Source organism: Microtus pennsylvanicus, chromosome 13 (assembly GCF_037038515.1).
Source record: "Microtus pennsylvanicus isolate mMicPen1 chromosome 13, mMicPen1.hap1, whole genome shotgun sequence".
Classification (NCBI taxonomy): domain Eukaryota; kingdom Metazoa; phylum Chordata; class Mammalia; order Rodentia; family Cricetidae; genus Microtus; species Microtus pennsylvanicus.
This window is the reverse complement of record NC_134591.1, coordinates 47,605,122-47,677,210: the sequence shown is the minus strand read 5'-3', so window position 1 is coordinate 47,677,210 and position 72,089 is coordinate 47,605,122. Positions and strand designations below refer to the sequence as shown.

The 72,089-nt window shown below is 35.9% G+C and overlaps 2 protein-coding genes across 2 annotated transcripts in view; both read right to left on the bottom strand.

Moving 5' to 3' along the window:
- Positions 1-10,059, bottom strand: part of LOC142833296 (selection and upkeep of intraepithelial T-cells protein 2-like) — a 19,391-nt gene extending 9,332 nt beyond the window's left edge. Inside the window, exons 1-4 of the mRNA XM_075944592.1 lie at positions 10,038-10,059; positions 8,849-9,196; positions 6,968-7,249; positions 2,649-2,756 (exon numbers count right to left, since the gene is read on the bottom strand). Of these exons, the coding sequence (XP_075800707.1) occupies positions 2,649-2,756; positions 6,968-7,249; positions 8,849-9,196; positions 10,038-10,059 (760 nt within the window). The remainder of the gene's footprint in view (positions 1-2,648; positions 2,757-6,967; positions 7,250-8,848; positions 9,197-10,037) is intronic.
- Positions 10,060-37,996: 27,937 nt separating this feature from the next.
- On the bottom strand, positions 37,997-68,709 carry LOC142834236 (selection and upkeep of intraepithelial T-cells protein 2-like). Its single transcript, XM_075946531.1, has 8 exons — positions 68,634-68,709; positions 62,431-62,778; positions 60,499-60,780; positions 53,237-53,348; positions 47,842-47,945; positions 44,252-44,444; positions 41,667-41,714; positions 37,997-38,108 (listed from the first exon to the last, which is right to left on the bottom strand). Exons 1-8 carry the CDS (start codon positions 68,707-68,709, stop codon positions 37,997-37,999), a joined length of 1,275 nt encoding a protein of 424 aa, XP_075802646.1.
- Between the last annotated feature and the right edge of the window lie 3,380 nt (positions 68,710-72,089).

The window sequence follows — 72,089 nt, the reverse complement described above, 5'->3', positions numbered from 1 at the left end:
GGAGTTTAGAAAAACAAAGAAACAAACAACAACAACAACAAAATCCTCCCTAACGGTTGTTTTCACAGTTGCTTTTCCAAATCATTAAGACTCTTGTAAGTCAGCCTTCCCCAATGAAATCTGTTACAGATGGAAGACAAAGTGTTTAAAACCTCACTACTGCCAATTTCAAGCAAGAGTCAATTGCTTTTGGAGAGCTAAAGAACATGAGTTGGATGAAATAGTGCATGAAAAGATTCCATCATTTATATTGATCATTTCATTACAAAAAGCAAGGGTGGTGCAAGTGCATATCCAGGAGGGACAACCCATCAGCCCTCTACAGTCCAGTCGTATTCCAGAAGCCATCTGTCCCCCATCCTGGGGTGCTGTTTTTGCAGGAATCCTATGGATCTTTCTACCCTTGATGGTGCACAGTTTGTGCCATTTTATGATGCTCATCGTGGTTCAGATTTAAGGAGGAACAAACAGAGTGGGATGTAACCTGCTGTGCTTACTGTTGGAGCTTGCTCCCTGGCTCTGACTAGTTCTTAATCGACACCATAGCCCTGTTTTGTCATCAGCCATATCTGATTATTGAGAGATCATAGATGAAAGTATTCACTTGTGGTTTACTTATTTGCATGGGAGAAGCATACACCATGTATTCTGGCAGAGGATGATTACCCATTTCTATGACAAGCTTATTAATTTTCCAATGCTGTTTTATGATCTGTGTCTTCAATGAACTGTTCCTCAGGCTTTAAATCCTTCTAGAAGATCACTGGTATATAGAATGTGATATTTTGTGAAAATCTCCCCTACCATTCCAGTTGTCACATTTGTCTTTGAGTGAATATAGCTGATCCTTTAGTCTTAAATTTACTCTGTTTATCATATCTTCATTTCATTAGCCATTTGACAACCCAATTTAAATTATTCAAATCTGTCAAAGCTTCTTTTACTGCACAGAAACATAACCCCCCACGGAGATCAGCAAATCTATTGAAGTTCTGTACCAGGAGATGAGTTAACTTTTACACTGTGTTTTCTTCAAACAAATTCTACCCTACCTGGTATCTTGGGCACTGACGTGTATATCTCCTGCATACTAAATTGCTTTATTAATGCTTATTCTTCTTCTATTGTCTTCCTTGCAACTTATGGGAATCTAGTGTCTCCTGTGAGTCAGTCCCTCCATAGTGATGTGCTTGTATTACTATCTCAGGTTATACAGGATGGGTAGTTACATTTCTATTTCTCTAGTACTGTGATACCAAAATTGGTCCCATCTGCTCTTGTATCCCACAGCATCACAACTCAGGTTCTAATAAACTCATTTATTTTTTTTTAAAAAAAGACTTTCCAATTTTAGCCATTCAGATTTTAGCTGATCATAATTTCGTTGTCTTCTTTTCCTGATTATGAAAACCATGATTAATGTGAATATTTTTTTCACTGTTATACATTTTATCCTCTTTATAATTTGATTTTTACAGTGGCTTCTAAACTTTTTATTAAAAGGTAGAGCTACTTAGCAAAGATCTAATTTGTTCCCTCCTTCCAACTGTGGAAATTGCATATTGACACATTTTCATCCCCCCCCCCCATTTTTTTGCTGTCAAATCTGAGAGGTGTGTGGAGGACAGCAACATCCTTATAACTTTTTATATAATGATCCCTGACTCATGAGAGAAAATTCACTTGAGGCAGACAGAAGAGCCTCAATTTCATGTCTTACCACTCACAGTAGAGGCACTTGGCTGCTGATAGAGCTCTCTTATGAACATAGTATGAGTTCCTTTCAGAGACTGCAATACACAGTCTACAAGGCAATTGAAATTCATCTCCATAATCACATGAAGCAGACCCCATTAATCAATAGGAATTCCACCTGATACCATGTAAAGAGAGATGTCCGTACCGAGAGCATTCTTCCCAAAGGATGCTCTACTCTCAGATATCTCAGTCTGTCTTTCATGATTTGTTATTTACCACAGTGAGCATGCAACTGTCACTACAGAAATGAAGTTCAACATTCCATATTACATGACAAAAGGTATTGACATTGAGATTGGCCAGGACAAGATGACTCATCCTCAGGTTGATCACCCTCAGGTTGATCAGCCTTAGGTTTTATTCCAGACTTGCAAGTCTCTTCCCCAACTTCTGTGTAGACAAATATCAAAAGTCTATTCTCTTCAACAGGGCACTTACGACAGAATTAAGATTCCACATAAAGGATTATGGAACCAATTAGTTTACTTGGGATTACTTGCAAGATCATGGGTAAGCAGTTATTTCCTTGAGTCCAGATAACTCAAAGATCGATAACTCTAGCACTACATGTCTTCCTCCAGCAGAGTTGATGACATACACTAGTTACATCTTTAGAGCGCCATAGTCAACTGGGATGTCAATCAATATAAGTAAATGGTGTTTCAACTTGCTTAGCAAAAAGGCAGCACCAACTTTTGTAAACAGTATTTTGAAAAACTCCACTAGCAAAAGCAAATAATGTTGGACCCAAACGTGGATAAAATTTTATATATCATCTAACCAAAAGCTTTAGAACTACCTGGGCAGACTGGCTCTGGAGGCAATACATAAATAGCTTTAGCTACTCCCTCTACTTACACATTGGTTCAATGCCACTGAAACCTACTTACCATGTATGAAATCTTGTTGGACACAGGAAGTCACAAGGAAGATTATCATCACAAATGTTATTTTAATGAGAATTCCCACCCAAACACATTTCCATGAAAACAGTTCACCTGAAACATGAGTTCAGAAGAAAACTTAGCAATGGTGATTTATCTGAAGTTTGTTACAATTTAAGATTCTACTACCCTGGAATATTATTAAAGTTTGGAGATTCAGTTATGATGGTTTTGGTAAAAAGCAGATCATGAGTAAAAATAAGCCAGGTGTGAGTGAATTTGAGGAAAAAGTATGTGGACGGCAGTTTTCTCATTTCTTCCCATCAATCTTGCCTCATAAGCTTCCCCAGTAGAAAGGAAAAGGGGGAGCATAATCAACCCCAGTGTTCAGATATTGGCTTCCAAGGAGAATTATAATGTTGGTACAAATCAATGCTGAAGTCCTCATGTCTTGTTTACTTGGATATGTGCCATGCTCTATTCAGGGTACTCATTGGATTTGGGACTATTGTTTCTGAATATATCTCATGACCTAAGTCAATGCAAATATACCTTTTCTTATTCATATGAAATATTGCATCTTTCTTCCCAGATAAAATTTTACACCATCTAAAACATGTCATTATGTCTAGCATGAAGCCATTTAGAGACCATCAAGCATTCTCCTTAAGCATTTTGAGTGTTATATTTGTGGAATATTGTGGCATAATACTCTTGTGTACTGTAAAGATTTTTCACTTGTATTAGCTTACCAATATTCTGACTGGCCAATAGCCAGGCAGGAAGTATAGGTGGGATGACCAAACTAGGAGAATTTTGGAAAAAGAAAAAGCAGAGATGTAGTCACAAGTCAGATATAGAGGAAACAAGTTGAGAATGCCTTTCTGAGAAAATATGCCAAGCCATATGGCTGAAAATAGGTAAGAATTATGGGTTAATTTAAGTTGCAAGAGCTAGTTAATAATAAACCTGAGCTTATTATATACCAAACAATGTATAATTAATAGAAACCTCTGTCTGTTTATTTTGGACTGGAAGTCTGTGGGACTAGGTGGGACAGAAACTTCCATTTACAGTGGAATAAACATGTATTGAGTTGTTACTTTTGTGAATTTAATTCCCAGAATTAGTTCCTATCCAAATAAACTATCATGCCTTTTACACCAGTAGGGTCCAAATTGAACTTAGCCAGCTTGCCAGTCACTCAGTAACTTTGATTAAATTTGATTATGATCTTTCCTTTTTCATCAAACTTGATTTTTTTAAAAATACTTTGTAAATGGAGCAATGATTAAACATTTTCCATTTCCTAATAGTATAACACAGAGTCCAAAGTTTATGTTCATTGCAATTACTTTAAAACATACTGTTTAGAGTTAATAAATACTTAAAGAACATATAAGATCATAAAATATACATTTTGTTACACAATGAATGTGTAATACATTAACAAATATTTCAATTTATCTTATATCATTTATATACACATTTATGTGTGCTATATATTATATATATGCTATAGGAAATCCTATAGCCAGTAGCTTTTAAGTTACCCTCCCATTTGGGCTTGACGTCTTATACTATTTATGCTGATGTAAAGCATGCATCTGGCCTCTTTTCTGGCTGTGGTGTTTGGTTGCAGTTCTCCATTCCAGCAGAGAATATTAATTTGCAAGTCTACCCCTAAATAAATGACCTTCTATTATTCTCAATTCTGAGCTAGTGTGGAATTTCTTTTAAGTGTCCATCTTCATATATACACATACATAAACATATATATGTGCATACAATATGGTCTATGAAATCGGCGGCTTTAGTTCTTTTAAAGACCTCTTCTAGAAAGAATGTCTAATTTCATGGATAGATACCAACACTGATGCATGCCTATAATACATCCTTTTGATTTTATTTAATTCCTTTAAAGTATCGCATTTTATTTGTTTAATTGCAAGGTGGCACCCAATATCTGAAACAGTTGGGTGGGTTGGTGTATAAAATCACCAAGGGATTTTTCTGGAAAGGATATAGATATAGAGAAATAACATAATAATACAGCTGTACAATACTTAAAATTGTACTAATAAGAAAAGAAGCAAGGTCAAATTTGTGAGGAAATATGACCCCCGGTGCATAGAGGCAGGCAGGTCATATGCTTCAGGTTGGCCATCAAGGTCATACTTATGAGGAAGTGGGATTTGAATATGGACTTGAAGGAGATAACGAAAGTTATTTGAGTTTGCATTATCCTGGAAGAAGAAACAACTAGAGGAAATATCTAAAGGCAGAGCTCATTCACATAGATGTGAATAGATGAGGTGGAGAAGAGCATTAGGAAGTGATGTCATCAAAGTAACAGGGGCACTGATAACTGAAAAATTGGGGGACATTTAAGTATAACTAAAAAGGAAGCAATTTCAGGGTACTTAACACAGACAGTATTTTAAGTAATTCATCCCATCCCTAAAGTCAGGAAATACCACCATAAACTAGATAAGAAACAGAAGAGCTTCAGGGTACTATTTCTAAATCATAATGTGTAATTCAGGCTTAGATGCCAGTGAAAAGGTGGTGCGAAATGATGAAGAAGGAGGATCCCCTTATTTATCTGATTATTTTGTCTCTCTGACTCACTCTTTTCTGACTTATTACTACTCAGTTCATCTTACGATTCAGGGTTGCAGACAACAATGAGGACTCTAAGAGAGACATAGATGGTTCTAATTTACATGGGAAGTAGAAAAAGGCAAGATCTCCTGAGTATATTGGGAGCATGGGGACCATGGGAGAGGGTTGAAGAGGAGGGGAGAGTGGTGTAAGAGAATGGTCTATATTCTGTCAATTATATTTTAAGTAAATGCTGATTGGCCAGTAGCCCAGAAGGAAGTATAGCAGGACAACCAGAGAGGAAGTAGAGGCAGCTCAATGAGAACAGGAGAATTCTGGGAGGGAGGAAGCCCATTCTTTTGCAGTCCTGACCAGCCACAGAAGGAGCAAGATGAGACTGCCCCACTAAAAATGGTACTGAGACACGTCGCTAACATATACTAGAATAATGGGCTAATGTAAGTTTAAGAGTTAATAAGAAGCCTGAGCGTATGGGCCAATAAGTTTACAACTATTGTAGAATTTTGTGTTATTTCTTTGTGACTTAATGACTGAGGGAACTGGGGAGGACAGAAACCCTGACAACAAGAGAGCAGAAAAAAATGTATAGCTCAATGAAATCAATAAAAAAGACCCAGGATTGCAGGTCTACAAAAATGGGTAGTGGCCCCCTCAACTTTAAATATATGAGTATTCTTGGTGTGAAGAATATTCAAGGGGTTATTCAAAACCTCTCAACTCTAGCTTTTTTCATTCCTATTTGTATAATCTCAGGCTTATATTGTCAAAGAGAGAACATCCTTAGACACGTGTGACAAGAGTGAAATTAAGTTGTCCTATATTATTTTATCATCAGGTTTTATACTTAATTTTTTAGGATATGTGACAAAATTCAGATCCTTAAGATCTCAGCAGTCTGGGAACTTGAGTCAAAAGTCTATTTTGGGACTCTAGTAACAATGAGACTGTGGTATATTTTAAAAATAGACCTAACATTATTTCTTTGGGTTGGCTTGTGACTTTTCAGATGAGAGCAGAGGAGAGGGGTGTTATAATTTAGGAAGAGTGAGAGTTCTGACGGTACTTAAAGTCATGAGACAAAGGAAGTCAGAAGTGAGTAAGGGCTCAAGAACCAAGCCTTGCAACCTTCAATGTCAATATGGCAGTAGTATTGTTGACTTTACACAAATTAGAGTCGTCTGAGAAAAAGAAACCCCAACTGAGGATCTGATCTATCTGATCAGCCCATGAGTATAAGGCAATTTCTTGATTGATGGAGAATTTATGGGCCCCCGGGGGTGGATAGTGTTCTCTGTGGTGTTGTATAAGAAAGAAAACTGAGAATGCCATGGAGAACAAGTTCATGAACAGTGTCGTCTGTGGTCTGTACTTTAGTTCCTGCCTTCAAATTCCCACTTTGGGCTCCTGCTCTTGCTTCCTATGATGCAGCACTAATATGTAGAAATATAATCCAAATAGACCCTTCCCCCACTGCAACTTGTTCATGATCACATGATTTATCACAGCGTCAGCAGAGCAAACGGCAATAGTCTAGAATATAAATTGAGAAAATGTGCACATCAAAGAGAGTAAGAGAGACAATAAACTACAAGACAAGTAAGGGCAAGAGAATGCAAGGCATTGGAGGCCAAGTCAAGGAAGAAGCAATACATTAGTATATGCAACAATATCTGTTCCTGAAGAACAAATACAGATTTTACCTGATAGGACAATATTTATGCTTTCTTCTTGTTGAGTTAGACGGTTTTGAAGGTAGCAAGTGACATTCCAGTGAGAGTTGGTGTTAATAAGAAGGGCCATTGTCATGTTGAACAATTTGTTTCCATCCTGTGAGTGGGATTTGGATGTCTCTGGAATGACATCTCCTTTATTGTTTCTCCATTCCATAAGTGGCAGTGGGAACCAGCCTCCTGAATGACACTCCAATATCACTCCTTTGGTATTTGGGGGATGCAGAAGAATCTGTATGTCTGAGCTTGTTACTGGTGGAACAACAAAAGAGGAAAACAATATTGTTAGGTATAAATGGTAGAGGAAAGGACAGAAAAATAAAAGCTCTTTTTGGTTTTGATTCCAGTTTCAAAAGATTTATTTATATTCATACTCTCCAGGATGCTGGTTTCCATAAAATCTCACGAAAATGGAAGAGTCAGGTAGAAATGCTATAATATACAGTCAGCAAACTGTTCAAACTAAGTCAGCTCAGGAAAGGCCTGTTTCATTTGTTTATTAATTTATTTAAAACATATTTTAGGTTATTTACTAAGTCGAAGAAATAACCTACATCCTTGAATTATGATGAACAGAAATCAAGATTTTTGATCCTTTATAGTTTAATTTTTTTCATTTATCATAGTCACTAGTTATTTTGAGTCAACATAATAGATTATAAAAATTAGTTTCATTATAAATACAATTTTGAAATTCTAGCTGATTCTCTATGTATTTTCACAGTAGATAATTTATAATTTGTGAACATTGGGGATAAAGCTATTTGGAGCGAATACTGCATGACACAGTGCAGCTCCCATTGCCACTAAAACAAACGAAGAGGTGATGGAGAAGTTGAAAGATTGTGTAATGTTTAGGCCAAAGAAAATGCGTGGAGATTTAAAGCAGCACACCAAAATTGCTCTGTCTAGTAAAATGTCCCTGAAATAACAAGAACATTACAGATCTTTGCTACCAAAGTTTTCGTTTATTCCATAAAACTACTAAAAATGACAATCAGTAACGTTTTGTCCCAGTAGAACACAAAACATGGAAATGAACTACATGTGTGACTCTGCTCTAGACAACAGAGGTGTCTCATGACATCCATGAAGATTGATCACCTGGGTCTAGAGGCCTAATGTATTAGCATACACTTATGGATTTGTTTAGTTTACATTAAACCCTTGGCCTTTCCTTTCTTTTACTTTTCATCCAGAATAATTCAAAGTAAAAAAGTAGCATAAATGCCGTATAGTTACACACACACACACACACACACACACACACACACACACACACATAGTATTGCATCTGAGAATAGGGATTATTGTAGTTAAAATCTTTCTAAAGAGACTTAGAAAAATCAATCGGGTACTAAGAAGTTAGTGAATTAATTTGGAGAGAAATGGAAATAAGCATTGTTAGTAAAAACAATATTTTTTCTTTCATTAAACATTTTCATACAATATTTTTGATCATATTTTTCTCTGTAACTCCTACCATACTTACCCAACTTAATAGTAATAAGCATTTAAAAATTTAGTTCATTTGGAAAATTACTGACTGTTGTTAGAGATATTTGAAAGGATAATAAAACAACCTAAAAAGAATCTGATTATATGTTAGAAATATAACAATGTATGTAGGCATAATAAGAAACTACTTACTGATAGAATCAATCTCTGAACCCTAGTAATTTTTATTTTTTGATCTTTCATGTCATACAATTAAAAAATTAATTGTAGAGAATTCATTTTACCAATCAAACTATGCAATAAGTTTCAAGTTCTGATAATTTTCCAACCACTCAACCATAGGTAGGCTTTGAATCATATGTACATAGCAGTCTGAGAGAAATTCATGCCCACCTGTAACCTTGACCTCTGTAATGTGCTCTTCATAGAATTCACCATTTTTGAAGACACACTGGTATGGTCCATCATCATCAACAGTCACGTTAAAGATCCTGAGTGTCACTTTCCCTTCTCCAATGTCATCTTTCAGCAGTTCAGTCCGCTCTACATACTTGGGGATGGTTTCTCCATGCAGGTCTTTACCATCCCTGTACAGGTGCACAGGCTGTGTATAGCGGTTCCTGAACCAGCGAATCTCCATGTGCTGTGCATCTTGTGGTGGGGACAACTGACAACTGAGTTCAAGGGTTCCACCCACTGGAGCCAAGACTGGCTTAGTCAATCCAGTCACTGTGAATCTCTCTGTGAAGGAGAATAATCAAAAGATAGGAGTATGAATCAGTAAACATATTTACAACTTTTGTTGAAGTCATTCTGTTTATCCCTCTTCTGTCTTCTCCTACTCTTTCTCAAACATCCACACATTCTTCAAGGAAGGTCACTTTGTTTATCCTGAAGACAATTTAATTACTAATTACTGAATTGAAAGTAAAGCAGAAAGTAGTACTATAAATTGCTAGAAAAGATTTTAAGGAGCTATTGGAGACACCCCAAGATAGGCTGGATTCAAGAAAAATCAAGACAAAGTGGAAGACTGGGTCAGAGAAAATGACAATTTGAGTAAGCCATGTCATGTAATGGGATCTTCTTTTTGTCAAATCCACCTGCAATATGACACAGATGAGGGAACTGCCATCTTCCTTTGTCTGCTGTGTTCATTAACAGGACTGTAATGATTAAACTGTTTTTTAATTTTGTTCGTCATGATTCATACTGGGTAGGTAATGAGGTAATGTGAACAGTAACTTTGACTCATCATGTGAACTCAAAATGTAACAAACTGCTACACTGTAAAATGGAGTCACTCCTGGCAATACAAAGCAGAGTAAAATAGCATAAACATCGCCTTTCTAACAAATAAAAATGAAAATTAGCTCAACATTGTGCTGTTAGAATATCATAAATCAAAATAACAAAGGCCTCAACAATTATTAAAATAGTTGAAATCTAAAACTTTGATAACATAAAATGATCACAAAAGATGAAGACTATATGACTGTTTTTTTGTTTATAGCAATGCAGAACGATCCAGACACTCTGGAAGACAGTTTGGCATCTCTAACAGTGCTTGATGTAGGCTTACCGTACTTTCTTGCCATAGTCATGATTCTGCATATAGTCCAAATTGTTGTAAAGTGCAAATATAATGAAATTTCTACAAAATGTTAATAACTTCTTTATTCCCAGTTGCTAAAAATGAAAGCAATCAAAATTCCCTTCCATAAGTAAGTGAATAGGTCAACTATGTACATTCATAAAATGAAATATTATGAATTAATGAAAGAACTCGTACAATAGTGACAGAAATGTTAGGGAAGTAACCAACCAATTTTGATGGGATTTAAAGCCTCTTCCGTGATATAGAAACCATATTTGACAGTCCTAAAGTGGCCAAGAACCTGAGATCAGATAAACAATCTCCCCTTAAGGAAAAACCCAATACAAGTATTCTGCAAAAGGAATATTGGAGATGGGACAGAGAGAGGAATATGAGGTAGGAAACAGGAACTCGGGGCATTTAGTCAGGACTTGTAGAAATATAATATCCCATTTGATCTGAGTATTTTATAGAAATAAGAACTAGTGGCCGACTGCTCCACTTCTTTGATCTTTCAGCTTCCACCCCCTAACTGACTCTGGGCTTTTAATATTAAGACTAATTAGGATTGTGCTACATATGGTATTTTAATGTGGGGCCGAAACTTCCACATAAAGCCCGAAAAAGCTTTAAGAAGGATTTTAAACACACAAGAATTGAGTCAAGCATGGCTTCTTGGTAACTATCTTTTCTTTGGTGAACTCTGCTCACTGGCTATGAACAGAGGCACAGCTCCTTTAAGAGGTGGCTTTCTGGTTCGATGCTAGTGGCAAAAGCAGGCAGCTCTTTTAAGAGGTCCTACTAAATGATGTTTTTGAGTAGTGGCCAGCATACTACTCAGTGGCAGTATGAACTCAGAAACTCCCCAAAGTTGGGGTGATAGAGCTTTAGCTGGTACTTCTGCCATGAAACTAGGCAATCTTAGAATAAAGGAGTGGGACGAAGCCAGTCACAAAAGCTGCTGCTTAGCAATTTAAAGACTCATGTGGTCAGCAAAAGATAGCGATATGCACTAACGACAGATTTTTAAAAAAGAACTCTAAATGGGTTACGGTGTGTTAAAAATATATGTAGGCTTGGGAGAGAAAATAAAAAGAATAGAGAAAGTCCTTAAAAAAGAAACAGAGTAATAAAAATTGTAATAAGCCACATAAAGATAGAAAATACACAAAGAGCCTGTATGTTGTATGTTTCTATGTTGTTTTTGAATTATTTGACTCCTGAGGAAGCAACAGCAGCTGCTAAGAGACATTGGATTATAAATGTTGCTGGATTAATTCAGCCTATATATTTAAAAAGTGTCTTGACTTCAAAATTTAAATCGAAAGATGTGCTAATTTGAGGCAGAAGTTTTCCTCTTATTTCAATAGAAAATGAGAGACTGTGCATTTATTCTGGGTTAAGGAAAATGAAGAGTGATTGAGGAAGACCCCTTGAAAAATCTCTGAAGGGAGCAGATGGCCCAGACGATCCAACATTTCAGAGTGCCTCCTTTGCAGTTTCCCCGAGTTTCACATTCAGAAAGGCTTCAGGGCTGCTGGCTGGGATGATCTAACCTAACAGAATTCTCCAGTCAGTATTTGGCCATCTTCTGAAGCATGAAATCACAGAGGTAATACAATCTGGTTTACTAAAGGAAAAATTAACACAATATAGATAAAGGCTGAAATGGCTGCTTATCTCATGCTGCCTCTCTGACACTTTGGCCTCCCCTCATGCCAAACAAGAGCCAGATACCCCTCCTCTTCCTTGTAAGAGATCAAGTCCACAGCAAGAAGTCATGCCCTAGGGCAGGTAGCCCAGAACTATTGGCTGAATAAATTCCCACAACAATAATATTGAATTTTCTCAGAGTCCTCCAAAGATTACTAGTGTCCCAAACAGCAGCAAGTAGTTCAGAAAACTATGTTCACATTTCCCAAAATCTGGGTCATGGATCTTTGTCATCGTTTAGGGAATAGGTTACAAGTTGTTATTGATAATGATCAGGAAACAAAGCTGAACAAAGGAGATTAGATTCAGGGATCTTGTTCTGAAAAGAAAAAAGTGGGAAATGTGGTGACATCTTTGTCTCTGACAAATAAAGATTTCCTGGGGATCAGAGCATGGAGTTAGCCACAAATTAACCAAAGAAGCCAGGCAGTGGTAGCACACACCTATCATCCCAGCATTTAGGAGACCTTTTTTCCCCCTTCTAAACAGCTAATGTTTTTATTGAGCTATATATTTTTCTCCACTCCCCTCGCTTCCTCCTCTCTCTCCTTCTATCCTCTTCTGTGGCCCCACATTCCCAATTTACTCGGGAGATTATGTCTTTTTCAACTTCCTATATAGATCCATGTATGTCTCTTTTAGGGTCTTCTTTGTTGTCTAGTTTTTCTGGTGTTGTGGCCTGTAGGCTGGTTTTTCTTTATGTCTAAAAGTCACTTATGAGTGAATACAAATTATATTGGTCTTTCTGGGTCTCAGTTACATCACTCAATATGTTTTTTTTTCTAGATCCATCCATTTGCCTGCAAATTTCAAGATGTCATCATTTTTTACTGCTGTGTAGTACTCTATTGTGTAAATGTACCACATTTTCTTTATCCATTCTTTGTTTGAGGGGCATGTAGTTTTTTTCAAGGTTCTTGCTATTACGAATAATGATGTGATGACATAGTTGAGCTCATGTCCCTTGTGGTATGATTGAGCATCTTTTGGGTATATACCCAACCGTGGTAATTGCTGGTACTTAAGGTAGATTTTTTCCTGATTTTCTGAGAAATCACCATTGTTGTGCACCACGGTCCCCGTATATGCTCTATGCGCTAGAACCCAGTTCGCGAGCTTCGGGCAAGGGGCTGGAGGTTGAGAATACACATGCAGAGACAGACCGACACACAGACCTTCCAACACTGGTACCCAAAAGCCCCCTTTAATAGCACCATGGAGGCTTAAATACCCTGCAGGCAATGGTCAACAGGTGAAAATCCCATCTTCTGATCCTCTAGGTAAAGCACAGCCTTTAGTAACTTCAATTAGAAGGCTCTAGACAGGGAAGAGCAGCTAAAGGCCAGGACTCAACTAGTCCCAACACACCATTTCAAAAATCTGTATAAGTTTGCACTCCCACCAGCAATGGAGGAGTATTCCCTTTACCCATGTCCTCTCCAGCATTATCTGTCATCAGTGTTTTTTATCTTGGTCATTTTGACAGATGTAAGATGGAATCTCAGAGTTGTTTTGATTTGCATTTCTCTGATGGCTAAGGATGTTGAAAATTTCCTTAAGTGTCTTTTAGTCATTTTAGATTCATCTTCTGAGAGTTCTCAGTTTAGGTCTGCACCCCATTTTTATTGTATTATTTGTTCTTTTTAATGAACAGTTTCTTGAGTTCTTCGTATATTTTGGAGATCAGTCTTTTGCCCAATGTGGGGTTAGTGAAGATCTTTTCCAATTTGTAGGTTGCTGTTTTGTCTGGTTTACTGTGTGCTTTGCTTTACAGAAGCTTCTCAGTTTCAGGAGGTCCCATTTATTAGTTGTTTCTCTCAGTGTCTATGCTACTGAAATTATATTTAGGAAGTGGCATCCTGTGTCAATGCATTCAAGTGTACATCCCACTTTCTCTTCTCTGAGATTTAGTGTGGTTGGTTTTATGTTGATGTCTTTGATACATTTGGACTTGAGTTTTGTGCATGGCAATAGCTATAAATCTATTTGCATTGCTCAACATGTTGGTAACCAGTGTGCAAGCACCATAATTTGAATATGCTTTCTGTTTTTTCCATTTTAGCTTCTTGCTCAAAAATCAGGTATTCATAGGTGTGTGGATTGTATCTGGGTCTTCGATTAGATTCTGTTGGTCCTCCTGTCTGTTTTTATACTAATACCAGGCTGTTTTCATTACAGTAGTTCTATAGTAGTTTGAAGTCAGGGATTGTGATGCCTCCAGACATTCTTTTGCTATGCAGGATTGTTTTGGTTATCCTGGGATTTTTATTTTTCCATAGAAAGTTGAGTATTGTTCTTTTAAGGTCTGTGAAAAAATTTTCTGGGATTTTGATGAGCATTGCCATGAATCTGTAGAGTGCTTTTGGTAATACTGTCGTTTTTACTATGTTAATTCTACATACTCAAGAGCATAGGAAATCTTTCCATTTTCTTATGTCTTCTTCAGTTTCTTTCTTCAAAGTTTTAAAGTTCCTGTCATACAGGTCTTCCACTTGTTTGGTTAGAGTTACTCTAAGATGTTTTATCTTATTTGTAGCTATTGTGAATGGTGATGTTACTCTGATTTCTTTCTTTGTCCATTTATGATCTGTATAAAAGAGCGTTACTGATTTTTTTGAGTTAATTACATGTGCTACTATATTACTGAAGGTGTTTATGAGTTGTAGGAGTTGCCTGGTAGAATTTTTGAGGTCACCTAAGTATATTATTGTCTGCAAATAGTGAGAATTTAATTTCTTTTTTTCTAATTTGTATCCTCTCGATCTCCTTTTGTTGTCTTATTTCTTTAGCTAGAATTTGAGTACCATTTTGAATAGACATGGCGAGAGTAGAGAGCCTTCTCTTGTTCCTAATTTCAGTGGAATTGCTTTGAGCTTCTCTCCATTTAGTAGGAATTTGACATCGATGAGGTTGTGCATTAGTGGACCTCACTTTTAAGGGAAGCAACATAAGCTCAATGACAAACACTACCATTATTTTATCAATATAACAAGGTGTTAAAACTCAGTAGTCTGGCACATGTGAACACTAATATAAATTTAAGTTTTAATTAATAATAATCTGTCCATAGTTGTTCAGATCTAATAAACATACCATACTAATTAAAGATTTTAAATAGTAGGGGAAAACCTGGGTTAGAGAAAATAAAAGTATGGTTACTTGCTTATTTCATTCACTTGTCACATAGATTCTTAATAAGAAGAAAGTATTCAAGAGAAGAATTTATTAAATTTTTAAAAAGTATTTCTTTTATTTTGTGTTCATGAATATTTGCCTGCATGTGTATTTGTAGATGATGCATATGTTTGGTGCCAGTAGAGACCAGATGGGGGGCATCAGATCATCTGAAAGTGAAGTCACAGATGGTTTCGAGTCATTGTGTGGGTGTTGGGAATCAAAACAGACCCTTTGGAAGAACAGCAGGTGCTTTAAGAGATGAACCATGTTTCCAGCCCCAAGTTTATTAAGTTTTAAAAGTCATCATCTCTTATAATAACCAAGTAGTAAGTGCATATAGTTTCAGATAGAAAACATCTTGATTGAAGAGCAAAGAGAAATCAAACTGGAACTGACGTGGATGTTTTCTCCAAGCTAGATAGCTTTCACAGTGATAGAATCTGTGAAGCTACTAGGGAGAAAATTTGTCAATGGACCTACCGAATAGTGGAAACTGCATGTCTCAATACTGAGTCAAGCAAGATGCACCTACCTGTGCAATAGTGACAGGAATGTTTATGAGGATAACCATCATTTCCTTATTGGTTTTGAAACCTGCATCACAAGAGAGAATACAATGTCTGGTACTATGAACATGGTCAAAAATATGACTGGGGAGGTCACAGATCATAGGCAAATTACTACCATTTTTACATTTATAAGCATAGATTAATGCTGCTTTCAGTCTTGGTTAAAGAACAATCTTTCTCCAGGGCAGCAGTCAATTAAGAGATTTATAACTGGCCAGAGTGCTGAGAATATGTGACTGTTTAGAGATCAACTCCAAATAAAGCATTTATATCAATGCTCTTGAAAGCTAGGGAACATGGTTGAATGGTAGAAATAGAAAGAATGGATGTAGGAGTTGAAGGATGGGGAAATGTGTTGTAAATTCGGGCCCAACATGGCTATTGCACTCATGAATTATAGTAGGAGTGCCAGCAGGAGAACTATCGAAGGTTAAGCCAGTCAGTATTCAAGTCAGTGAGACCCCACCACTACCAGAGAAACTTATTTGGAAATGATAGCTGCTGGGGGAGGGGAAACCATTTTCTTTAGGATGTGGCTGGTAGCAGGTTGTCCATTCTACCGTGGGTGGATGGCCTCACACTCATGTGCATGTAGATAGCAATAATTGGACTCAGGAAAAAGAAGATATAACAAAGGAGGGGAAAGTATTGTGGTGATCTGAAGGGAGTGATCTGAGACAGCAACTCCAGTTGGATGCAAACCCTGCTCTGTAAGAGGGATTTCAATCCTGATACTGTAAATTTGGCCAACCATTTATGGTTGGGAAGGTCAGATGTCCTAGGGGTAACTTGTTATTGTGGTTTGGCTAAATTGATGATGCAGTGTCAAACCAGGCCAAATTAAAAGTCCAGATTTAATGACCATGCAACTCCCCAGATGATTCTTGGAGGAAGCTGGAGAGAAATCACATGGCAGCTCTAGGGACATTGAAGAAAGACACCAGGGAAGATATCAGAAGATGGGAGGGTCTACCATGTACATGGATTGGTAGAAGTAACATAGTAAAAATGGCTATTCTAACAAAAGCAACCCCTATATTCAATTAAATTCCCAACAGAATTCCAAAACCTCTTGGCATCTATCTTAAAGAACAATTTTCAGGTACATATGGAAACATAAATCCTAGGATATCTAAAACTCTATTGAACAAGAACAAACTGCTGGAAATGTCACCACTCTCTCTCAAGTATACTACAGAGATATAGTAACAAAAACAACATTGTATTGAATCAAAACCAACACATTTATCACTAGAATTAAATTAGAGATCAAGACATAAGTAGTTCACACACCTATTTTTATGAAAAAGAAGCCATAAATACACACTGGAAAAAGACATCATCTTTAACAAATGGTATTGGTCAAACCGTATGATTGCACAAAAAAAAATGAAAATAAATCCATTCTTATCACTCAGCACAAAACTTTTTTTTTTTTATTTTTCGAGACAGGGTTTCTCCGTAGCTTTTGGTTCCTGTCCTGGAACTAGCTCTTGTAGACCAGGCTGGCCTCGAACTCACAGAGATGCGCCTGCCTCTGCCTCCCGAGTACTGGGATTAAAGGCGTGCGTCACCACCGCCCGGCTTACTCAGCACAAAACTTAACTCTGAATGTATAAAATATATTAACATAAGTCCACCAGATACATTGAATCTGATAGAAGAGAAAGTGAGGAATATCGTGAACTCCTTAGCATAGGAGAAGACTTTCTGAACAGAAGACAATTAGCACAGGAACGTAGAACAACATATAATAAGTGGGACCTAATGAAACTGAAAAACTATGAACAGAAAAGGGCAGTATCACATGGACAAAGATTTCTTACCAACCACGCATTTGAGAGAGGATTAATACCTAAAATATATAAAGAAGTTAAAAATCTAGGCATCAAGAAAACAAATAAGCCATCTAAAAATGGGGTTAAGATCTAGACAGAAAATTCTCAAGGAGAACACGCAAATAGCTGTGAAACACTTAAAGAATTGTTCATCATCTTTAGCCACCAGGGAAATGCAAACCAAAAATATATTGAGATTTCATCTGATACCCTTTTTTTTTTTACCATTGTCAATAAAAGAAATGATGGTTTGTACTAGTGATGATATGAAATAAGAGGCACAAACATCCATTGCTAATGAGAGTTTAAAGTTGTACCATCACAAAAGAAATTCATGTGGTCATTTCTCAGGAAGCTGGGAATAGGTCTACCCAAAGATCTAACTATTATACTCTTGAATATATACCCAAAGGATGCTTTATCCTAATACAGAGACACTTGTTCAATGATATTATTTGCACTTCTATTCCTACTATTCAAAAAATGCAAATAGCCTAGTTGTTTTTCAGTGCATTAATGGATAAAGAAAATGTACATTTACTTAGTGAAATTATTATTCATCCATTTAAAATGTGAAATGAAGTTCACAGGTAAATGGATGAAGCTATGAAAAAATCATTTTGTGTGAGGTAATCCAGTTCAAGAAAGACTAATATAGTATGTATTGACTTACATGTGGATTTTAGATTTAAGTCTTCAATAAGAAAGCTACAATCTATATAACCACACAGAGAGGTTAGGTACAAAGTAAGGAAGGAGTTAGGAGGGATGGACATCCTTCAGAAGAGAAAATAAAATATGTATCTGGAAAAGGACAGACATGCAGTAGGAAGATCAAATGGGAAGAGGAAGGAAAAGGGTGTAATACAGGGAGGGACAGCCAAAACAGGCCCATTGCAGAGGCCATATGGAAACCCAGTAGAGTAGGATATTACTAAAGTTGCTTCATGCATTTAGGAAGGTAAGCTAAATGAATTCACCTAATAATGGAGGAGACAAAGAGACAACTGGAAATAGCTTGTCATTAGACAATGCTTCTGGTACCAAGAATGAGTCTAATTCAGTTCTACCCCAAATAAATGTGCATCAGTGAAAATTTATCATTGGACAATCATCTTTTTCTGTAATATTTTACATCTTTTATATAATTCATTGTCTAAGTCTTTTTGTAATGTCTTCAAGTAATCTGTATTTAGTTCTGCTTTGCCCAGATGCCCCTACAAAGTCAAATTCTCATTTCCCTAGCTTGCTTCATCTTCCCTCATCTTTCCCCCTTACTCTATTCTTAGTTTGGATGGATTTTAATATGTAACTGCTGTTATCAATTTCTCAGTTTAAAAGTGATATGTAAGTGTAGTAATAAGAGCGGTGGGGCTGCGTCCCCAACACCCCAGCCGCCTGCTCGGCTAGCTTATGCCCTGAAATAATTACACGGACACTGTATTCTTTTAATCACTGCTTGGCCCTTTAGCTCTAGCCCTTACTGGCTAATTCTGATATCCCGATCAACAAATCTCTAATAATCTGTGAGCACCGGTCTTACCGGGAAGATTCTAGCCTAAGTCCATCCTGGGTCGGAGCTGGGGCATGGCATCTCTCTGAGGCGTCTGCTCCAGAGAGGAGAGCTGTGGAGTCTGAGCTCACTTCCTCTTCCTCCCAGCGTTTTGTTCTGTTTACTCCACCTACTTATGTTCTAACCAATAAAATGGGCCAAGGCAGTTCCTTTATTAGCCAATGACCTTCCTCCATCATTTCCCCCTTTTCTGTTTAAACAAAAAAAAAGGAAGAGAGTTGTTGTGTGTGGTAGTACACACCTTTAATCCCAACACTTGGAAGGCAGAGGGAGATTGAACTCTGTGACTTCAAGGCGTGGTAGCACACGCCTTTAATCCCAGTGCCTAAAAGGCAGAGACAAACAGATCTCTGTGAGTTCAAGGTGTAGTAGCAAACACCTTTAATACCAATGCCTGGGAGGCAGAGACAGGTGGATCTCTGAGAGTTCAAAGACAGCCTGGTCTACAGAGTTATTCCAGGTCAAAGATATATGCTCAAAAAGCAAAAAGTTAACCTAGGAATGTCACAGCTTAGATTCTTAAGTGCCTAGTGATTTAAAGGCGCAAATCAAAAATGCTCCTGGATAGTAAAAAATTGCAGATTCACAATAGGACAGATTCAGACCACTAAATGAGTCACACTGTTGGATGAATGTACGTAGGCTTGGAAGAGAGAAGAAAAAGAATATAGAGAATAAAGTTAATGGTTTAAAAAAAAGGTAAAGTCTTTAAAGAGACAGAGTACACATAGTTAAGAGATTAAAAGAAATAAAGAAAAATAAGCCACGTAAAAATGGAAAACTCACAGAGAGTCTGGATTATGTACATTGTGTTTTCTTTAAAATTTTTGACTGTGAAGGAGCTAAGTACAGAGAGACATTTCATTACATGGGCTGCCAAGCTAAACCAGAATGCATATAAGGGTTTTACGATTTCAAAATTTGGGTCTAAGGATATGATGCTTTGGAGAGGGTCTTCTTTTGTTTTTACAGAGGACCAGACCCTGTGGATTTCCTCTATTCCAATTTGGTATGATAGACCATGCCCTCCTGAAAGGTTGTTGTGAACATCTTCAGAAAATTGCTTCGCTCAACTGCCAACTGAGATGAAACTAGCACACAGGTTATACCATGAAAGACCTAATTAACGACACCCCCATTCAGCAGGAGGCAGTTTGGAGAGAAAAAACTGTGCTCATGTTTCCAAAATATTGTTTATAAATGTTCTTTTACATTTAAAGGGGAAATGATATAGGTATGAATAATTTGCATTGGTGTGGATTTTAAGGCCAATTTTGTTATATGTATATGTATTTCTGATCTTGAATAAGGTGTTGTGATTGTGTAGTTCATTTTTAAAATGTAATGTAAAATTAGGAAATATAGTTTGTTGATGGATAATCATAAATAATAGTCAAGTTTGTAGTCATGTTACTTAGATTTTCTAGATATATAGAGATATATTTTAAATAGACATTCTTCATGTCTTTCAAAGATTACAGAATAGGACATTTAATGTTTTAATAACTGAGGACTTTTCATGACAATGAGACACTCTGCTCCAGGCAGCACCAATCTACTTCAAGAGGAAGATGGGCATCGAAGAGGATCCTTATGGAGCTTGATAGCCATTTGTGCAAGAAACTACTCTTGCCTGGACTATTGCATAAACTGGACATAGAGAACCCGCAGAGAGAGAACTACTGAACTTGCCTAAAGGTGAGATGATCTTTTGGGGTTCCTGATTCATGAAAGAGTATGCAAGACATTCTTCAGGACAAGCAGATAGTGACTGCCTTTGAAATTTCCTGCTTTGTGGAAATGTCTGCTGGAAAATATGGGCCTGTAGGCCGAAGATGGATGCCCCAACGGTACAGAGAAACTTTGGGTGACTGTTCAGGCAGTGAGATGTCTCTGTCATTTCTAGAGTTTTAAAAGCTGCTTACTTTTTGTTTGCTTAGGTAATATTGTATCTTTCTGGAGTCTTTGATGGAGTTAAGAATAGTTAGTTATAGTTTTCCTTAGTTATGATAAAGATTATTGTAATTTTTACTTGATAACTGTTTTGTTATATGTAATTTTGCTATGTTAAAGTTAAAGCCTTCTTTTTTTGTTTAAACAGAAAAAGGGGAAATGATGGAGGAAGGTCATTAGCTAATAAAGGAACTGCCTTGGCCCATTTTATTGGTTAGAACATAGGTAGGTGGAGTAAACAGAACAAAATGCTGGGAGGAAGAGGAAGTGAGCTCAGACTCCACAACTCTCCTCTTGGGAGCAGACGCCTCAGAGAGACTCCATGCCCCACTCCCGGGCAGACACATGCAATGAAGCTCCGATCCAGGATGGACATAGGCTAGAATCTTCCCGGTAAGACCGGTGCTCACAGATTATTAGAGATGGGTTGATCGGGATATAAGAATTAGCCAGTAAGGGCTAGAGCTAATGGGTCAAGCAGTGTTTAAATGAATACAGTTTGTGTGTTGTTATTTCGGCCATAAGCTAGCAGGCGGCTGGGGTGTTGGGGACGCAGCCCCGCCTTCGCTCCTAATTACTACATGTAAGTGATGTGCATTCAGTATGAATATTGAGTCCTCAAGACAAGTATTCAATCGCTATCATTGTACTTTTTTCCTGGAAGCTGAAAAAAACCCAAGTAAAGAATATGTGCTATTGGACATAATTACTTGTTCCTCTAAGCTGGATACTCTTGCAACGGTTTTCACTTAATTGCTACATTCCGTCTTTAGGAATAATGGTTTAAATGCCCTGTTCTTTGTACCATGCCTTGATTTTTTTTTGGCATGCTTGACATTGCCGATGCTCATAAGTGCAAGTGAGAGAGTCATACCTGAACTCAGCGCCACTGTCAGTAGGAGGAACAAGGCAACACAGCGTGCAACAGCAAGTCCTCCTGTAGCTCCCATTACACCTGTGACGAAACATAGTAGATGAAAGGATAACTTTCCATCAAATTCCAATTTCTCTATAATTCTACTATCTTGCTTGATGTGTGTATGATAAACATAAAAATCTATCACATTTGTTTGCTAGATCAAGGCCAAAATACTAAGCATGTTATTTTAAAAAAATCAAAATTTTATGATATATCCTTCCATGATTTTGAATGAACAAAATAAAATATTTATATATAATATATATATATATTATATATAATGTGTTTTACAATCTTTTTCTAAATTTTTTTCGTGTGTGTGTGTTTTGCCTGCATATATGTATGCCCCACTTGCATTCCTAGGGCCAACAGAGTTCAGAAGAGGTTATCTGATCTCCATAATCTGGAGGAAGAAATGGTTGTGAACAAGGATATGGATGTCAGAACTAAACCTGGGTTCTCTGCAGGAGCAAAAAGTACTCTTAGTTACTGATCCATCTCTCCAGCTGTCTTTTTTATATTTAATTACATATTAATTACACATAATGGGTGCCTTAGTGACACTTGCATACATGTATATACTTTGTATTCACTGCCATTGCCCTCTCACGGGCCCTCCCAGTCCCACTAACCTTTCTCTTTCCAACTGCTCTCCCTTAAAATATCACATCTTTTTAATTTTTTTATTGCAATTTGAGTTCAACTATCATGGCTCACAGGTGGCTACACCACTGAAAAAGTGCACCGTCCCCTCCCCAGCAATTATTAGCTTCCTAAGAAGCCTCAGGGTGGGATGAGGTCTTGTGAGTTTCTCCCTTTCCACAGTGTCAAATGGTGGCCCTAGTCCTGTGCAGATAATCACAGCTGCCCCACTAGAAGTATTTCTCCTAGAAAATCGTGTATTCATGCATTTTTAAAAGATTATGTGTCTCTCACTTCCCCATCTCCTTCCCCTTTCCAAAGTTTAATGACAATGATTCTGCTCTCTGCTATGAGATCAACTTTCAAAAAATATTTTATATTTGAAATAGAATTATAGTGCTATCCCTCGCCCCTCCCTCCAGCTTCTCACACATCATCGCTCTCTAGCCATAAGCCTCTGTTTCTACTGTTACATATGCACACACACTTAGGTACATGTGAATATACATATATAAATGTGTAAATATGCATATATGTGTATGTATATGCATGTATGTATTGTGATACACACACTCACACACACAGAGCATACTGGGTCATTTCTTTAAGGTTTGAGTGTGTGACTTCAAGACTGACCACTGCACTGGAAAACCAATAACAGGTCTCATTCCTAGGGAAGCCTAACTCTCCTTCTCCCAAAAGTCATCAGTTGCCTGTAGCTCCTTATATAGGTATGGAGCCTTTAGAAAATTTCCCCCTTTACATTAACATGCCCATTAATTCCACGGTTCCAGTCTTATTTATGGAGCTATTTCTAGGAAATTAACCTTTTAAATTTCCACGTATGACTGAGAATATGAAGTATTTTTTGTGCTAGTCTACTTGAGAAATTGAATTTTTAAACACAATGTAAAAATTTAATAGGGACAAATCACATATTCTATGCTCTTCTGACTTTGTTTATTATAAATCAAATAGTTATTATGGTTGATAAGAACATGGGATGGGCACAAGTCTCACTTTATGTGGCTGAGAAATCATAGTCTTAGGAATATATTTTCTTCTCAAACGACATTTCAGAACCTGATCTCAAGAGCCACTAATATTCCAGGCTGTCACTATCAGTCCCAGTACCTCTTTGTTGGCAAAATTTAAATATAAACTTAAAAAAAAGAGCCACTAATATTGAATGTTACAGAAATATATTCAGCTGATCCATAAAGAAAACTTGGGAGTTTTCTTCCCTAGAAGGCACTAATTCCTCTTCCTCTTTTTCCAGTAGGATATTTTATTTATTTTTTAATCTATTTTTATCAAGCTCTACCTTTTTCTCTGATCCCCTTCTAGCCTCTTCCCTCCCCTACAACCCTCTCCTAAAATCCCCATGCTCCCAATTTACTCAGGAGATCTTGTCTTTTTCTTCTTCCCATGCAGATTAGATCTGTGTATGTCTCTCTTAGGGTCCTCATTGTTGTCATCCTTCTTAACAACAAGATTTACTAATCCTTAAATATACTCCTTACTGAGTCTTTGAAACTTGTTTATAGGGGTAGAATATTCCTCCCAAGAGGCACAAGGAAGTAGAAAAGGTAGAGAAATGATCTGTGAAGATAGAACCATAGCTTAAAATATTATTAAATCCCCTTACTTACCTGAGCCTGACGATCCCAAATCAGCTTTCTGTTTTCCCTATGAATGCATGAGTTGAGTCACCTGAGATTTTGGTAATGCTCCAGCAGTTTTACTGAAGTCAGCAAGCATGCCAGAGTTAGACGGAGATCAGGTAAACTGACATCCAACTTTTCCTCTCTTACACTGAAAGTCTGGCCCCATGATTCCACAAGCCTGATTGATACTTAGGTCTCTTTCCCAGGGAAATTCCTAAGGGGCTGGTATATCAACCCACGAATGAAATCTTTGTTTCGCTCAGTGACTGTGACTGGTATTACTCAAGTCCTAGCAAGACTTGCCTCACCTAGGGAAGAAACAAAACAAAATCTGATCCGCCCCTGTCATATACTGAGTGCTGAATGAAAAACTATGATGAATGTATTTTTAATGCTGGTCCTATACATAGCATAGTAATGAGAGGGAATTGCAGAAGCACAAGCAAGTTACTTTAAGTCCAGATGAAACATTCCATGAAAGAATGGGAACTTCCCATAGTTTCAAGGAATAACCTTGAAGCAAAACGATCAGTTGGTCCAGTTAAGCAAAGGAGCACAGTAGTTTTCCAGGCTGACAGAGAAACTCTATCTTGAGGACACGAAAGAGAGTAGTCAACTCAAAACACTCCTTTAATTGGCAGTAGCTACTGGGAGAAATGATTCTGAGGAATGATGAGAGGTGAGCTTCAGGGAGAAATAAAGGAAGTTATGAAACTTTAGGAAACATATGATATATATTTAAGTGTATGTGTATCTATGTAGAGTTAATTCTTTTAATACACAGATGTGTGTATTAATGTTTAATAGATGTCATACATATATAAGTATAGAGCAGCTATGAATATGAATGCACTCAGAAACTTATGCACATACATATATTTATAAAATATTGCAGATCTTTATACATGTATGCACACATGAATTTAAAAGTATATTTCATCAAATATGTAGTTATATCTCTACAAATAAGTCATATAATGCTCAGTGATCATGCATGTGTAATGGATTATAAATGTACACATGTAAGTGATTTAAAATATATTTTATTAGTTCTGTGAGATTTTTGTACAAAGTAGTTTGATCATATTCACTCCCAGTTCTCCCCAGATCCATTGCCCTTCCCTACTCAATCAACTTGGTGTCCTTTATCTAAAAACCAAACAATATTTTTTCTGTGAAAAAACACCATGACCAAAAGTAATATGGAGTTAAAGAGTTTTATTTCAGGTACAGTTCAGGTCACATTATATCGATGATAGAAACAAAACCAGGAACTCACTTAATGTTGGAACCTGGAGTCAGGAACAACAGAAGACTCGGGAAAAACTGCTTCCTGACTTGCTTCTTCTGACCTGTTTGGCTTGATTTCTTACCACATGCCTAGGGTTAGCACAACACAGAGTGTTCTGGATTTTCTCATATAAATAATTAATCAAGATAGTGTCATAAGTCTTATCTACTGACCAATCTTATGAATGCATTTTTTTTCCAGTTAGGATTTCTTCTTCACTGATATGTCTTGATTTGTGACAAGTTTTTAAAATCTAACCAATACACCAGTTAGGATCAATTAGTACTACTCAAATATTTTTGCATGTACTGTCTTCCTTGCTAGTACACTGGTTCTCAGGAACTACACTGTTAGAGAAACTCCCTCTCCCTCTGTCATCAGTTATCAGCTGTCAATGACTCCTCAACTATGAGGGGCAATTTCATACCAAGTATCTTATTCCATGCTGGAATTCAGTCTGGCTTGAGTTTGAATATACTTGCACATGCTTTTGTGACCACTGAGAGTTTATATATGCAAATATCCTGCCATGTCCAGAAATCAATTTCCTTGTGTTAATGTATTGTCTCTAGTGCTTGGACTCCTCCATTTCTTCAACAATGATCTGTAATCTTTGAGAGGAGTGGGAGTGATATGGATGTCTCATTAAGGCTGAGCATGTCTCAGTCTCTTATTCTCTACACCTTGGCCAGTTGAGGTTCTATGTGTTAATCACCATGTACTGCAAATAGAAGCTTCTCTCCTGAGAGTTCATATAAACATTAATTTATGGCTATAGACATAGGCCATCAAGAGTTAGTTTAGCACTGTGGCATTTTTCAGGATAATAACAGTAGGCTCCCTTCTAGGAAATGTGGTCTATAAATCCAAAAGTTTCTCTCTCTATATATATATTACCAAAAAGAGTTAAAGAGAGATAGAATAAATGCCCCAAATATGTCTATAACATCCAATGAGATAGAAGCAGTAATTAAATATTTAAAAAGTTAGCAAAGAAATCCCAGGGCCAGAAAGATTCAGCACAGAATCCTAATAGGCCTCCAAATAAGAGCTAACATACATTTAAAAAACTAGGAAAGGAAGAAATATTTTAAAACTCCCTTTTTGAAGACAGTGTTATACTAGTAACCTTACCAGACAGATACACAACAAGGAAAATATTATAAGCCAACATTTTTGATGAACAGATGGGCAAAATTGTAGCACTTGCAAACTGAAATCAATAACATATTATACAGATTATTCACCCTAATTGAATACCTAATAATAATTTCTTTCCAACTTCACATAGTCTGTCTCTCTCCTCTTTCTCTTGTTCTCACTGAATCAGTTTAGTGGTGACTGTACGTATAGGGATGTAGGAGTATCTACTGAAGCATAGACAAACTCTTTGAAGTCACATTAATAAATTCCCTGTCAACAGCCACTCCACAGACAGTCTCCCTCAGCTGCCAATATCTATTTAATTAAAGACTGGACTTCAGGAACCCCAAACTCTTCCAAGCTGGAATTTTGGCTGGCTTGATCTTATACAGTCTGCTGTATACATTTCCAAATGGTGTCAGTTTGTGTGTGAGATGTGCTATTTGTATAGAAAGTAGTGTTTCCGTTAACAATTCACTCTGACTCTTATGGTCTTCTATTACATATTGATCACTGGGGAAAGGAAGTGTGGTATAAATGTCCCATTTAGATTGAGCATTTTACCAATTTTTATTAGCTTTACATTGCATAATTTGGGGTATCTCTATTTATCATCATCTACTGCAAAAATGAGCTTTTGTAATAAATATTGAAAGATACATGGATTTTTGTTCCATTAAAATAAAAACCATAAAAGATATACTTGAATTTCTAAATGTAATAATATACAAAACATGAATAAAGATGATATGAATAATTTAAACAGATACATAAAAACTATGAGGCAGATGCACTGACTTAAAATCTCTCTCTTGGAAAAACAGAAAAGAAATGGTTTGTTTTCTAGATACATGTGCTCTTGCAATGTTAAATCAAAGGGAAGTAAATAATTTTAAAAGATTCATAACCAAAAACAAGATAAAAACAGTAATTAAAGATCAGGACCAGAAGGACTTAGCATAGAATTCTATCAGACCTTCATTGAACTAATACCAATACTTCTACAATTTTTATGTCAAATATAAAAAAGAAAATCAAAATTATTTATATGAAACAAGTATCATTTTAATGCCTAAATGAGAATAACATACCACCAAAAATGAGAATTATAGATCAATCTCCCTCATGAACGTAAATGAAAAATTATCAATGAAATATCTGTAATATGAAGTCAAGAACACATAAAAAGACATCCCACCATAAAAAGGTCTTCTTTACTCCAGAAACGCAAGAATATTTAATATGTATAAATCAATAAATGTAACCCAAGATATAAACAGAATGAATAGGTAGAAATGAAATGCTCATCTCATTACATGCAGAAAAGGCCTTGAACATAATGAAACATCCATTCATGATAAAAGTTCTGAAGAACATAGGGATGCAGGGACGTAGCTCAATGTAATAAAGATAGTATACAACAAATCCACAGTCAACATCACACTAAACAAGAAAGGCTCAATATATTTCCACTAAATTCAGAAAAAAGACAAGGATGTCTGCTGTTACAACTCCTGTTTACAGTAGAACCTGAAGTAGTAGCTATAACAGTAGGATAAAAACAGAGACAAAAAAGGACAAAAATGACTTAAGAAGAAATTAAAGAATATTTAATAAGTGACTGTGACAGTTAATATAGATAGTAAGAGTAAAAGGACCAGGATGCCCATTGTGAAATGCATTTTTTTCCAGTTAGGATTTCTTCTTCACTGATATGTCTTGATTTGTGACAAGTTTTTAAAATCTAACCAATACATCATTTAGGATACATGATAGGGAAGATGCACCCACAAAATAACAATGATAGCCTAAATAAGACTTACATGACAATGAGGCTATGGAAAATTTTATAGGTGCACCTGTTAAAATAATTGCTATAGGCAATCAATGACTAAGATCTACAAAACAAATGGTAATAAACATTAGTGTGGATGTGGTGAAAGGAAAATACTTATTCACTGCTGGTGGGAGTGGAATCTGGTATAGCCATTATGGAAATCAGTGTGTAGGTTGCTCAAGAAACTAGAATTAAATTTACTACAATATTCAACTGTAGGACTTTTAGGCATATACCCAAAGGACATGATATCCTACTAAAGAGATGCTTGCTTATTCATTTTCATTGCTTTTCTATCAATGATAGCTAGGTAATAGATATATACTAGGAGGTGTCCATTAACTGACAAAAGGTTAATAAAATGTGGTATATATTTTTTTTAAATGTGGTATATTTATACAATGAAATATAATTACGTTGTTATGGAAAGTGTATTTGTAAATTTTGAAACATTAATCTAAATATTCTTTATCAATAAAAATTCAGGAGTCAGATACTGGAGTAAGAATCTGATGGATCAGAGAAGCAGAGAAGTCACTACTCCTCTTCTAGCTGTTCTCTTCCTGTCTCCAAAAAGTCCAAGATCCCACTCTGCCATGCCTTACTTATTCCTGTCCTATCTATTCACAGTCCTCTAAAACCTGTGTGGCTAGCTTGGGAAAGTTAGTGGCTAGCTCGGTTCTCTGACACTAAGCAAGCTTTATTTGTCAGAACATGATCAAAGTGTCACTTTTGTTTAAAAAAGGAAGATTTTAACTAAATAGTAAAAATATTTACATTAGCACAATAGTTGTATATAAGTATCTCCAGGTAAGAATCAGTTTAACAATGTCTAGTCCATATGCATTTGAAAAATTCAGAGAAAATACAACAGTATCTATTCTATTTTGTTTATTTCACAGTGTCATACCTAATCCACATTCTATCCTAACTTACATTATCATCCAAAATTATTTTCCTGCCTCGCAACCTTATATACCTCATGCTGTGGGAAAAATATTTTGTATAATGTAAATATTTGTCAATTATTTTGGTTTAATAAAACATTGATTGGACAGTATCAGAAAGTATAGGTGGGCCAACCAGACTAAGAGAAGTCTGGGAAGAGTAAAGGTTCAATCTGCAGTACCCAGCTAGACACAGAGAAAGCAAGATAAAATTGCTGCACTGAAAACAGGAAATGAAAGACTTTGTATTCATTCTCACTTAAGGATAAGGTTTGATCAAGGAAGACCCCATAAAAAATCTCCAGTTGTGAAGATGACCCAGACGATCCAATGTTTCAGAGCACCTTTGTTGCAGTTCCCTCTGAGTTCTACAGCCAGATCAGATTGAAGACTGTTAGTTGAGATGCTCCAGCCTCACAGAATACTCCAGTCAGGACTTGACCAAAATCCTAAATTTTCTTTGGGTCCCATAAGATTATCAGTGCCCCCAATCAGAAAGAAGTAGCCAAGAAAACAACACTCATGGTCCTAAAAAATAGATTATGTATGTTTGTCTTTGTTTAGAGTTTTGGCTACAAATTGTTGTGGACAATGACCAGGATAAAAGCTAAGCAAAGGAGATTAGATTCAGGGTCTTGTTTTGAAAAAAAAAAGGAAGAACTGTAGTGGGATAATATCACTTGTATTGGTTTAATAAAATGCTGATTGGCCAGTACTCAGGCAGGAAGTAGAGATGGGGCAACCAGATGAGAAAAATTCTGGGAAGAGGGAGACAAAGGTGCAAACGCCAGCCAACCACATAGTAAACAAGACACGAAGAAAATGAAGTAATGCCATGGTCACATGGCAATACATAGACTAATAGACATGGGTTAATTTAAGATATAAGAGCTAGCTAGAAATAAGCTTGTCCATTGGTCAAACAGTGTTTTAATTAGCAGAGTTTCTATGCGATTGTTCAAGCCTGGGCGCCGGGGAATCAAAGAGCAGTCTTTGCTTACAAGTTTATACCTCTTTGTGAGTTTCTTTTCTGAAATTAAAACCATCTAGTCTTCATCACTGTCAGAGACCTGAGATGGATATAATATTACCTGAATAAACAGGAAGTACATAGCAAGCCACTTCCAAAACTAGAAAAATCACAGAAACAGTTGGCTGCCTAAACAGTCACCCAAGATTTCTCTGTAAGATTGGGGCACCCATATTCAGCCTGAAAGCCTAGAATATTTGACAGACTTTCTGTGGAATAGGAATTTGGAAGGAATATTCTACTGTGTCTTGGTGACACATTTACAGTCATTTATTTTTGTGTTCTTTTTGTCCAATTTGAACACCATACTTCTAACCATCTAGACAAGGGCAGTTTCTTGTCCAGTGGCTAATATTTGTCACAAAGAAAGTAAACTCCATATGCTCCATATGGACTTTCTTTGATGCCCTTCATCCTCTTTGAAGTAGATTGCTACTCCCAGGATCAGACATGTCTCATTGTCATCAAAAACCTTATGTTCTTAAAACATCTTAAATGCCATATTCTGTAGATCTGCAAAGTGCTTGAAGACTACCTGTTTATCTAAAATACATCTGTTTGACTTTGAAAAAATACCTAACCTGACTATAAGTTTTATTATAATTTTTAACTACTAAACTGAATTTCTTTATTATCCTAGTTTTGAATAACATCTTTCAAGGACTAGAAATTTACATTATATTAATGAATAAGTTGTATAGCTTCAATGCTTTAAATAGAGTTAAAATGTTGGTATGATAAGTTCTGGCAAAAATACCCTTGTATTTATATCAATATACAAAAATATCTTAAATAAGTGCAGAAACATGTATACAGTATAACAAAAAATAACCTCAAGTTTCTATGAATATACAAAATTTCATACCAATGTAAAATACTGAAGACTAATAGTAGCTTTTTTGGTTTACATGTAGATTCAGTAATTGACCCTTTTATCCTATTATTTCTACATCCTCCCATTTTTTTTTTTAGAATGATAGCCCTGAATCTGGTCTTCTTTTTCCAACTTTTTTCCTGATCATTACCAATAACAACTTTTAACCAACCCCCCTAAATGATGACAAATGTCCATAACTCACTGAATGACCAAAAATCAATCATACCATCTCTGAATATCTTAGTCTCATGTTCTTAAAATTCCATCCTTGTGTCTGGGGGTGATGGTATAATTAAAGAACTCTGAAAAAAAATTGGGATGATTGTCAAGTTCCGGGAGAGCTAGGTGTATCATTTGTTATTCAGCCTCTGTGTACTGGGAAAGTACAGAGCTGAAGTCCAGGCCAGAGTAGCCTGTGAGGCTGTACCATCTCAGGAAGCTATGTTGAAATTGTTCAGAGTAGTTTGTAGTTCAAAGACAAGCTTTTGGTGATATTTGTAGGCTTGGTGGAAGTACAACAATGCAGGTCAATTCATCATAGTTGGGCTCCATCCTCTTTTTAGAGACTTAAAAGTTTGCTGTTAGGAATTGTCATGGTTCATTGCAGAAAACTTAGACATTTTAAATGTCATATGTAGCATATCTCAAAGAGGTTAAAGGCCCACATTTTTTAATGTAGATCCATGTTGACTAAGGTTTCTGTCCCACCTAATCCTGTTGTCATTCAGCCCCCCAAAACACATAAGGTCTACATTGGCCAAGCAGTAGTGGCTCATCTCTTTTTAACCCTAGCGCTACTTGGGTGGTAGAAGTGGGCAGATCTCTATGAGTTCAAGGCCAGCCTGGTTTACAGAACTAGTTCCAGAACAGTTAGGACTGTTACACAGAGAAACTGTGTCTCAGAAAAAAAATAGAAAGAAATAAAAAACATTGCCTGCAATAACTTTTCAGATGATCTAGATTACCAGAATTAGAACATACAACCTTTTGATTTTCATTAAAGTTTTTAGAAGTCACTTTACCTATCTAAGTATCATTATAAGCATTCATGAAATCCAGTATCAGCTGTATTTATAATCCATTCAATGGCTGCTGATATTGCCTCTAAGTGCCTGATCATCCTTTTACATTCTGAATTAGTATTTTCAAAACCAGAGATTCAATTAATATTCCTCTAACTTCTGGATCTGATATAATCTTATTTACAACTGAAGTCAATTTCTGTGAAAAAATGTCAGGGGTGGCTTCTTGGGGCCTTGTTTAATTTTTCTAAATGGATCAGTTCTGTTTGATGATTCTTTAGTCTTGTTCCACGCATTCAAAGATGCTGTAGGGTATAGGGACAAGGTGAGATCATCAAATATAACCTGTGTTTCTACATCAGCTCAATCAAGGCTTTGATCTTTGGAAATAGCATAACCTCTAACCCTATCTTGCTGTTTGATGCTTTACCTTCATCTCTCCACCAGGTTATCCACTGTAACTGAGGATCAGATTTAAATACTGTTGTAACTAAATCTTTACCGTCTTGTGGAATAATTCTGTTCCAAGTGGACCATGAATTTAGCAACTGCTTCACAAACAGTGAGTGCATACCAAATGAAATTATTACTTCCTTAAATCTCTTTAAATCTAACAGTTCTGTAGGTTCCTAGTTAACTTCTGAATAGCCTTGAGGATGCCTGTTGTCTAGTGGTTGTTCATGAATGGTAACTGAATAAGTTAAAATTGGTTTTCTAATAATTTTGGGCTCTCCCCTTCAGTTTCATGTCATGGTGTGGTAATTTCTACTCTAAACTTCTCTGCCTCTGTGTAAATATTTTTCTTAGTTCTATTAGTCTCTCTTTCTAAGGATTTTATCTTACCAGTCAATTTTTTTATATTTGGCACTGATATCAAACAATATTTTTAGGGATAAAATAAGAATTACCAAAGTGATAATTGACATTATGTCAATCACAGCTAAGTAGATTATGCCTTCATTTAGCTTTTCCACTTTTAAACCATTCATTGTGGAACTACACAGAGATCTAACCTCATAAATGGGACAGAAACCTCTTCCCTTCTGTCATTTTAAAACTAATTCCCCACTTTTAGAATTACCAGGTGTATCACTAGTTCTGCTGATGATGACAGTGAAGTGAGAGGCTGGCTGAAGCTATGCGGCACACCTGGGCAGAGCACACAGCCAGTGCACAGCGTAACTAAAAGCAGCTGCAGCAGCTCTCACATAGTTGTGACCTGAGAGTAAGTGTGATTGCAACAGCGATAGAATCCAGGGCGGTGTCAAGGCAGCTAACCTAATGTGGCAGAAACCTGAGGAGTAGGCCATGGGGAGCCCACAAACTACAGCAAAAAGGAGTCAAGGAGCCAGTATGTGACACAGAAAAATTCCAAGGAGTGGATGATGGGAGGTCAGGGTAGAGGAGGGAGTGTAGCTAGAGATGGCTAACACTGAAGGCCTTTTGAAAAAGACACATTGAAAGCACTGAGCTAAATGTCCAGCCCCATAGAAGCTTTGTAAAGTACACACACATACATGCAAACACATAGAGATTAAAAAGGGTTTAAACAGTTATCCTATAATGAGGGGTGCAATTCCTCAATAAGACACTTCATGATAGTAAATAAAATCCCTAGAACTGGGAATGAGTAAATCTTTTTTGAGTGTTTGGACAATGGAGTTCAACAAACCACAAGCAGTACAGCCTATTGTGAAAACTAAGTGCCACAGTAAGAATAGAACCAATAGAATGTGTGGACACTATAAAATGCTATTTATTAAATTGATTTACTCAATAGGATTGAGAAAGGCCAAGAATCCACCAGTTTCTCATTCCATGAATCTGGATGTCTCTGCAATCTGAATCCAGTGTGAGATTTTGTTGTTGGACATTTGTATAATTTGGGAATCTGTATTGCTGTTCTTGGTCTAATAAAATGCTGACAAGTCAATAGTTAGGCAGAATGAGTGGTGCATTATAGAACATAGATTAATAGAAATGAGTTCATTTATATTATAAGATCTAGTTAGAAGCAACCTAAGCTAAGGCAAAGCTTTTAGAATTAATAATAAGTCTCCATGTCATTATTTGTAAACTGGAAGCCCAAAGAAAAACTTATCTACATGCATTAGGGATGTTCCATGCAAACTTATTGATGCTCAGCTCACATTAGAAGACAAGAGATACTTGAGTATGTCATCAGAAAATGACAGCAGCAGTGATAGACATATTTTATCAGAAAGAAACAAAGGAAGGCAGGTGGCAATGCTTATTCTTCAGACTTCAAATTTAAGATCCACTTTGAGGGTAGGTCTCCTCCTTTTTCCCACCTCAATCAATTTTCTCTGCAAATATACAGGTAAACCCATTGTTCTTAGGCCTTTGGTCTGGAAAGAGTAAAGGGCAAAGCAAAACCACTCATACAATGGTTAGAAAACAAAATAAAGTAGTCAGAGGGGGCCATGTTTCCTCCTTCCCCGAGGACATGCCCACAATGATCACACACTAGTCTTTCCTTCTGAAAAGTTTCACTGTACTTTAATATTATTATAGTTTAGTGGGACCATGTTTGCACCACTTGAACCTTTGTAGGACCCTTAACATCTAAACTGTAGCAGTGTGTATGCTTCTGTATTTATCTTAAGCTCTAGCCTCTTCACCTCCCATCCTATCTTCTTAGGCCCAAACTCATTATCAAATATGGAGAATGAATCAACATTTTATTGCATCTCTGTCATTTTCTTTCATGTGTTCTTTTATCCTATTACTGTAAATGGAGATTAGAATATAGATTAAAACATTATCTTTTAAGTTCTCTTACCAGAAGCCATAAAAGTTGGAGTAGTGTTAATAAGTAGATTAGTTATGTTATCTTCATTAGATAAATAATCTCTGTTTTTTGGTAGTACCAGCTATTGATATTCTTTGACTAGGTCATAAAAATAGAGTTATATCTTGATATTCACAGAATATTGGTTTCAGGATCCACTTGCTACAATTCATTCATAGGGAGAGACATAAGCAACATCTACTCACTCCAAAGGTCCGAAGGCATGATCCCTCCAAAGTTCATGCTGAGGAACCAATGAGTTTTAGTCTTCATTATAGAGGAAAGATGAGGAGCTGTTTACAGGGATGTAGCTGCTCCCCCATCTACCTGCAACAGACTGTACTTGGAAACCTTTAGCAAGCAGAAGTGAGGGTTTCTCCTTAGCCAAATAGATGGAGACTCTCTCTTCTCTTCTTCCTTGGCCTGTATATTCTAACTTCACTAAACTAAGGAAGAGTTTTATACAACACATGATAGGGAACATCTGCCACTCAAGGGAGGGTCATATGACCCTCTTCGTCCCTCCATAAGTAGGCACAATCATTAGACATGATTGGCTAGGAAAATCCTTTTTCAAGGTGATAGAGCTAAACTCCCCAAGATTGTTGTCCCTTGGCTTAGAACTCAGTCATTCAAAACAGCCCCTGTGCATACAAAGCATGTTCAGTGTTCTAATCCTTTATATAAAATCATAAAGTTTGCTTATATCCAGCAATCTTTATCCTATATATTTCATAAGTTAAATCATCTCAAAGTTTCTTTTAATACATAATGTAATGGAAATTCTAAATGGGTGTTCTATGATTTCTTTTTATTTATTTGTCTCTCATATAATTCATCCTGACCACCTCTTCTTCTTTTAAGGTTTTTTAGCTCTTATGAGCCATGCTTGGTTGATTCTGTATGCCGTGTTCTTAGAGTGTTCAGGATCCATCTGGCTCCTACAATTCTTCCTCCCCTTCTTCATCAGCGTTCCATGAGTTTTAACTAATTTTCATCTAGGGCTTGGCAAAGATCTATGAGAAAAACAGAATAATATTTGGCATCATTTCATTGACTTTCCTTCCCTACAATTGTGTTTAGTTCTATCCCTGGAACTCTAGGCTATGTCTGGTATGTGTCCATCTCATGGGATGGGACTCTAGTTAGACTAGTCATTGGTTGACCACTACTGCGAGTTTTGTGCAACCACTACCCCAGCACATCTTGTAGTCAGGAAAGATTGTGGGTGAAAGGTTGTATGACTGGTTTGCATTCCAGACAAATACAATACTGTATAAATATTTTTGATTTAAAATTGCTTGAATCTGGAGAGAGATATAACATGTAGATTTAGAGGCCAAACCATGTTTTAAATTCTGTCAGTTAAATACTCATTAAGGTATAACTAAAATATAATTTAAAATTTTAACCTGTAATAATTTATATTTATATATTTCTAATATATGATATATTTATAATTTATAACTGCAATATAATTTTACATTAGTTTCAACAATTTACTTTTTCATATTTTTATATGTTCATATTTTCTCTTTCCTTATTTACCTTTGAGGGAAATATTTCTCAAATGATTTCATAAATTTACATATATGCAGCCAAACATATACACATAGAATAATAAAACAAATTTGAAGACTCTTGTATTAGTGTATTTTAATATTTGACTATTTTGACTTTTATGAGAAAGTATTTGGAATTGGTAAAATTAGGAGCTCAATATACCTTTCTTTTCAGAATTTCATACATTATTTTGTTTTTCTGACATTTATTGATATTCAGCACTCACTTAAAATATTCTTATAAGTAAAGCAATAGAATTAAATATGACATTATAAATTGTCATCTGAATACAAAAATCATTGGGGAATATCAATTATCCAAACACTCACTGACTTAATATATCAGAAACACAACATTTTGATGATAAAACCAGTGGCATCTCTAGCTTAATACCTACTACTACCTTAATTGTCTGACTGAGTAAAATTAGAAAAGAAAGAACTTCCTTCACATATATAGGGGAAGAGTTAAAGAATTTCATAGGAGAATTAAATATTTTTAATTTTCATTACATGCAATATATATGACTGGAACAAAATTATCTATTTAGAAAATAATGCCATCAAAATCTCTTAGGAGAGGCAACTTTTGTATTTTTTGAAGGGTCCACAGATTTCAACAGACAAATTGATTCATTCTTTGAGACATGGTGTAATAAAATCTGAATAATACAGATAAGAGTCTATATGCTATTAGTAAGAGAACAAAAAAGTCTACTACTTTAAAATGTCTTCAAATTTGTTTCATTCTATGTGGAAGTGTTTGGCTTCATATAGTCTGTGTACTACATGGTATCTACAAAGGTTAGAAGAGGACGTCAGATCTCCTGGAACCAGCATGACAGACAGCTGTCAGCTGCCATCTGCATGCCGGGAATAAAACCCAGGTTCCCTGGAATAACAGCCAGTACTTTTAACAGCTGAACCATCTTTCCAGTCCAAACGTTTTACTTTTTTGATTGCACACTTGAAGTAGAAACTCAAGCAGGAGAAAGTGACAAATTGTCTTTAAAATGCGAATATATAACATAAAAAACAGAGTCTGGGAATTAACTTGTCTTCTCTCAAGAAACTGAGTGAACCTTGGCTAATAAATTATAAAGCAAGAACTTTAAGAGATGAAAAGGTCTGTGTTGTTCTTAATAGAATGACTCTTGTTTACTTACTTTTTATGTATGTCCGTAATATTGCACAGCTTGTAATAAGCCAAATTGTCATCAGAAAATATATCACCGTTTCTAAAACATTGATCCAGATTTTGTATAAGGAATATAGGGGATCTGAAATAGAAACTAAGAAATTCAAGAATTAGACAAATATAATGTTATGTACTAGATAAAGAGAAGATAAATGATAATCACTTAATATCATTTCACCACCTCTTAGGATTCCTCAGGTATGAATATGGTGATAAATGCCTGTAATCATCATTCAGAAGGATGAGGAAGAAGGGATTGGGTCCACCCTCTGTTACATAAGAAAATCTGTATCAAAAAAGAAAGGACAGAAATAAAGAAAGAAGGAAAAAAGAAAGAAATTGCAAAATAAAACAATTTAATCTGCTACTTACAAAGGATTGATTCAACCAAGTCTTACAACTATATATAATATGTATTTTATATTCATTTGCTATTATTTGCAATTGACAACTTTGATTTGATTCTGCAATAAGATAAAAATCTGGGGGAACCATAGAATGAGTTGAATGGAATTTGTGTTTAAGAAAGATATAAGTATTTGAAGGCCATACTGTAATCAACAGAATTGACCTCCAAAATGCCCAAACCTACTCCCTGGAAATTTGTAATATGTTACATTATATGGAGAATGAGTCTTCTGATGTCATTAAAGCTATAAACCCTAAAATAAGAAAACTATTTTGGTGGACACAATCTAATAATATAACTAGCTGATAATCTAATAATTTCACTAGCTGATGTGAGAATAAAGAAGACAAATAGTGGAAAGACACCTAACCCGTTTTTGCCAAGTCTGGTGTGGTTGAGGTGCATTCCTTTAATTCTAGCTTTTTGCTGTCTTAGGTGTATCTCTGAGGTTAGCCTGTGCTGTAGAGCAAGTTTCAGGACAGACAGAAGGGCTACACAGAGAGGTTCTGTTTTGAAAATCACATAATAAATAATGATAATGATGATGATGATAATAATAATAATGTTAAGGCAGAGTCCAAGAAGACAGAATGGAGAAAACCAGTTTTTAGTACCTATAAAATTAAGAAATAAAACAAGAAATATATATCTGTACTAGAGTAGCTAAAGAGAAAATGTGAACTAAGCAAGTGAAAATCATAGACCCTTTAAGATAGCAACAAAGAGAGAGGTACAGAACACTCTGGCTCCCCAATAGAAGGTATTCCAGTCATAGTGGAAAGAGAAGTCAGAAAGCAAAGTCAGCCCAATACAAACACTGTCAGTCTTCACAACAGAAGTGTTCTGCATTCACTGTAGTCCTGGATTTCAATTATGCAGCAATCATAGTTGAAAGGATTCTGTTCAGAAACTTTGCTTCAAAGAAGAAATTCACATTAACTCTTTTACAACCTATAGAACCTGTATTTCTACACTATGGTGCACTGTTTAGAATGAATAAACATTAAGAATTTGTATTTTGGTGGACAGAAGTCCTAGTGCATTCTCATGTCTGAAGTCAAGCAAACATGCAAATACATTTGTGTAACAGGATACAGTCTTATGATCCCAATCTTACCCAGTAGTGAAACCCAGTCCCAAAATGAAAGGAAAACAATCCTAAAATTGCATCAGTCTATGAGTTCTCCCCACTAAAAAAGCCAAAGGAATTCTGTAAACAAATAGCTAGTTTAAAGGCATCACACTTCTTACTTGTCCAAATACAAAGTGACAGTAATAATGGAAATAGCATGGAACTGGCATTAGAACAGACCTAAGGAATAAAATAGAGATAACATAAATGAATGTAAGTGTGTATTTTCAACTGAGGTTGTCAAGACACCGAGAACACACAACGGAACAGGACAATCTCCTCAGTGAATAGAAGACTGGGTGTCCACACAGATGAAATTAATACCTTGTTTTGGAATCTATACAAAATCAACCCAGCAGATTAAACTGTAAAGCTAAGACCTGAGTTTATAAGATTTCTAAGAGAAAAACCAGGAGCAAAGGTTTCATAAATATGACCTCAAAGTCACAGTAGACAGCAGCATGATTATGTAGAATTGCAGGAAGCAGAAATGTTTGAGGACAGCAAAGAAAACGATCAACAACGTGAAATGGCATGACGACCTTCAGAAAGCCAGAAAAACATTTTATAAGCCATAGACATGATAAAATGTAATAACACATACACACACATACATACATATGCACGCATGCACACCCTATATAAGTGAATAGCAAATAATTTCTTATTCATTGTTAGTGATATGCAAAGTGATACCTTGATAAGTTGCTTATAAAGGTATCTATGTACCATCATGTGATCCAGCTCATTAATCCATCCATAATAGCTGATTGCAGTAGCCATTAAGGTTGAAAGACCACTTATAATCAGGAGAAATTAAACTCTGATAGCTCATGAAATTCCTGAGGTGATCTATATTATGTCTCTGTTCTTCACACTTTCTCCTACAGAATCTTTTTTTTATTTAACCTTTTATTTCTTAACAATATTCAACAAATGCCCAATAGTTTATTTTTCAATGGATTTTTTTATTTATTTTTATTGAGAAAAAGGAAAAAAAAAGTTCCCCCTCCTCCCAGCCTCCCATTTCCCTCCCCTCCTCCCACTCTTCTCCCCCTCCCCCACTCCTCTCCCCCTCCCTCTCCAGTCCAAAGAGCAGTCAGGGTTCCCTGCCCTGTGGAAAGTCCAAGGTCCTCCCCCCTCTGTCCATGTCTAGGAAGGTGAACATCCAAACTGGCTAGGCTCCCACACAGCCAGAACCTGAAGTAGGATCAAAACCCCTACAGAATCTTTACAGGTTATAATAAACAGTTACTTGAATGAAGGCGTTCAGAGTAGTTTGGTCTAGTTTCTTTATTTTCTGGGTACTTGATTGTGAATATAAATGCAGTTTGTTTGTCTTTAGTGATAAAATTGTAGGAAAATTAATTTTCTGCTTTTATTCCAGCCCTTGGGAGGCAGAAAAAGGTGGATCTCAGTCACTTCAAGGTCAGCCTGGTCTACAGAGTGAGTTCCAGACAGATAGGACTGTTACACAGAGAAACCCTGTCTCGAGAAACAAAAGCAAAAATTAAAAAAAAATTCTAAGGAAGAATTTTGCATGAGAATAGTAGAAATACAGGCCTATGTATTCTATGATCCAAGGCCTATCTAGCAAGAGGTCAGAAAACAAGAAAACAAAAAGAGAAAGAGCCCCAATGGGGACCATTTTGATTCTGAAGTTCTTTTTGTTTTGGAAGAAATGTGTATATTAAGACATAGTCTTGCTCTTCACTGATTACTGTTAAAAATTCTGTATACATATTTTCCCTATAAGCCATTAAAGAATAAAGTATCATCAAAAGCATATTTTAGTGTTATTATATTCATCACAAACTCACTTCTACATAGTCACAATATTTCATATTTAATAAATTTACAGAAGCATTTTAAAGCACAAAAGCCTCATGCATATAAGGGAAATACTATTAGAATTAAATAAAAACTATTTATATTTCATTTATTTTCAGTATAGATCCTAAGATAAAAAGTGCTAAAGTTTAAACCTCTAATCATATGTGTATATTGACTATTAAATTATGAGAAAGCATTTAAAACAAATGAGAGTTGATTCAACAATATTTTCTGAAGCTGTTTTTCTTGTGGTAGGAGCAGATGAATCTGTTTCCCAACACAGCTAAATGTGCTGGAAGCTTTAGTTGTTGCCTCCCCCAACATTCTGTGATAGTGTGATCCTTTGAGATTACAGCCAAACCACAGATCCTCCTAATAATGGTGAAAGTTTCACACAACAATCCCAAAGAGACATATATCCAGGAAAATAAGAGAACTAAAGATATACTATCACCATTAATAATATTTACCTTTGGTCGATCTTTGCAGAAGCACAGTAATAAATGTTAAAACGGGTACTACGGAACACATAAAATGTGTGAGTATTACAATTATGTTAAATATACAGGAACATGCTTTGCGTCCATGTACATGTCCTAGAACAGAGAGAGTTAGAATCAACCAAAGGAGCTTAGTAGTGTGAGACAGTAAGCAGCCTAAGAACAATTACCTGAAAAGGTGGGCATCATTATCCCATTCCTATTCATCTCATAGGTAGAACTGAAGAATCAGGCTTGTTTTGTGACTAGGATATCTCAGTTGGAGTTGTAAGACTACCAGAGCTAACAACATAACCTAGCACAAAATCAGTTTCCATGGGGACTGGAGACAGCTTAGGTCATAGGAATCATCACCAGATTCAATCTTGGGCAAAGGTAACTATGAGAATAGCATTAGCTGAAATAAGGGACTGAACTGGAGCCACAGATTCTGAGATCAGAAGTAGTCAGCCCCTTCAGTACCACAGAAAACACACTCTCATCTTTGAGCTGCTAAGACCCTGCTCAATATTCTATTCCTAAGCTGAACAGATAGTACATAAGTGTTTCCTCTATAAATTACTGAATATGTATCCATGGGATACTTAATCTTCATATTACCTTACAGAAAAGGAGGTATAAGACTTTTGAAGTGACTAGAAATATACTTTAGAAAATATAACACAGTTTAGACTTTTAGTCTTTGGAAAAGAGAGAAACAGCTTACAATATATATTTTTTTTCCAGAATCACTATTGGACATATCATAAAGAAATTGTCTGATATCAAAAGAGAATAAACTTCCAATAACCACCATGGAATAGACTATTTTAATGACTAAGTGGTTTCTACAGTCTGGTAAATGTACAAGAAGAATCTTAAAACCAAGTACGAAAAACAATAGCATAATGATATGGCATGGAATTTATAGACAAACATATCCTTAGGTCAATCTCCTGAGAGGGTCCAAATATACATTACTGTACTCCAGTTCACAAAATAATTGACAGAGTTTTTATCTCACCTTTCATGGGCTCAGTTCACATGAGCTCTCTTGAACTTCCAATTATCAAAATCTGTGGTTCCTTGTTCAGGTAAAGTATTGTACAGATATAATTACTTGTACCGAGTTACAGAACTGTTGTTCTGATTATTTTGCTCCTCTGTATATTAACAAACATTTCAATGATTGTATCAAATGCTTTGTCTCAAAAGACTGATAAGAAATCATGTATATTTGTGGTTGCAACTCCTTGGTAAGAGAACACCTGTTTCTGTGTGAAGAATTTTTTTTTTTTACTTTTTCTGAGTGCTCAGTCCCTCAACTTGGGTTTCAGTTGCTCGGGGGTCTCTACTACTACCAAGTTCAGCAAAGTGTTGATTTCCATGTGAGAAATAGGCAGTTTGGTTCAACACGACTCAGTAGTCAGTGTTGGTCCAAACATCTGAAAGTTGCACTTGAGTAGTTTATTTTAGCACATTTAAGCACAGCTGAATTTGGAAAATGTTTCCAGATGATAACTAGCTCAATTCCAGGTGCACAACAAAACATAAAACATGATTATATTAAAACTCTTGTAAACTACAAGTGACATCGGTAAAGATAGGTTCTATTCATTAAGGAATCAGATTCATAATAACAAAAGTTCATGATAAGGATTTTAGGGAGGATCACACTATAAACTGGCTATGATAAACAGGCTCAAGGAAAGAGTATGGGGATCTGTTTGGTGTCACTTGGTTTTTCAGATAGATAAGAGGTCAAAAGGTATTAATCACCTCAGCTCCCAAACACTCAAACAGAAATCAGGTAATACACATCCTTCTTTAAAGAGTAAACCATTTGTATTTAACATCCTTGGCTTCCCTTGTTCTTGTCGGTGATCACAGGTACCTATGTTCCTTCTACAGGAAATGACACAAATATAGTACTCATATACGAAATTCTCAGAACAAATAATTTCAAAAAGAGCAGAAAGTGCTCATAACTGTTGACTCATGTCACCAGTCCTATGTGTATACATTTCTAATGAACTGTATATTATTGATAAATTACAAGAATTTATTATAGAAGTTTTTCTTCTTGGATAGAAGTTCTATACTCTCATCTATGTCCATATGTAAACTATGCTTGTACAGTAAAGGCAGCACTTTTAGCTACAGACAACAGTTAGCGAATGTTTTAAATGTGTAGCATTCGTGAACAAAAGTTTATAAATGTTGCTTGTCTGTTCCTTAAGGGATTTTTCATGGTTTTAAAGGAGAACACTATTAAAGATAAAATGTCTATTTGTACCCTTTAAAATTTTACTGTAAATGGTCAGAGATCAAATTTTAAAAAATTACACAGTTCTTGCATAAGCTCAGTATACAGAAGCTCTCTAGAATGTTTGATGAAACTACCTGGGAGGGTGTTTGTAATTGTGTGGTAAGAACTGGTACAGTGTGTGAGGTATCAACACTGTTACCAGGTAAAGCCCCAATATTTATAAAATGAAGGCTATAAACTATCAGCCATTATAAAACATGCAGTTCTTCATTTGATTTTTCTTATACTTACTAAGACAGAAGGACACCTTCTAGACATCTGAGCATCAGTCACATGAACTAAATCTTTTGAACAGTCACCATTCCCATCATATTTACCTTTCAATCTGAAGTAAATAAATGAAATGAACTTGATCTCGAACACTATCAACACAAAGAAGATCACACTAATATCTTCCAACCAAAAAGTATCCAATTCAAAATATGAGTCTGAAACTAAGGCTGGAAAAGAAGGTAAGAATTAGGATAGTTGCAGTCAGCAAAGCAAGGCTAGATTACACATTTAAGGTTGGTTTGTTTTTCAGGTTTCTCTTGCTATATGCCTCCTACATGTACAAGAACAATACAAAAATTTGACACATATATTAGTACCAAAGAGTTCCACAATAGTTAAGAATGGAGTATAACAAAGGTTTATTTGGAGATAAACTCACAGTAAGGGTAGTGATCCACAGTCCTCTACATGTACTGGGAACTGGAATTGAATCCATCAGAAAGGGTCATGCATGTTTTTTGTCTGCATTTATAGTACATGAGATCTTTCCCTAAGTGGGTTGGTATCATAAAGTCTATTGGGTGAAGGAGTTCCCACAACACCTCCTCCTTTTGTCTAAATAGGAGAGTTCTAAGTCTAATACAAAGCTATAAACAATAAGAACAAATACCAAGTATTGTCCAGGGAAAAGAAGAGGCGAAAATACATAAAAATTAGAATTACAATCAGCATGAACAACATCAAACAAGAAACATATACTAAATGTTTCAATACTTATCCTAGCCTAAGGAGTCTAAGGCTTATATTAAAAACAAGTTGGCTAAGTCTTGAGAGGAAAGTAACTATGACTATCTAGTCTTCAATCCCATAAAAGACCTGAGAAAGGAAATAATATTTACATGAGTAAATAGAAAATGCATTCAGGTAACTTCCAAAATGTGCAGGAAATGACAGCTACCTGAGTAATCACTCAAAGTCTCATTTGCAATGTTGGGGCAACCAACTTTAGCTAAGGTCTAGGGTAACTGACAGACCATTTCCAGAGGCAGGAAAATTTGAAAAACTCTTACCCCATCTTTGTAAGGTTTGACAGTCTTTTTGCTTGTATACTATTTGTCCCATTTAGACACTGTGCACTTTGTCAGTAGTTGAAGCAGGGGCAGTTATTTTCCTAAAAGACCAATTTTATCAAGAAAAAAACAAACTCCAAGTGGAGTATCTTTGGTGTCCAACATTCTCTCAGAAATAGATTGGTGCTGCCAGGAGCAACAGAGTCTCAGGTCAACAGAATCCTAAGTTACTTAAATGTCATATTCTACATATCTTTGAAGTGTTTGAAGATTAGCCATATAAGCAGAATACAATCTCTATGCATCTAAAGAACCTGACTAGTCTAACTATAAGTATGACAAACATGGATAACTATTTGACCTGTAATTCTCAATAAATATATATAGCTTAAAGACTAAGGTTTCATATTAAAAATTAAACAACCTTTAAACAAATGTGCAGCAAATAAGGACAATGACCTTAAAATTGTATCGATATGCAAAATGTTTTAAGCAGAGGTAGAAATATACATGCATACAATATGACAAAATAACTTTGTATAGGTGCACAAATATTGTAAACAGAAGTAGGAGAATGTTCAATATAACACATGTAATTTGAATTTGTATCAATATATAAGAATCTATACTAATGTAAATTGTCTATTGATAATAGCTCACAACTAATACACTAATGTACCTATTATCCCATCCCTTTCATTCTCCCTTTGTTCCAAAGAGACCCCTGAGCATACTTCATTTCTACCCCAAACCCTATACCACTTATAACCAACCCCTAATAGATATCCCTAACCTTGAGTACAAACTTGATTGGGGGAGGGGATGTCATTTTCTAGAATTGCTTCCAGCTGTCATGGAGAGATGTTAATTCTATGGGATCCTGTGAAAACTAAAGCGACAGTTAAGTTTAAAGATTACTGCCTGGTATAATTGCAGATAATTTCTGAGTAGTCAGTGGGGTTTCTCTGAAATTCTTATGTGATGATGTGTGGTTGCCCTCTGTATGCTATGAATATATTTTATTAACATTGGTTAATAAAAAAGCTACTTCAGCTTATGGTGGGACAGCATAAAACCAGGTGGGAAATCCAAACAGATATATATTGCTGCCGAAGGAGAATGGCACTAGAACCTTGCTGGTAAGCTACAGCATTGTGTCAACACACAGATTAATAGAAATGGGTTAATTTTAGATATAAGAGCTAGCTTGGAATATGCTTGAGCCATTGGTCAAATGGTGTTGTAATTAATGTAGTGTCTCTGTTTTTATTCTGATCTGAGCAGCCAGGAAAGTTTTTTGATAAAAGCACTTCTAGGATAGGCAGTGAGAGACAGAGGCAGGCAGATCTCTGTGAGTTCGAGGCCAGTCTGGTTTACCAGAGTTCTTACAGGACAGGCTCTAAAGCTATAGAGAAACCCTGTCTCAAAAAAACAAAATCAACAACAACAAAAGGCTTCTAGACTCAAAAAAAAAAAAAAACCAGTATTCAATTGGAGACTCTTGGGAGCTTCATATTTTCAGATAGACTGTTTGCTGAGTGATAAGCAGAGGTGCAGCTCCTTTAAGAGAAGGCTTCCTGACTCAGCATTATCAGCCAAAGCTGAGCTTCTCCTTTAAAAAACAGCTTCCTGATTTGTGCTGGTGGTGCAGATGGCTCTGTCTCTTTCTGGAGGTTCTGTTATGGAGCACTTGAACAGTGTCTGTGGGCAGTGTGCTACAAGTTACTAGGAGCCTCAGAAGATCAGGGTACTTCAATATTGAAATTTTTAACAGGTTTGGTGTTGACTCAAATGTTTAAGATACTGGAGCTAGTGAAATGACTCAGCAGTTAGGCTGGTAGGAGGTGGAAACTTGTTTTTTTTTTTTTTCTCCTTTTCTCAATAAAAAAAATAATAAAAAAAAATATGGGAAGGAACATAACCAAACTCCTAGCCCTTTTATGCATTCTATGCCCTTTTATGCATCTTGTGCATTCATCCAAACAGGGAAGCTTTTGCCCAAATAAATGCTGGTGTTGCCATCCCTTCAAAAAAAAAAAAAAAGAATAGTAACTGCTCCTTCAGAGGACCTGGGTTGAAATGCTAGCACGCACATGGTGGCTACCAACCATTTGGGGTAATCTAACATCATCTTCTGGCTTCCACAGGCACTAGGCATGTGGAAAAACACCCAAAACATAAATAAAATTCAAAAGGAAAAAAGTTCAAGATACTGAATTATTATCTTCTTTATGCTAAAAGTATGAAGCAATCAGAATAATTTATTAGGTAATTATGATGGCTGAATTTTTCCAAGATAAAATCCACTATGAGTTTAAAAGGAATTTTTCTCTTGGAGCAGAATAACCAGTCAGCTGCATCTGATATTCAGTCTGTAAAATTTAGGGCTCTGTAGTCTAGACATTATGACTTGTGTTCTCATAGCCTATTGACACTGTAGTTCAGGCAACAATCACTCTTTTTTTTTTTTTTTTTTGCCAAATGTCTTACAAGACAGTTAGAAATGTGGGAGAAGACTTTTACAAGAAGGCACTTGCCTCTTGCTTTCACATACCTCTTTGGTTTAGATGCAAGATGAGAATGACTCCTATAATTGCAACAATCGAGACCATGAATGCCACTGCACTCTTTATCCAAGGAAAATTTTTCACGGAGAAACTATCTAAAGAAAAAAAGTTTGTTTTACTCACTTGATATTTGTATAGAGATGCTTTGCATTGGATACAATACATCAAGACAGCAAGAACTAGTGTGGTGTGTGTGTGTGTGTGTGTGTGTGTTTGTGTGTGTGTGTAGGGTGTTCATTTGAACTTGTGCTTTAAAAATATTTCTTTAAAATTTTGAGATTAAAACATAATTACATCATTTCTCCCTTCCCTTTTTAAAGGGACTGTTTCTGGGTAATTTGGAAATCAGTAGAGAGGGAGCATCAGGGTATGAATGAAAAGGTTATTTTTAATGGTTTCTCTTTGTATTCATAGAAGAGGGAAAGATTTAGGCATGTAATATAAAAGGACAGGAGTAAAATAGCTGTTTTTAAGGTGGGGCAAGTTTGGGATGGAGACCAAGCAAGCCCAGAGAGAAGTAGCTAATCTTTGTTTATATTCCATCTCACTTGTCATCAGTAGGCACTACTAATAGCAAGAGACAGAGGTGTGTGTTGTCATTTTCATTTGTATATGAGTTTTAAATGGGCTGAAATAGGATAGCTATGAAGATGACTAAACTGCCGAAGAGATTCCAATTTCCATAATGTGAGAACTTATTATCATAGGTAGTTTCCTTTTTTGTACTGGAGTGTTATAGTCACTGTGGGGGTTTATATTGAGAATGGCCGCCAGAGGATCATATGTATTGGTCCTCAGTTGTTGGGATTTTTAGGAAGAATTAAGAGATGTGGTCTTCTAGGAGGAGGTACATCACTGGGAGAGGGCTATGACATTCCCAAAATTCCTTCCTTCCTCCCAGTGTTTCTCTATCTCTCCCCATCTCTATTCCTTATGTTCAAAGAGAGATGTACAAATCTATAATATTATCACTAGCATACAGAGAGTAGAGATTTGTGGCTTTCAAATGTATGGGCCATCCCTATTCCCCACAAATAAAGGTTGGTAATAAAGTACTATCACTTAGATAGCAGTGTTCAGATGAGTAGGCAAAAATATAAAAGAGGAAAGTCAGATTCTTCAGAGAAATACAGAAGCATTCATGTCCAAATCCTTAGGTAATGGGAATACTGTATGAATTGGAGGAAGTTGAGAGGACTTGAGATACTCTTGAGAGATATTACTATGGCAAAACATAGACACACATTTGAGAATTTTAGTTTTTACTGATACATGTTTATCATATATAGACATAAATTTCCTTAGGATATTTTCATGGAGATATAACCACTGGCCATATTATCCCCACCACAATTCTTTTTTCTCCCTCCCAATTTAGGATCAGTTTCCAAAAACAATCTTGCTTTTATATTCACATCATAAATATTTAAAAAGTTTCTTATATCTTTGTAAACTCTATAGTTTACAAATGATGAAAACTGTGAAATATATTTCTGAGATATATAAGTTAAAATATCAACTTCCCTGTAACAATAACTTTATGCACTACCAGTGCCAATTATATTTTTCTTGCTGACTAAAACTCCATCATTAATGCATACTACAGTCTCATATATTTGTATCTACCCCTCTCTTTACAGTCATCAAAACTGACCTTGTACTTGGTTATTGTGAGTAGTCCTACAATAAATTCAGTTGTATATCTTACATGTATGGTAACTTGGGGTCTTTGGGAGTATATACCTAGTACTGGTAATACTGTGTATCGAAATCTAATTTTAGGTTTTTGAAGTACCTTGCTGTATGAATTTATGGGGAGAAGTATTATGAGTTTTCCTTCACTCTTTTAGGAAGAAATGCTTCTAGTTTAACAAAGTGCTACACAACACTCCACCCCTTCACCCAGCACTTATATTCTTTTGATTCATTCTTATGACATTTTCTGAACTCTGGAGAGAGTTGTGTAAATATCTATTATTATTTCTTTATGGTTAAGATTTGAGTCACTATGTTATACCAAAGGTCACTTATTTCCAGTAGCTTGGCCAGTTATGAGTCTCCACAGAATCTGCAAAGAGAAATTTCCCTCTACTTCTAGTAGCAGAAGTACTCTATGAGTAGAAACACTTATGTTTCGAATGCAATTTGATGACACTTCATAGCTGTTTATTAAAAGAATAGTCGTTTACATAGAGTCATCTGGCACTGTGAAAATAAGAATTCAAAGAGAGAGTTTCCAGATTTGTCCTATCCTATTTCTTTTTTAGGCTATGTAGTGAAAGGGTGCAGTGTCTTTAGCAATAGACTCTTAGTACCTAGTTTTACCACAACCAACAGCAGTAGAAATAGTCTTTGCAGTTTATGAGGACTTAGGACTTTAATGGTCTCAGAGGTTTTCAACAGTTAGTTCTCATATGACAAAGCAAATTTCATCTAACATTGTTTGCTTATAGCAATGTCTTTTTGCTGGTTTTTACTTATACACAGGGGCTTCCAAAAAAACTCTTTAACTTTTATTTTCACAAATGCTTTTCCAATTCTATAAGACACTTATGAGTTAGCTTCACACAATAAAATCGCTTTTTCAGAAGGTGGACAGCATCTTTGAAGGCTCATCTGTGTCTACTTCAAGCAAGAGTCAATTGGTTCTGGAGGGCTAAAAGAACACTAATCGAGAAACATGAGCCATGATAAATACTGCATGAAAAGATCCTTTATCTTAACCAATTATTTCATTACAAAAAGCAATGTTGTTACAAGTGTGAGTTCAGGAGAGACTACCCTATAGCCCTCTACAATCCTTTCATAATCCATCAGCCATCTTTCCCTACATCCTGTGGCCCTGCTCTTTCAGGAATCCTGTGGATCTTTCTGCTCTTGATGATCCCCTAGCTGTGCCACATTATGCTGCTCTTTCTGGCTTAGGCCTAAGAAGGAACAGGTGATATGTAACCTGTTGTTCTTACTGCTTTAACTGGCTACCTGGTTCTGACCAGCTCTGAGTCAGCACCAGAGCCCCTTTTCTTCATCAGTCATATCTGCCTATGGACAGATGATAGAGGAAAATCTTTATGTGTGACAAAGTTATTTGGCATGGGAGAAATATACATCATATACTCTGATGATGAGAGATGATAACTGCTCATCTCTATAACAAACTCAGTAATATTCCTATGCTATCTTAACATTTATCTTCATTGAACTGTTTTTTTTTAGGATTTAAACCTTCTAGCAGTTCACTGGTATATAACATTTGATATTTTGATGGATTCCCCCTACCATTCCAGTAGTAACATTTGTTTTTTAGTGAAACTAGAAGACCCTTTAGTCCACTTTGCTCTCTGTTCATCTCATTTTGATTGCACCTGTTATTTAAGAACCCAATCTACATACCAATGTAAGTCATCTAATCTTTCAAAACCTCTTCTACTTCACAAAGATCACATTCCACTATGTGAAGATGGATGCTAAAAAGAAATCCCACATTAGCTCAGAATTAAGTATAATAAAGGGTTATTTATTTAGGGGTAGACTCACAGATCACAGTCCTCAGCTCTAACAGGGAACAGCTACTGAATCCTGCAGCCAGAATAGGGAGCAATGCTCACTTTACATTGGCATTTATATAGTATAAGAGGCCACGCCCAAGTGGGCAGGTAACTTAAAGGCTACTGACTGTAGGAATTTCTACAGCAGCCACGGGGCTCAGCAAAGTACTAAAGTTTCATGCCAGGGACATTAACTTTTTCCTTAAGTTTATAGTTGTCAGATTCTAACCATCCTGGGGAACTGGGCACTGATGTCATCTTCTGTAAACCAAATTAACTTGTTGATGTCTATTCATCTTTCATTATCTTCTAATCCCTGCTATTTGTGAAAATCAGGGCTGAAGACAGTTAAGTGTTCCCGATGTCTCCTATGATGCAGTCCATCTTGACTGATGTCCTTGCATTGCCTTAGGTTATGAAGGATGGAATGTTACATTGCTATTTCTCCTATTCTCAGTTATCCACCTTAGTCTCATCGGCAGGCATATCCCCCAGCCTCATAATCTATGTACTGAGAAACACATTCTTTGTTTTAACTCACATCAAATTTTAATGATTTTAGATCCAGAATATTTCTAAATACTGTAATTTCATTTCCTTTCTTTTCCTGATACTGAAAATAATACTTGGTGGGTATATTCTATCACTGTTTACTCATGTTCTTCCTTTTTATCATTTGATTTTTTTTATAGTGGCTTCGAAGATTTTTATTCTAAAGTATAGCACTTTAGCAATGATCTAACTCATTCTCTCTGCTCAGCTGTGAGAAATTCCAGGTTGACATCTTCTCATCCTCACATCATTCTGTTTTCCTGGCAAATCTGAGACTAGTGTGGAAGATAGCCATATCCTTATGACTTTTTAATATAATCATCCCTTGCTCATGGGAGAAAATACTTCCTGGACAGACAAATGAGCTTTAGTGTCATGTCTTATCAAGCACAGCAAATGCATGTTGACAGAGTTTTCTTGTAATCTTCTGTGTTATGGATTACTTTCAGAGATTGCAATGTATAGTTCTCTAAGCATTTGGGGTGCATCTCCATATGCACATGAAGTAGACCCCATTCTTCAATGAGACATTCTGCCTGATACCATGTAAAGTAAGGCATTTTTTTCACTAAGAAAATGCTTCCCAAAGGATGGTCTGTTCACAGACAGCTCAGCATTGATTGCATGCTTTATAAATCATCACCATGAGCATGCAAATGTCACTACAAAAAAGAAGCCAATCTTCCCATAAAACATGCAAAATGTATTGATATTGATACTGGCCTGCAGAGAGGTCTTGCCCTTTGATCAACCTCAAATTTCTCATTGTACATGCTAGGCAACCTATCCTTCCAAACTTTTTCTGGGTAGACAAAAAAAATTTATTCAGTTCAACTAGGCACCCATGGCAGACCAAAGATTCTGTGTAAGTGATTAGTAAACCAATGAGATTATTTGGGATAACGTGCAAGGTCATGAGTAAGCCTTTTCTTACTTGAGCCTGAATGATTCAAAGATAAATAAATATATTACTGAGTGATTCACTACAGCATGGTTGATGATATATAAAAGCTACATGTTTACAGCTCCCTGGTAAACTTGGATGTCAGCCACTATTGTAAAAGGGGTTTCAACTTGAGTAAAGACAGCACTACCTTTGGAGATAGCAATATGGGAAACTTCAACAGCAAAAATAATGTTGTACCAAAAAGTGGGTAAGGTTCTATGTTACATGTGACCAAGAGTTTAGGACCTCCTAGGCAGACTTGCTTGGGAACCAAGGGCTGTATAGCTTTAGTTACTTTCCAATCTCCAAATTGTACTCACCATCACTCAATACTACTTACCTCGTATGAGATGTCGATGAGCACAAGAAGTCATGAGGAAGGGTATCAGCATAAATGCTATCATACTCAGAATCCATATCCAAACACTTTTCCAGGCAAATAGTTCACCTGAAACAGTGAATCACAAAACTTAATTTTGACAAAACCTTGCTTAGATACACTTAGTTAGGAATGGTGATTCCTCTGAAGCTTGTTATCATTTAAGAGTCTAGCCCCACCTTCACCAGGATGAAGATGTGAGTGTTTGACTTCCTGACTGGACAGCCTTGCTCTCTAGGCCCTAACCCCAGGTTCACATTCCATGCCCTGCCCCCACTCAATGCAGTCTAATACACCTGGAAACAGCATCCCACCTGTACCTATTGGAGGAAGAGATGGATAGATGGCAATGTAAGGACATATTCAACAACACAAAGAACTATGTGGCACCACCAGAAACTAGTGGTTCTCCAACAGTAAGACCTGAACATCCCAATTCAGATGAAACAGAAGAAAACTACCTTAAAAATAACTTTATGAAGATGATAAAGACTGTTAAGGAGAAAATTAAAATTTTCCTTAAAAATTTGAATAAAAGACAAACAAAAAATTAGAAGAAATTAATAAATCCCTTCAAGAAAGTTTACAAGCAAACAGTATAAGACTTGAATATTTAAATAGAAGTAATAAAGAAAACATAAACAGAGGGAAGAGTGGAAATTGAAAATTTGGGTAAATGAACAGGCAGTACAGATTCAAGCATAAGCAACAGAATAGAAGAGATGGAAGAGAGAATCTCTGGTGTAAAAATATGATAGAAGAAATATATTCATTTGGCAAAGAAAATGTTATATCCAACAAAATCTTAATATAAAACATCCAAGAAATCTAGGACACCATGAAAGACCAAACCCAAGAATAAATGGGATAGAAAAAGGAGAAGAAAGTCCATCTGAAAGTCACAGAAAATATATTCAAAATCATAGAAGAAAACTTTCCCAACTTAAAGAAAGACATGACTATGAAAGTATAAGACTCTGTAGCTGGAAGCTTTTCTGCATCCCACCTAGTTCCACAACCACTTATAAAATAATCATTCTGAGTTATAGTAGTAATTACAAACTCTCTGGTCTATCCAATCTTTGATACTACTAACTAGTTCTCACATTTTAATTAGCCAATTTCTATTAATCTATGTATTACCACATGGTCATGTTCTGATATCTTACTCCTCTGGCAGCTACATGGAATCTCCCTGACTCCTCCTTCTTTCTCTCTGTATCTCTGTTTTTATTTCCTAACCAGCTATATTCTCCCTGGATACTGGCCAAATCAGCTTCTTTATTAACCAATAGTAATAAAACATATTCACAGCATACTCAGGGTATTTCACATTAAGAAGCTTAGAGAACACTAAATAGTCAAGCCCCAAAAGTCCATTCACCATATAATAATCAAAACACTAAACATATAGAATAAATAATATTATGAACTGCAAAGGAAAAAGTCCAAGTAACATACAAATGCAGAGTTATCAGATTTACACCCAAATTCTAAATGGAAATAATGAAATCTAAAAGGACCTGGATAGATGTTCTGCAGGCACTAAGAGATACAGATGCCAGCCTAGATCACTATAACCAACAAAATTTTCAATAACCATAGGAAGAGAAAAGAAGATATTCCACAACAAAACCAGATTTAAACAATACCTATCCAAAAATCCAACTCTACAGAGAGTACTAGAAAGAAAACTCTAATCCAAGGAAGTTAGCTTCACCCATGAAAACACAGGCAACAGATAACGTTAAACCACCAAACCTCGAAAAGGGAAAACACAAAACACTACCATTACTAGCAACAAAAAAACAAAAGCAACAGGAATTAACAATCAGTGGTCATTAGTATCTCTTAATATGAACGCACTCAGTACACCTATAAAAAACACAGGTTAAAAGAATGGGTAGGAAAACAGAACCCGTCTTTCTGCTGCATGTAAGAAACATACCTTAACTTCAAAACACACATTATCTCAGTGTAAAGGGTTGGGAAAAGATTTTCTAAACAAACGGACCTAAGAAACAAGCTGGTGTAACTATCCTAATATCTAACAAAATACACTTCAAACTAAAAATAGTCAAAAGAAATGAAGAAGGACATTTCCCAAAACAAAATTAAATCAAGAACAGATAAACAATTGAAATATACCTATAATCACTAGGGAAATAGAAGTAGTCATCAAAAATCTCTCAAGAAAACAAACAAATAAAAAAAAGCACAGAGTCATATGATTTTGGTGCAGAATTCTACCAGAATTTCAAAGAAGAGTTATTACAAATACTCCTTACATCATTCCACACAATAGAAACATAAGGAACATTGTCAAACTCTTTTTACAGTGCTACAGTTATCCTAATACCCAGAATTCACAAAGCTCAACAAAAAAAGAGAATTTCAGACAAATCTCCCCCATGAGCATACATGCAAAAAGACTCAATAAAATACTGAAAAAAAATTCAAGAACACATCAAAATATCACCCACCATGATCAGGTAGGCTTCATTCCAGAGATGCAGGGATAGTTCAAATGTGAAAATCTACCACAAGTTGACAGCCAACATCAAACTAAATGGAGAGAAACTCAATGTGATTCCACTAAAATCAAGAACAAGACAAGGCTGTGTATTCTCTTCATATCAATTCAATATATTACTGGAAATTCTAGCTAGAGCAATAAGAAAACAAAAAGAAATCAAGAGGATACAAATTGCAAAGAAAGAATTTACAGTTTCCCTATTTGCAGATATGAGAGTATACGTAAGTGACCATGAAAGCTCTCTCAGGGAACTCCTACAACAGATAAACACCTTCAGTAATAGGGCATAATCTCCTAAAAAAAAATCAGTAGACCTTCTATATACCAAAGATAAGGGGGTTGAGAAAGGAATCAGGGAAACAGTACCCTTTACAATAACTGCAAATAGCATAAAATATCTCTGGGTGACTTTAGCCAAACAATTGAAAGAACTGTATGACAAAACTTTAAGTCTTTGAAGAAAGAAATTGAAGAAGATATCAGAACATGGAAGGATCACTCATGCTCTTGGGTAGATAGCACCAACAAAGTAAAAATGGCAGTTTTACCAAAAGCAATCTATAGAATCAATGCATTCTCCATCAAAATCCCAATATAATTCTTCACAAACCTAGAAAGAACAATACTCAGCTTCATATAGAAAAATAAAAATTTCAGAATAGCCAAAATAATCCTGTATAATAAAGGAATTTTTGGAGGCATCAACATTCCTGACTTCAAGCTCTACTAAAGAGCTATAGTAATAAAAAAAATTTGGTATTGTCATAAAAGCAGACACGTGGATCAATGGAATTGAATTGAAGGCATTGACATTAATCTACACCCCAATGAACACCTGATTTTTGACAAAGGAGCCAAAATTTTACAATAGAAAAAAGAAGGCATGTTCAACAAATGGTGCTGGTATAACAGGATGGTAGTATGTAGAAGAATGCAAATAGATCCATATCCATCCCCATGCACAAAACTCAAGTCCAAATGTATCAAAGATCTAAAATCCAGCTAAACTGAGCCTCACAGAAGAGAAAGTAGTAAGTAGCCTTAAATGCATCGGCACAAGAAACCACTTCTAAACATAACTCCAGTAGCACAGATACTGATAACAACAATTAATAAATGGGACCTCCTGAAATTAATAAGCTTCTGTAAGGCAAAGGATGCAGTTAATAAGACAAAAAGAGCAGCCTACAGAATGGGAAAAGATTGTCACAAATCCCACATCTGACAGAGGGCTGATCTCCAAAATATATAAAGAATACATGAAACTGAACATCAAATTACCAAATAATCCAATTAAAACATGGGGTGTAAAGATCTAAACAGAAAATTCTCAATGGAAGACTCTCAAATGGCCAAAAGACATTTAAGGAATTCTTCAACATCCTTAGTCATCAGGGAAATGCAAATCAAAATGACACTTACATGATGGAGGAAGGTCATTGGCTAATAAAGGAACTGTCTTGGCCCATTTTATTGGTTAGAACATAGGTAGGTGGAGTAAACAGAACAGAATGTTGGGAGGAAGAGGAAGTGAGCTCAGACTCCGCAGCTCTCCTCTCCAGAGCAGACGCCTCAGAGAGATGCCATGTTCCCTGCTCCCGGGAAGATGCACGCAATGAAGCAAGCCACCAGGTCAGACATGCTGAATCTTTCCCGGTAAGACCGGTGCTACAGTTTATTAGAGATGGGTTGATCGGGATATCAGAATTAGCCAGTAAGGGCTAGAGCTAATGGGCCAAGCAGTGTTTAAAAGAATACAGTGTCCGTGTAATTATTTCGGGGCAAAAGCTAGCCGAGCAGGTGGCTGGGGTGTTGGGGACGCAGCCCCGCCACTCATATTACTACACTTACATTTGTCAAAATGGCTAAGATTAAAAACACTAATGACAGCTTATGTTGGAAAGCATATGGAGTAAGGGGAACACTCCTCCACTGCTCCTATGAGTGAAAACTTGTATATCTACTCTGGCAATCAGTATGGCAGTTTATTATAAAATTAAGAATAAACCTACATCAAGACCCAGCAATACCACTATTGGGCATATATCCAAAAGATATTCAATAATACCACAGGTCACTTGCTCAATTATGTTCATAGTAGTATTATTCACAAGAGCCAGAAAATGGAAACAACCTAGATTCCCCTCAAGTAAAGAACAGATAACAAAAATACAATACATTTACATAATGGAGTAAAAAACAATAGCATCATGAAATTTATAGGCAAGTGGATGGAACAAGAAAAAAAAATCATCCTGAATGAGGTTATCCAGACACAGAGAGACAGAGTATGTATTCACTTATAAATGGACACTGAACACAAAGCAAAGAATAACCAGGCTACAGTTCACAACTGTAGTGAAAATATGTCAAATGGAGGACAATAAAAAACTACAAAGGTTGGACTTTTCATTCCTGTTTTGTGAGTTTGCCCCTTATAATAAAGAAAATATAATTGGTTTATCTTGGAGTTAGCCTGGGATTCTTTGACTGCTATCTGATAACAGTATGTCTTTTTAAAAGTCTCTTCTAGAAAATATGTCGACTTTTATGGATAGATACCAATACTGATTCATGCTTGCAACCCTTTCTTTTGATTTTATTTAATTCTCTTAAAATATCATGTTTTGTTTGTTTAACTACAATGTGGAATCCAAAATTTGAAACAGTTGGGTGATTAGTGCACACAATCACAAAGTATTTATTTATTTATTTTAGGAAAGCATGCAGATGTAAAGGAATAGCATAATAATGCAGTTGCATAATAGGCAAATGGAACCGATAAGAATGGAAACAGAGTAAAAAGGTAAGGAAACAGGGACTCCCTAGTACATAGATGTAGGCAGGTTGTATGCTTTAGGTTGGCTGTCAAAGCAATATTTATTAGGAAGTGATATTTGAACATAGAATTGAAAGAGATAAGGAAAGTTAGTTGAATTTATAATATGCCAGGATAGAAAGCACTAGAGGAAAAATCTGAAGGCAGAGCTCATTTACCTGTATGTATGAGTAAATGAGGTGGAGAAAAACACTAGGAGGTGCGACCATGTAGTTTGTAGTTACCTATAATTCAGACTTAGATGACAGTGAAAAAATAGTGAGATTTAATGAGAATTATATCCAATTGTTTACCTATTTCGTCTTTGTGGTTCATTCTTTTCAGGCTTGCTAGATTCCTAATTTCACCTTAAATCCCACGATTGCACATCTACATCAAATGGAGAGTGACATCCAAACACCTTCTAGACAGGAACCCTGTTGTTGTGAAGAATATTCAGTGGGCTATGCAAACCATCTCAATTCTAGCTTTTGTTCATTCACATCTGTAATCTCAAGGCCTATATTGTCACTGTGAGGACATCCTCAGACTTGTTCTATCAGTGTGACCATAGTGAATTAAATTGTATTTTACTTGTTTGTCGTCAGATTTTACACCCAATTTCCTTTTTAGGAAATATCACTAAATCTGGATTATTGGAACCACCAGAATCAGAGACCCTGATTTGGTTGTCTGTTTCAGAACTCCAGGAACAACAAGACTCTGGATATATTTTAAAGGTAGACCCAGCATTATTTCTCTGTATATGTGGTTGTGATAGAAAATGGAAGTCTACAGTAATTTTAATAATATTGTTCTGAGAAGTTGAAAACATGATATGATACTGCAAATCAATAAATTAAGCAAGTTTGGTAGTAACCATGAGTTTAATTCTTTAGTGCTAATTTTATGATGTTTATTAAAATTTGGGGTTGCTTTATGAGTTTTTAGATGAGAGCAGAAGGAGAGAGGGCATAACTTGAGGAACTATCAGAGTTTTGGTGGTACTTAGAGCATTAACATAAACGGAAGTCATAAGAGAGTAAGGACTCAAAAGCTATGCCCTGGGAATGTCAGTGTCAATATATCAGTTAGTTTTGTTGACTTGACACAAGCTAGAGTCATCTCTGAAAATTAACCCCCAACTGAATAATGACCTTCATAAGATTGGCCTGTAACCCTCTGTAGGAAGCTTTTACTTGAATAATGATTGATGTAGTAGGGCCCAGGACCCTGGGGGTGGGTGGTGTCCTCCTTGGTCACCTGAATCTGAGTTGTAGAAGAAAGCAAATCAGTGAAGCTATAAAGAACAAGCCAGTGAATGGTGCTCCTCTGTGGTCTCTATTTCAGTTTCTGCCTTCAAGTTCCTACTTTCAGCTATTGCTCTTTCTTCCCTTGAAGGAGCACTAATATAGGGATAAGTCCCGCCTCTTAGGGGGCGTGTTTGCCTCGGGCTAATGTTTGCCTATAAATTTGGCAAGCGTGCTCCCATCCGAGGAATGGTGGTAAGTCTATTTCTCCATTAAAGATATATATATATATATATATATATATATATATATATATTACAATCTGTCTGCATTCGTTTATGCCATTACACACTAAGATGTAGAAATATAATCCAAAGAGACTCTTCCCCCTCCCCATCTTGTTTTTGATTTCCATGTTTTATCACAGTGACAGAAAAGCAATCTGCAATGGTCAAGACTATAGAGCAAGAAAATAGAAGAAGCATCCAAGAAAGTAAGTGACAACAAAGTGATGAGTAACAGCAAGAGAAAGTAAGTCCTTGAGACCAAATTCAGAGAAAAAACAAATAATATGTGGGGAAATTGCTGTTCCTGAAGCACAAAAACATATTTTACCTGATAGGATGATACTTGTGCTTTCTTCTTGGAGACTTTCACGGTTTTGAAGATAGCAAGTAACACTCTGGTAGGAGCTGGTGTTAATAAAAAGGGCCATTGTCATGTTGAACAGTTTGTTTCCATCCTGTGAGTGGGATTTGGATGTCTCTGGAATGACTTCTCCTTTGCTGTCTCTCCATTCCATATGAGGCAGTGGGAACCAACCCCCTGAATGACACTCCAACATCACTCCTTTGGTATTCGGGGAATGCAGAAGAATCTGTATGTCTGAGCTTGTGGCTGGTTGAAAACAACAGAGGAAATTAATATTGTTAGGTATAAATGCAAGAGGAAGCAATGAAAAATACTCATTCAGTTTCAAAAGATGCATTAAAAGGTAAAATTCTACTTGACTCTGGTTACAATAAGAATCTCATTAAAATATCAATAAATAGATAGAAATGCTATAATACACAGTCAGCAACCTGTCCAAACTAAGTCATTTGATAATGCCTGTTTCATTTATTTAAAATATTTTGCTTAATTACCAAGTCTAATTAAGTTAGGTCTATGGATTATGAAGAACAGAACCCAAAATTCGGACACTCAAAAATTCATAATTTATGCTTTCTTTTATCATAATCACTAATTACTTTAGAGCCACTATAAATAGATTATAAAAATGAATTTCACTATAAACACAATTGTGGCTCTTTAGTTCAAACTTTGTGTATTTCCATAGTAGGTAATTTATATAAAATATGTTTTTTATAAAACAGGCAATACATTGAAGTATGAATATGCATATTAATTTAGAGGAAATAAATATGTCTGAAATTTTTCAGAATATTTTCTGAATTATAAAATTTACCAAATGTATAGGCAAAAAGAGAATAAGTGGAGATTTAAAGCACTGTACCAAAGCTATTCTGTCTAGTAAAATGTCCCTGGGATAACAAAATATTATGTGTGTGTGCTAGCACACTTGCTGTTTGACTCACGAGATTATTAAAAATGGGCAATTATTAGATTTTTATCACATAAGACTATGAAAAATGGCTATTACCTACACTGTGTAGCTTTTCTGTAAACTACAGCATCAAATGATGCTTGACATACAATAAAGACTAGTTGGCTGGGTATTGAGTTCTACATGTAGGAGCACACATTTATGGTGTTTGTTCAGTTTGCTTTAAACCCTTTGTCTCCCTTTCTTTTATTTTTAATCTAGAATAATTCAGATTAAGGAAAGGAGCATAATTGTCACATAGTTCCCAAACTTCATGTATAGTATATCTGAGGATAGTGATGAATGTGGTTAAAATCTATTGGAAAAGTTTTAGGAAAATTAAGTGGGTACTAAGTAATCAGTAGATAGATTCAGAGAAAAATATAAGTATTATCAGAAAAAAATAATATTTTCTTTCTTTAATTAAAATTTTCATACAATATTTTTGATCATATTATCCCCTCCTGCAATCCTCTACAATATTTTTGATCATATTATCCCCTCCTGCAATCCTCTACAATATTTTTGATCATATTATCCCCTCCTGCAATCCTCTCCATATATTCTCCACTCCATGCTCACCCAACTTTATACTAGGAAGCATATTTTTAAAATTCCGTTCATTTGGAAAATTACTAAAGTAATGTTAGTAATATCTGAAGGGATAATACAACAACCCAAAAGGAATGTGATGATGTGGTAGAAATATAACAATTTATATAGGCATAACAATATTTGCTTACTGATAGAACCAATTTCTGCACTGTGCAATTTTCATTTCTTATCTTCCATGGCATGTAATTAAAAAACCAAATGCTTAGTTTCAGCTTACTAATAAAACCATGCAGTAAGAGTCAAACACTGATAATTTTTCTACCACTCAATCCAAGATAGGCCTTGAATCATGGGTACCTAGCAATCTCAGATGAGTTCATGCCTACCTGTGACCTTGACCTCTGTGATGTGCTCTTCATAGAATTCTCCATCTTTGAAGACACAGTGGTATGGTCCACCATCATCAACAGTCACGCTAAAGATCCTGAGTGTCACTTTCCCTTCTCCAATGTCATCTTTCAGCAGTTCAGTCCGCTCTACATACTTGGGGATGGTTTCTCCATGAAGGTCTTTACCATCCCTGTACAGGTGCACAGGCTGTGTATAGCGGTTCCTGAACCAGCGAATCTCCATGTGCTGTGCATCTTGTGGTGGGGACAACTGACAACTGAGTTCAAGGGTTCCACCCACTGGAGCCAAGACTGGCCTAGTCAACCCAGTCACTGTGAATGCTTCTGCGAAGGGGAATAATCAAAAGTTAAGAGTATGAATTAGTAAACATGCTCACACCTTTTGTTGAAACCATTCTCTCTGTTTATTTCTCTTCTGTCTTCTCCTCTTTCTCAAACATCCATACATACTTCACAGAAGATCACTTTGTTGATCCTGAAGACATTGTAATTACTAATTACTTAATTGATACTAATGCACAAAGTATTACTGTAAATGGTTACAGGAGATTTTAAGGAACTGTTGGAGATTCTGAGTCAATTCAAGACAAGCTGGGCTCAAGATAAATGAAGGCAATGCCAATAACAAGTCAGAAGAAATTTTAATATGAGTACGCCATGTCATGTAGTGGGAATTTTGCTGAACTGAGGCTCCATGGACAGTAGGTTGTGTAAAGTTTCAATATTTATGTACTTTACAGCTCATTTGGACTACATGTAGAATCATGACTAATGGAAAGAAAGTTTGTGAATCAAAACAATAAGCCATCAACCAACTATTAGAATAGCTGAAATACAAAACATTGACAACACAAAATTATGACAAAAGAAGACAATATAACTGTGATTTCTTGTTGGCAGCAACACAGAATGATCAGACACTATGGAAGACAGTTTGGCGCTCTTTGACAGTGTTAGATGTGGCTTTACTATACTTTCTTTCCATTAGTCATGATTCTACATGTAGTCCAAATGAACTGTAAAGTACACAAATATTGAAAGTTTACATAAATGTTAGCAACAACTTTATTCCCAGTTGCTAAAAATTGGAAAAATATAAAAATGTCTTTCATTAGGTTTCAGAGAAACCACCTCTGCTACTTTCATAATTTTATGAAATATTATGAATTAATAAAATATCTGGTACAATAGTTACACAAATGTTAGTGCATAAACCCAATCAATTTTGTTTGGATTTAAGACCTACTCCATGAGATAGAAACCATATCTGACACTTGTAAAGAGACCAACAGCCTGAGATCAGATAAGTTGTGACCCTAAGAAAAACATATCATTCTGCTATAAAAACATAATAAAATTACTCTAGTAACATACTGCTAAACACATAGATCAGTGACTTGATCAAAGCTTATCAGAGGTGTTTTGTCTTATAGTAGGTGGGAATCAACACAGAGACTCACAGCTGGACAATATGCAGAGAGTGAGAGACTTTGGAAGTCTCAATGCTAAATGAGATGTTTTCATCAAACCCATAACCATTAATCTTCATCCTTCATGCTAGCTAGTTCTCATAATGCCAGAAGAAAGAAAAGTCATCAGATGTCTAAGCCATCTGTGAATTACAATACCAACACACCAGGAAAGATGTGCCCACTGCTGTAAGAGTGGCATGACCACCAAAGGGCAATGGACTCCTCTCCAGGATTCAAGTCATCCTCTGCAGAATGGTTTTCAAGCATGTTATTGTGAATCTTGTCAAACAGTACTACTTGAACTTCAAATGTCCTAATGGGTAAATTACCACTGTTGTTTAGCTAAATTAATGGTGTGGTATCAAACCAATTCCTGAACATCCCTGTTTATACCTTAGAGAAATGCATTAATCAGTGTATCTAAACTACCTCTCTAAGTTCAGAGAAAGTGTAGAAGGAATAGAAAGAATGTAAGAACTAGAAAACGAAGAGTGATAAAAATGTTATTGTCTTGGTTCAACCTAGTTTTTGTAATCGCAGAAACACAGTAGCTGAGTTTGTTTGCTCTGGGACTATACAAGACTAGAGTTGCCAACTGCTGGGTAAAGGAGTGCCTCATGTGGCCCTTTGCCCCACCCCTAGCTGAACTGTTATCTATTGAAAGATTCTTGGAAAGGAAAAGTTATTATCTTCATATGTACACACATTGATAAGCTCACCAAGCTTCAGTGGCTAGTTCCATACTCATGATCAAACAGAATCCCTTTATTAAACTCAGTAGATCACAAAACATGAAAAAAAATCAACATGGGAGGAAATAGGGGGGATTGAAAATGGTGAGAGGGAGACAAGAGAAGGAGGGATTAGGTAATCATAAGGCATTACAGACATGTGTAAAATTGTCAGAGAATAAATTTAATGAATAAAATGCAAGGATGAAATGTCTACCATAGAAAAGATAATAAGGATTTAGGGCAAAATCAACACTTCAGAGAAAAAGAAACTTTTTTTGAAAGATAGTCAACCTTACCCATCAATATAAATGTAAAATGTAATAAATTATAGATTTTTGTTTTTACCTGAAAGCTTAAGAATAAATAAAATTCCTTTGTCTCAGCTACCAAATCCATTCGGAGCTCCCTGGAAACCCACTTACAAGAGAATCAGGTAGGAGACCTTCACTCTCCCTTCCTTCCTCCAATTCCAATGCCTCAGGCTCATGCCCAGTTCTGTAGCAGACCACCTGCTGTGGCTTCCCCTTCTTTCCTATCCCTATCACCAGTGAACCATGCAGATTTTTCTTCTCCAACCTACCTCTACCACACCATCCCTTGTCTCAGATGCCAACTCCCAAGGGCACTCCCTGGAAACATACTGGGGATAACAAGGAAAGCATGTAGACAATATTCATTCTCCATCCTGTCTTCCAGTTCCAATCTCCAGTTTTATCCTCAGCTCTGTAGCAGACCGCCTGTTACAGAAGGAGGGTCTTAGCAGATCCTGGTAACACATCCAATATTTCCCCTTTCACTGGACCCTTTCAACTTCCCCTTCTAGTTAATTTCCATTCCCAAATGTCATCACCCAATATCTAAAATTACTTTCTACCCAGTACCCCTAATTACTGCACCTGGAAAGATTTCAGAAGCATTCCAAACACCAAACTCATAGCCACCCACATTTTCTTAAGAACCAGAGAGGGCAACAGAAACCAAGAAATGGAACACCCACTTAACAAAGGCAAAATCAGATATCAGCGTCTAGAATTACAATCACTCCAAACCCACATGCCTAGATAACAACATAAAAAAAATAACAGCAAAGACAGTATGTGTCAAGTAGAGCCCAGTGACCATACTACCTACATAGGCCCCAGGAAATGAAATAAAATTAGCAACTTTCCAATATAAAAATAACAAATGAACTGAAAAAGAAATCAGAAAAACACATTTCATGGTAGCCTCAAATAATATGAAATATATCATGGTAAGTCTAGTCAAGCAAATGAAAGTATGATAAAACCTTAAGACACTGAATAAGATATCAGATGAAAAGATCTCCCATAGTCATGATCAATAAGATTAATATAGCAAAAATGACCATCCTAAGAAAAGAACCTGTTCGATGAAACACCCAACAAAATTCAAAAATACTTCTGCAAGGATCTTGAAAGGACAATTTTCAGCTACAAAACTATATAGTAATGAAAACCACATTGTATCTGAGCAAAAGCTGATACATTTATCCCTGAAATCAAATTGAAGTCCCAAACATAAGTAGTCCATACACCTGTGGTCACCTACTTTCTGATAATGGAGTCATATATACACACTGTAAATAGACAGTCTCTTTAACAAATGGCACTGGTCAAACTGGATGTAGAAGAATGTAAAAACATACTTATAAGTCTGCACAAAGCTTAACTCCAAATTGATCAAGGAATTCAACATAAGTCCAGATATACTGAATCTAATAGAAAAAATTGAGAAATAGTCTTGAACTCATTAGCACAGGAGAAAACTTTCAGAACTGAATGCCTTTAGCATAGGGACTAAGAACAGAGTTTAATAAATTGGACTTCGTGAAACTGATAAGCTTTTACATAGCAAAGAACACTATCATTTGAACAAAGATTTTTATTAACTACACATTTGATAGAGGACTACTATCTAAAATATATATAAAAATTTAAAATCTAGACATCATGAAAACAAATGAGCAATTGAAAATGTGGTACAGATCCAAACAAAGAATTCTCTAAGAGGAAACATAGAGGAATGTGAAACACTTAAAGAAAAAAATGATTTCATATTTTTTTGCCTTAAAATTCTAATGTGACAGAGAACTTTGATGTCACTCTCTGGTCCCTGTGTATTTTCAGTCCACATCCATCAACTTATGTTGTCATCTGTAACTCATCACTGTCTAAACAGTTGTGTTGATTCAGATCTCAGTAGCATTACAGCAGAGTGTTCTCTCCTGTATTTTCCCCCTTTCCCATTGCCTTCAGAAACTTGGTTCCATCAAGCACACATGCTCCCCCGCTGTGTATGTTTATTCTGGTACTGGAAATAGATCTCAGGTTCTATTGCACAGGTTAGAAAACCCTTTAACTCAGACTTCTGTTTTTCACACTTTACTCTCTGTTGATTTTTGTTCCTTCAATATAGAAGCATGCTGAAGTTTTCTATAGTTTTAAAATAAAACAAAATATTAATACTAAAAAAATAAAGAAAAGAAATGTTCAACAACCTTTGCCACCAGCGAAATGCAAATCAAAAATACTTTCAGATTTCATCTTATACCCTTCAATTGCCTTTGACAATAAAAAACGATAGTGCATGCTGGCGAGAATGTGAAGTAAGAGTGTACGTCCATTGCTACTGGGAGTTCAAAATTGTACAGTCACAAAAGAAATAAGTATGGTGGTTTCTTTGGAAGCTGAAAACAGGTCTACCTGAAGAGCTACTCTTGAGAATATTCTACTCTTGAGAACATTCTCAAAGGATGCTTTGTCCTGATATAAAAACACTTGCTCAATCATGTTAATTGCAGCTTTATCCATAATATTCAAAACTGGAAACAACCTTGATGTTTTCAATGGATGAGTGAATAAAGAAAATATTTTACATCTATAGTATGGAATATTTGAATTCAGCAATTTCAAAATATGAAATAAAATTCAGATGTAAATTGATGGACCTAGAAAAAAAACTCTGAGTGAGGTAATCCAGACCTAGAAAGGCAAGAATGTATTCACTTATATGTGGATGCTAGTTTTTAAGTCTTCAATAAGAAAGCTACCATTCATATAACCAGAGGTTAGATATAGAGTAAGTGATTAGTGGGGAGGGAAAACAAAATATGTAGTTATGGATGGACAGGGAAAGTAATGGGAGGATCAAATGGAGATGGGGAATGAAGAGGAGACCAGGGGACAGCTAAAAATAAGGCTGATATGACAGACTACGTGGAAATCAAATACAATAGTAGGTTACTAAAATTGCTTCATACATATATAAAGATAATCCACAAAAATTCACAAAGTAATAGCGGAAGATAAAAACCACAACTCAATATCTTTCATTACCAAATGAAACTTACAGCATCAAGAATGAATCTAATCAGTATGGAACCCAAGCAAATGTGAATCAGTGAGATTCTTGTCACTGGACAATGAGCTTTTGTTGCACTATTCTACACCTTAAATATAATTTTCATCTAAGTCTTTTCATTTAGATAACTTTGAGTGATCTATATTTATTTGTACTTTGCAAAGATGTCCCTACAAAGTCAAAATCTCATTCTCCTATCCCATTTTAATTACTCTCATCTTTTCCTCCTATTATATTCTTGACTAAGATGGATTTTAATATGTATCTGCAGCCTATACCAATTCCTCAGCGTAGAAGTGATATGTAAGTTCTATGCATTCACTACGAATATTGAGTCCTCAAGGCAAGCATTCGATCTCTTTCATTGTACTGTCTTCCTGGAAGCTGAAACAAGCACAAGGAAAGACTATGTGCTGATTAGACATAATTACTTGCTCCTCTAAGCTGGATAATCTTGTAACTGTCTTCACTTCATTGCTACATTCAAATGATAGGGACTATGGTCTAAATGTCCTCTCGTTGTAGCATGCCTTGATTTTCCTGGTATACTTGACATTGTTAAGGCTCATAAAGGCAAGTGAGAGATTCTTACCTGAACTCCGTGCTACCATCTGAAGGAGGAACAAGGCAACACAGTGTGTGCCAAGAAGCACTCCTGTAGCTCCCATTATACCTTTCATGAGACAAAAATTAATGAGCAGTGAAAACACAAGCAATAAGTTGCAAAAATCAAGTTCCTCCATATTACTGTACAACAACTGGCTTCCAAGTAGAGTTACTATTAGGCCTCAATTTTAGATAATAACTTTATTACAGTCATTTATCTCATGATATGATGGGGGAGAATCTTCTGTTTTGTGTTAATTTCATTGGTTAAATAAAAAGACTGCCTCAGCCCTTTAATAGGACAGAAAATTAGGTAGGCGGAGTAAACAGAACAGAATGCTGGGAGAAAGAAGCTGAGTCAAGGAGTCGCCATGATTCTCCCACCCGACACAGCCGCAGGTTAAGATCTTCCCTGGTAAGACACCTCGTGGGCTACACAGATTATTAGAAATGGGTTAGATCAATATGTAAGAGCTAGCCAATAAGAGGATGGAACTAATGGCCCAAGCAGTGTTTAAAAGAATACAGTTTCCGTGTAATTATTTCGGGTAAAGCTAGCCATGTGGGCGGCCAGGTGCCAGGGACGCAGCCCCTCCGCTCGTATTTCAACAATGATATTTATCACACTGAAATTTGTATTTACTACATCTGGCAGCCCTAGTTTTAGGAACATACATGTAATGACTAAATCCATCCAGACGTTTCTTTCACATTAGAGAATCACATCCTCTCAGATCTGATGTTTGTCTTCTAGTTGTAGAAACTATCAGCTCTCCACCTTTCTCACCACACAAAGTTATGGAACTGCCAAACAACTAAGTCTCAAAGGTCTTCTAGTGTAACTGTCTGTCACATTTAGCTATGCTTAATTACATGAAAAGTTATGAAATAGATTAAACTTTACACTTATGAGAATAATCATGTCAATGTTTTAGAAGAGAACATGACTTTCTTATACTCATTCTGAATTTTATTCTTATTGATAACTCTTATTAGAGACTTATTAGTGGGACCTTATGGTTAATGAAGAGTTAAGGTGAAAAAGAAGTTGTCATATTAAAATGAGAAAGGTTTTTATTGATGACTTAGAATTTTGGGATTTGATCTAGTGTGATAGAGTTTTATTTATATCATATACACATTAGGCTAGATACTAAGGTTATAAAGAAATGGGAAATTGAGTAGAAAGTTAAAATAACTCTAGTCTATACTGTATTGACTAATAAAAATCCAGAGATTGATATTAGGGTTCAACCTGAATGTCAAAAAAGCAAAACAGCCAGCTACTTGCTCTTACCTCTATCTCAGTTTGAATGGTGATCCTGCCTCCCGGAATCTCAGAATGAAACCATGTCAGAGAGTTGTCCCCTCCCATTTTATATTACACGCTAGTGCTGGGATTAAAGGTGTGCACCATTAAAACCAAGTTTCTAAGGCAAACTAGTGTGGCTACTGGGATTAAAGGTGTGTGTTACAACTACCTGGTCTGTAAGGTTGACCCATGGGGGCTGTTCTACTGTCTGATCTTCAGCCTAGCTTTATTTATTAAAATACAAATGAAATATCACTACACTAAACCTTCATCTGATATGTTATTTATTGTAGTAACATAAAAATGTTTATGATATATCCTTCTTGAATTTCAAATGAACAAAAGAAAAAGTTTCCATGTAAGTGTGTGTGTATAATCAAATAAGTTTCACAAGTTTTTAATAAAATTATTTCGTGTGTGTGTGTGTGTGTGTGTTACTTGCATATATTTATGGAACACTTACATTCCTGGTGTCCATAGAGGTCAGAAGAGGTTACTGGATAGCCTGGCACTTGAGTTAAATATGTTTGTGAATCACCGTTAGACTGCCAGAACTGAACCAGGTCCCCTCCAAAGCAAATATACTTTTAATTACTCAGTTATCTTTCCATCCCTTTTCATTTTTTATACATAATTGATGTCATTATGACATTTTAATCATGTATATACATTCTAGTCACCTCTACTGCCCTTTCTTATGCCCATCCATTCCTGTTAATCTTCCTCTTTCCAACTACTTCCCTCATAATTTCATATCTTTGTGTTTGATAATCTTTTGAGTTTAATAAAGAAATGTTACAGGACCATGGAAAAAGGTTTGTTTACAGGAACATGGTTCACCAGTGTCTACACCATTGCAAAAGTATTTCTTCCCTTCCCCAGCTATTATTTATTTCACATAAAGTCACAGAGTGAGATGAGGTCTTGTGAATTTCTCCTGTTTCCACAATGGCAAATGATGAGACTAATCCTGAACAAGTTTTATGCATGTAATCACAGTCTCTGTGAGTTAAAATGTTTCTAAGAAAATTATATATTTTATTCAGAAAGTCCAATTTTAATTTTCTTTAACATTCTATTAATTGAAATGTAATAACTGTACATTTTATGTGCTATTGCATATATAAACTTTTCAAGCTATTGTTGATCCCTTCCAGTTCTTTTAAAAGCATACCATGATTGCTCTTATTTATTTATTTATTTGAGTTTTCATGACAGAGTTTATTTCTTTAGCTTTCACTGTCCTGGAAATTGTTCTGTAGATAAGGCTGGTCTTAGACTCATAGACCTGCCTGCCTCTGCCCACAAATGCGGGGATTAAATGTATGCACCACCAGGAGCAAATTGTTTTAAACCAGAGTTGCCCTATGATAAGTATTTCTCCTAGATAATTGTGTTTTAATACATTTGAAAAAAACACATATCTCTCACTTCTTCATATCCTTCCCCTTTCCAGCCTAATGACACAGATTCTGCATCCTATCAGATATCAACTTTTTAAAAATGTTTATTTGAAATAGACTTACATTACTTCCTTCTCCCCATCCTCCCTCCAGCTTCTTTCATATCACCACTCTCAAGCCAACAGCCTCTGTTATATATATGTATATATGAGCACATATTTGTGTGCATGTATATATATATGTGTGTATATATATATGTGTGTGTGTAACCACATTATTTCATTGTAATATACAAAACCATGTCATTGTAACATCAGCAATTAAGAATATATATATATATACACATATATATATGTATATATGAATTTTGTATATCCACAAAAACATATATACACTCCATGTTGGGTTATTTTTCTTTGTGCATATTTTGTGTGTGTATGGTTTCAAGGCTGACCATTCTGTATTGAACAACCATTAAGTGAACTCATCCATGGGGCAGGCTAATTCTCCTTTTCCCAGGAGTCGTTAGAGGTCTGCAGTTTCTTATCTCAGTGTGGGACTCCTGTAAAATCCCCCCTTCTGTATTAATATGTCTATTCATTCACTTGTTCCAGTCCCACTTTTATGTAGCTACTTCTGGAAGATCAACTTCTAAATTTCCATGTGTGACTGAGAACATGAAGTACTTGTCTTTTTGTCTTGGACTATGTAGAAATTGAGTTTCTAA

Excerpts from the sequence above, each read along its gene's own strand:
- LOC142834236 (XM_075946531.1), bottom strand. The coding sequence starts at position 68,709 with ATGGGAGCTACAGGAGTGCTTCTTGGCACACACTGTGTTGCCTTGTTC. Across the intron at positions 60,781-62,430 it reads CACAGAGGTCAAGGTCACAG|CCACAAGCTCAGACATACAG; the intron begins GTAGGCATGAAC and ends GTTTTCAACCAG. Across the intron at positions 38,109-41,666 it reads TCTGCAAAGATCGACCAAAG|ATTTTCTTATGTAACAGAGG; the intron begins GTAAATATTATT and ends TTTTTGATACAG.